The following is a 72089-nucleotide window of genomic DNA, read 5'->3' as shown; positions in this document are numbered from 1 at the left end:
GAACCAGAGTCGGAGAGGAGCCACGAGGGACTCTCCTCATAGGGCGGCGCGGCCAGGCTGGGGCCTGCGCCGGCCTATGGGGGCACGCCCTCGTGCGTCTCCTCCACTCCGTTTCGATCTCGTAATTTTTCATATTTTCCATAAACAACAAAAACATTGTTCGGAAAGTTAAACGCAGACTTTTTATTACCAGTACTGTTACTTATGCAAAGTCGAACTCTACAGAACTGTCAATTTAGCCTTTGATGAAAGCTTCCGGAGTTACCACTCGAATAACATCAACATCTTCATTATAGGAATCTCTAGAGATATAATGCTTGAGTCTTTGTCCATTCACCACTTGTGTGGCATCGCCTTGGAGAGAACTAATTTTAATTGCTCCTGAACGATACACCTCCACAATGACATATGGTCCTTCCCATTTTGAGAGTAATTTTCCTGCAAAGAATCTGAGACGAGACCGATACAATAGGACTTTATCCCCAACATTAAATTCTCTTTTGATAATTATTCTATCATGCCATTTCTTAACTTTCTCTTTAAAGAGTTTAGCATTTTCATAAGCTTCACTTCTCCATTCATCTAGAGAACTCAATTGTAGCAATCTCTTCTTACCGGCTAGTTTAGGATCTTTATTTAGTTCTCTTACAGCCCAATAAGCTTTGTGCTCTAATTCTAAAGGTAAATGACAAGCTTTTCGATAAACCATTTTATAACGTGACATACCCATGAGATTTTTATAAGCAGTTCTATAATTAAGCCCATAATGCTTCCTTTAATTTACTAGCCCAGTTCTTTCTAGATTTATTAACAGTCTTTTGCAAGATAGATTTAATCTCTCTATTTGATAATTCTACTTGCCCACTAGTTTGAGGATGGTAAGCAGAAGCAATTCTATGATTAATACCATATTTAGCAAGAGTTTTTCTAAAACCACCATGAATAAAATGAGAACCTCCATCAGTCATGAGATATCTAGGAACACCAAATCTAGGAAAAATAATATCTAAAAGCATTCTTAAAGAGGTCTCACCATCAGCACTTTTTGTGGGTATGGCTTCCACCCATTTAGTAACATAATCAACAACAACAAGTATATGAGTGTTACCTTCTGAAGAAGGGAAAGGTCCCATGAAGTCAAATCCCCAACAATCGAATGGTTCAATAACAAGAGTACAATTCATAGGCATTTCATTGCGTCTGGAGATATTACCAACCCTTTGACATTCATCACAAGATAAAATAAACTTTCTTGCATCCTTGAAGAGAGTTGGCCAATAAAAACCCGATTGTAGAACTTTTTGCGCAGTTCTATCTCCGGTGTGATGTCCTCCATAAGCACTACCATGACATTTACTCAATATCTCTTGTTGTTCATATTCGGGAACACATCTTCGCAGAATACCATCCACTCCTTCTTTATATAAGTGTGGGTCATCCCAAAAATAATGCCTCAAGTCATAAAAGAATTTCCTCCTTTGCTGGGCTGAAAAGGTTGGAGGCAAATACTTGGAAACGATAAAGTTAGCATAATCAGCATACCAAGGACTGTCTCGCGAGCTCACCTTTATTACAGCCAATTGTTCATTTGGAAAACTATCATTAACAGGAACATGATCATAAGCAATATTTTCCAATCTAGACAAATTATTAGCAACAAGATTATCAACACCTTTCATATCTATAATATGTAAATCAAATTCTTGCAACAAAAGCACCCATCTAATAAGCCTTGGCTTACCATCTTTCTTTTGCATAAGGTATCTAATTGCATCATGATCTGTATGGATTGTAACTTTTGAATCAACAATATAGGATCTAAACTTGTCACAAGCAAAGACTACAACTAACAATTCTTTTTCAGTTGTAGCATAATTTCTTTGAGCAGCATCAAGAGTTTTACTAGCATAATGAATAACATTCAATTTTTTATCTACTCGTTGTCCAAGAACAGCGCCTACAGCAAAATCACTAGCATCACACATAATCTCAAAAGGTAAGTTCCAATCAGGAGGTTCAACTATAGGAGCAGTTGTTAATGCCTTCTTTAGAGTTTCAAAAGCTTCCTTACAATCATCATCAAAAACAAAAGGTACATCTTTTGAAGAAGATTAGTAAGAGGTTTTGAAATCTTGGAGAAGTCTTTAATAAATCTCCTATAAAACCCAACATGACAAAGAATACTACGAATACCTTTAACATCCCTAGGATAGGGCATATTCTCAATTGCTTCAACTTTAGCTCTATCAACTTCAATACCTCTCTCAGAAATTTTATGTCCTAATACAATTCCTTCATTAACCATAAAGTGGCATTTCTCCCAATTAAGAACAAGGTTAGTTTCTTCACATCTCTGCAAAACTTTATCAAGGTTTCGCAAGCAATTATCAAAAGAATTCCCATAGACAGAAAAATCATCCATGAATACCTCTACAATATTCTCGCAAAAGCCATGAAAAATAGCAGACATGCATCTTTGAAAAGTAGCAGGACCATTACATAGACCAAAAGGCATACGTCTATAAGCATAAGTTCCACAGGGACAAGTGAAAGTGGTTTTCTCTTGATCCTTAGTTTTAACAGCAATTTGTGAAAACCCAGAATAACCATCAAGAAAGAAAAAATGAGTATTTTTAGACAACCTTTCTAACATTTGATCAATAAACGGTAAAGGGTAATGATCTTTCTTAGTAACCTTATTAACTTTTCGATAATCAATGCACATTCTATACCCTACAACTACTCTTTGAGGGATGAGCTCATGATTATCATTAGGCACAATAGTCATTCCTCCTTTCTTAGGAACACAATGCACAGGACTAACCCATCTACTATCAGCAATAGGATATATAATACCAGCTTCAAGAAGTTTTAATACCTCATTTCTTACCACATCCTTTATTTTAGGAATTAGACGACGCTGATGTTCAACAACAAGCTTTGCATCATCTTCCATATTAATGGCATGTTGGCAAATAGAGGGAGAAATCCCCTTCAAGTCATCAAGAGTGTAACCAATAGCTCCTCGGTGTTTCTTCAATATTTCCAATAACCTTTCTTCCTCAAACTCTGAAAGCTTAGAACTAATAATAACAAGATATACTTTCTTATCATCAATATGAGCATATTTAAGATTATCAGGCAATGGTTTTAAATCAAAAACAGGATCTTCCTTTGGTGGTGGTGTTGTACCTAGATCTTCAACCGGCAAATCATGCTTAAGAATAGGTTGACGAAGGAAAATTTCATCAAGCTCATTTCTTTCTTCCCTAAAAACTTATTATTAGGAGCAAGAGCAATAGATGCACACTGTTCAACTCTAAAATCATTATTAGGCAAATCAGCTTTATAAGGAGTTTTGGCAAATTTGGAAAAATTAAACTCATAAGATTCACCAGCAAATTTAGTCACAATTTTCTCTTTCTTGCAATCTATAACAGCTCCACAAGTATTTAGAAAAAGTCTACCAAAAATGATAGGACAAGACTTACTAGCAGCATAACCAAGTACCAAAAAGTCAGCAGGATATTTAATCTTACCACATAGAACTTCCACATCTCGAACAATACCAATTGGAGAGATAGTTTCTCTATTAGCTAACCGAATAACCACATCAATATCTTCGAGTTCACAAGAACCAATTTCATGCATAATCTCCGTGTAAAGCTCATAAGGAATAGCACTAATACTTGCACCAATATCGCATAAACCATAATAACAATGATCACCAATTCTAACAGAGAGCATAGGAACACTGGTTTTCCTAGACTTATTAGGATGTGAAACAATATTAGAAGCATCTTCACAGAAAATAATATGACCATCTTCCACATTTTCAGTCACAAGATCTTTAACTATTGCAACAACAGGTTCAACCTTTATTTGCTCTTCAGGTTCTATAGGTTTCTTTGCACTTTTATTAACCGCACTATTTATAACAGAATACTCCTTCATTTTAGCAGGCAAAGGAGTTTTTCAATATAAACTTCAGGAAGAACATGATCAATAGTTTCAATTACAACACATTTATTTATAGATGAATCAATTTTATCTTTATACGGTTCATGATACTTATCAAAATTCTTCTTAGGCAATTCATAATGAGAGGCAAAAGCTTTATAAAGATTTGCAACGACTTGAGAATCAAGACCATAAGTAGCACTCATATTATGAAATTTACCAGTATCCATAAAAACTTCAATGCATTTATAATCATAGTTTATACCTGACTCTCTACCTTTGTCGTTCTCCCATCCTTCAGTATTCTCCTGAATCCGAGATCAAGAAGGTCCCTTTTAAACTCTTCTTTATTGCGTGTAAATGATCCAGAACAAGAAGTATCCAGCAAGGTCTTATCTTGAAAAGAAAGTCTTGCATATAAATTATCAATGATAATATTACCAGGAAGCTCATGAATGGGGCATTTTAGCATTAAAGACTTCAATCTCCCCCACGCTTGGGCAATACTCTCTCCATCATGAGGCCAGAAATTATATATGCGGTTCCGGTCTTTGTGAATTTCACTTGGAGGATAGAATTTAGAATAAAATAGAGGCACAATATCATTCCAATCAAGAGAATCCCCATTCTTCAACAATTTATACCAATGCGCCGCTTTACTAGACAGCGATATAGAGAATAGTTTCTTCCTAACTTCATCCACAGCAATACCTGCACACTTGAATAAACCGCATAATTCATGTAAGAACAGTAAATGATCTCCAGGATGGACAGTTCCATCCCCTTCATAGCGGTTATCCACAACACGTTCAATAATTTTCATAGGTATTTTGTATGGAACCTCTTTCTCACCTGGCGCCTCATCCACTACCTTTGCAGTAGTAGTAGATTTTCCAAATAAAAATTCAAGAGAAGATCTCTCCATAATGAATTATGGTAGCAGGCAGAAATAAAATCAGCACAAACAGTAAAAGTTTCCCTTACCAATTCCACTTACCAATAGCGCTTCACTCCCCGGCAACGGCGGCAGAAAATAGTCTTGACGACCCACAAGTATAGGGGGTGTATCGTAGTATTTTCGATAAATAAGAGTGTCGAACCCAACGAGGAGCAGAAGGTGTTGACAAGCAGTTTCGATGAAGGATTCACTATAAATGCTCACAGACAAGTATTCAGGGGGTTTTGATATAGCAGATGAATAAAGTACGAGTAAGTAAAATGCGAGAGTAATAATTGCAGTGAGTGGCCCAATCCTTTTTATCACAAAGGACAAGCCGGTTTGTTTACTTATAATGACCAAACTTTCTTGAGGACACACGGGAATTTAGTCTAGTGCTTTCGCTTCATATAGCTGATTAATCTTCATTGTTTTGATAAGTGTTGTGTGGGTGAACCTATGCTAATGCACCGCCCTTCCTAGGACTAATACATAATTGTGATTATACCCCTTGCAAGCATCCGCAACTACAAGAAAGTAATTAAGATAAATCTAACCATAGCCTTAAACTCTGAGATCCTGCTATCCCTCCTGCATCGATATACCAACGGGGGTTTAGGTTTCTGTCACTCCGGCAACCCCGCAATTGGCAAACGAGTACAAGATGTATTCCCCTAGGCCCATAAAGGTGAAGTATCATGTAGTCGACGTTCACATGACACCACTAGAAGAATAACACCACAACTTAAATATCAAACCATTGAATATTACCCAACATAATTCACTACTAACATTTAGACTTCACCCATGTCCTCAAGAACTAAACGAACTACTCACGAGACATCATATGGAACATGATCAGAGGTGATATGATGATGAATAACAATCTGAACATAAACCTTGGTTCAATGGTTTCACCCAAAAGCATCAATAACAAGTAGAAATCAATACCGGGAGAGTTTCCCCTATCAAACAATCAAGATCCAACCCTAATTGTTACACCGGTGACGATGTGCAGCGGTGGAGATGGCGTTGATGATGATGGAGATGATGGTGATGATGATCCCAATGATGTCCAGCTCGATGGCGGTGACGATGGCGTCGATTTCCCCCTCCGGGAGGGAATTTCCCCGACAGATTTCAGCCTACCGGAGAGCTCTTTTCTCTCTGGTGTTTTTCCGCCCCGCAGAGGCGGCTGTGACTCTTCGTGACTATCCTCTGGAGCTTAGGTTTTTGGGACGAAGAAGTACGCGAAGGAGAGGAGGCCATAGGAGGCTGTGGGCCCCCTCCCCACAAGGCGGCGCGACCAGGCCTGGGCCCGTGCTGGCCTATGGGGGGCCCATGGTGGCCCTCCTCGGCTCCTCCTTTTGGCTACCTCCGTCTTCTGGAAAAATAGGATTTTCCATATAACTTCCATCAATTGTTGATCTTCCAAAATATTGCATTCTGACGGTGCTTTTTCCAGCAGAATCCTGACTCCGGTGCGCGATTCTCCAATAATCATGAAACATGCAAAATAGATGAAATACCATAAGTATCATCTCCAAATATGAAATATATCAATGAATAACAGCAAATTATGATATAAAATGGTGATGCAAAATGGACGTATCAGTATGCTATGTTAGTACTCGATCTAAATTGCAACGGTCTATTATGCACTCTAGAGGTTACTTTAATATGAACTCCGGATTCACTCTCCACGGTGTGATGGTGACAGTGTGCGCATCGTGTGTGATTCCTTTATGAAGTTGTGGAGCTTGTTTACTCCGGCTTGAGGTGTGCTTTTGTAGCCCTACACAATGAATGGTGTTTGTTATCCAACAAGAGAGTGTTAGAGAGTAGCATTTATTTATTCAGTTATGTGATCATTGTTGAGAGTGTCCACTAGTGAAAGTATGATTCCTAGGCCTTGTTTCTAAGCACTGAAACACCGTTTCCAACAAGTTCTGCTACATGTTTGCTTGCTGCCATCTTTATTTCAGATTGCAACTACTACTTATAATCATCCATATTACTTGTATTTCACTATCTCTTCGCCGAACTAGTGCACCTATACATCTGACAAGTGTATTAGGTGTGTTGCGGACACAAGAGACTTCTTGTATCTTAATTGCAGGGTTGCTTGAGAGGGATATCTTTGACCTCTACCTCCCTGAGTTCGATAAACCTTGGGTGATTCACTTAAGGGAAACTTGCTGCTGTTCTACAAACCTCTGCTCTTGGAGGCCCAACACTGTCTACAGGAATAGAAGCGTGCATAGACATCAAGCCATTTTCTGGCGCCGTTGCCGGGAGGTGAGGTAAAAGGTATTCACATCCTCCGACTACTAAGCTATTTCCTAGCACTGTTGCCGGTGTGTGAGTGCTCGAAGTTATTTCCTTTAGATTCTGCAATTATATCTTTTTGTTTCTTGTTTTTTTCTCTAGTTAGGCTTAATGGAAAACAACAAAAAAATTAGAGATCTTTATGAACTTTATATTGAATTAGGACGAACGCGATGGGGTGAGGCGGCGTACTGGCGCGTCCAGTGACGTGCTCATGCGCGCTCTGGCGCGTCTGTGCGTCCTGGGTGCGTCTGGGCGCGTGGCATTCTGGCTAATGCCGTGCTCTTCTTCGACCAGGGCGGGTACGAGCGTGCTCAGTGGAGTGTGGGCGAGTCAGTAGACATGGTGAGGGTGACCAGAGGGAGCATATGGTGAGGAGTGGCATGGTGATGGCAAAGGTGCTCGGCATGGTGATGTTGTGATCATTTCTCTCATTGACTAGTGGTTGCAAAGGCATGGCTTGATCCAGAGGAGGTACAAGAACCACCGTGATCACAAATCATCTCTGGTTTAGGCTAAAATCCAGTGGTTATTAGAGAGTATGATCAAAGTCAAAAAGTGCACACAAGGTGTTTGATGTAATGGCCGAAAGAAAATTAAATTTGAATTTTGGAAAATCCTTTTAGGGTTGTGATTCAACTAATATTTGGCACACTTTGATGGTCTTGGTTGGTCAAGAGGAGTTGATTTGAGAAAAACCAAATGTAGTATGATCTAAGATCTAATTTGATTTTTCCACTTGGCACTCTTATAATAAGCAATAGAAAAGGAGTTAGTCAAAGTGGTCAACATCAAAAGTGTTCAGCTTGATGAGGTCTTGGATGAGGTGCAAATAGTTGAGAGACTTTGGTTTAAAAGTTTCTTAATACAGGGGCTCAAAGAGGGTAAGATGTTAAAATTGCCACATGTGACCATTATCACATGTCACTTGATTTTGATTTTTATTTTGCTTTTATTTGGGTTTTCTTGATTCCAAAGTGATTATTAATAGTTTAGTAAGGTTTCCAAACCATTGAAACAAAGTAAAATGGCCTAGGTTTAAGATTTACAAAAATGGCCATAGCCTTATATGTGGATTTCATGTTTTTATTTTATTTTCTTTTCCTTTGACCAAAGGTCCTTGTTTTGGGTTCAAAGAGTGTTAGGTTAAGTTGACTAATGGTTTCCAACCATTTAGGTAAGGTAAATAGGGCATAGGCCATTATTTGGAGAAATAGCCATAAGCCCACATATGTCTCACCTTTTATTTTATTTTCTTTTTATTTGTTCCTCTTGGGTTTTGAAAAGGGTAGGGTTTTAGGGTTTTGAACTTGTTTATACTTCAATCAAATATGTAGGTTAAAAACCCCACACACATGTATGGACACTATGCACATAAGAAAAAGTAATCCATAAAATTTTGTTGGCTCCAATTTTTGAAATATGTGAAATCCATTTTCTTCTTTGTTTTAAAATTTGGGATGTTACAAACCCTTCCCCCTTAAACAAAATCTCGTCCCGAGATTTAATAAAAATTAGGACCTAAGAGAGATTGGGCAATTGGGTTAACAGTAAAACATACTCTGCCTGGTCTAGGGTGCTTCCTGGGCTTCTGTGGCACTCATGTGGTAGAGACGGCCATTGCGGTTGTTCGGGTTCCTTCGAGCTGCGAAGCGGCGTTGTTGCTGGGCAGGTGAAGTGGTATTGGGGGCAGTCTTGGCCAGTTTCTTGGGGCACTCATTGGAGTAGTGACCCATAGTTCCACATTCATAACAAGTCACCGTTGACTTGTCCTTTGGGGCAATGGGGGTAGCATTGCTTCCAGTCCTTGTTGTTGTTGTTGTTGTTGCGTCTGAGCAGGTGGCTTGTTGTGTCTTGGGGAAAATCCTCCAGAATGAATGGTTGCGGTACTTCTGTGCATTGTTGGGTCCATTTTGGTTCATCATTCTGCGCTTGCGGTTCTCGTTGGCTTGGTGGAGCTTCCCTTCCATCTGGATGGCAGAGTCCACAAGGGCTTCGAGGTCAGCAAATGGGATGTTCACTAACACAGTCTGCATCTCATCATGCAGTCCGTTTAGAAATCCCTCCTTCCTCTTCTCGTTGGTGTCGTCTCATCCGGGACGTACCTTGACAGAGTGAGGAATCTATCGCGGCATTCCACCACAGACATCCTTCCTTGTTGGAGTTCGCGGAACTCGTCTCTCATCTTCTTGATCAGTCCCTGGGGTACATGGTACTTGCTGAACTTGAGTTTGAAGTCTTCCCAAGTCATCATTTGTCCCGCATTCATTGCACGGGCACTTGTCCACCAGGCTCTGGCAGGTCCCGACAGGTAGTGGGTGGTGAACAGTACTTTCTCTGCGGCTTCTACTCCCGCAACTTCCAAGTTGTTCTCCATCGTTTGGAGCCAATCATCAGCATCTACGGGCTCTTCTGTCTTGCTAAACATGGGTGGATTTGTGTTCTGGAAATTCTTCAGTTTGGATCTAGGATGATCATGGTTTCCATGGCCTTGGTTGTTCCGAGCCAGTTGTTGCAGTACGACAAGGTTGGCTTGTCGCTCAGCTCATTCAACTTCCCGATCTGCCATCATCATCTGCAGCATCTGCAGCATTGCATCCTGGTTGGTGCTGCGGGTTGGATGGGCCATCTGAACATTGAGGTAGATGATAAGATAAGAGAGAATTTTCTAAGGTTTGTTTGGTTTTTAAAGTTCAAAAAGATTTCAAAACTTGAGTAGTGCTGAGGGGGTAAAACTAACAACACTTTTTCATTCATTCCAAACAACACACATTACAAACTAACACACCAATGGTTTTAAGAACCATTTTCTCGTTCTACGATACAAAGAGACCGATACAAACTCACACCTACGAGAGTGCTCTAGTGATACTACTCTTCATCCGGAATGGTGGTTTCTTCATCTTCATGGGTAATGTGATTGACGAAAGGCGCGGGCGTTGTCTAACTCCTTGCGGGTCTTGTACAGCATGAAGTCCAGGTATGCAACATAGTGGTTCATCTCCGGGTGTGGTGGCATGGTTATTGGTCTTCCCATGGGGTCATGTCTTGGGTAGTAAATGAAGCGAGTGTTCTTGAGCTTGTTCAAATTTTGTCCACATAGACGGACAATTTATTCTTGCATGGCGTTGGCTATCCCTTCCTTCCAAGTGTTTCCCCTTACAGAAAACCATATGGTTTCCCAAATTGGGGCTCCTAGCTTTCCTCTCAGATCTGAAGTAACTTCCCACTAAGGTTGTCCTCCTGACTGATTATTGAGTGGCACTCCAAAGAACTCGGGATACGGGCGTCCTAGATATTCAACTAGTTGCTTCAAATCCTTCTCGAACATTAGGTTTCCTCCATGGCCAAGCTAATAGGACTCACATTTGTACTCCATCTGTGAGCAATTAGGATGAGTAAGTTAGAGAAGTGATCAAGTGTGTCAAAATTTTAAGTAGAATTTCAAGAAAAAGTAGAGCATAGATTTCTCTTTTTGAAAAGATCTCAAGGATAAGAGTGAGAATAAGTTTTCATAAATATTCACTTCCTTTGTTTTGAAACTAAGTTTTTCAGACGGCCATTCTAACTAGGGTCTCCTAAGGTCAAACAATGGCTCTGATACCAACTTGTCAACACCCAGATTTTTAAGTCCAGATGCCTATTATGCCATACATCGCAATCCCAGGAAGATTGTTTTTGCGAGACATAATAAGTTCATATCACAACACATCATTCATTACAACACCGTAATAGTCTTACATAAAAAGGACCACAGGATCCAGTCTCATTACAACAATTGATCCAAGGATCAAATACATAACACATAGCGGAGGTACGTAGTAGAGTCCATTTATTCCACAGGCAACTTTTGACGTCAGGACTAGTCCTAGTTATCGTATACGTCCTGCTGTCCGTCTTCCTGGTAGTGGTGCTCCTCTTCATAGTCTGGCCATTTGAATAGCCAGGGACAAAGCCATGAGTCCTTTTAAAGTACTCGCAAACTAATACTAGTGTAAGCACTATCAACTATATCCAGGGGGTTCTAAGCTCTAGGTTCATTTGCATGAAGCCAGTTTTATTTCATAAGCATTTAGAAATCAAAGACTCTTCATTTGCCTAACTTAACTCAAGTGGGAACATTAGTGTCATTCCCACAACTCTGTTGTGAATCAAAGTCAAAGACACATTTCAATTTCAAATCACAAGTCACTAGTCACATTTTGAAAAGTTCTGATGACGGAACAGTATGGCCTTTCCAACTGTCCATGACCGCGGACGCGGCTATTCGAATAGGTTTACACTCTGCAGAGGTCGTACACTTGTGCCACAATAATTGCAATAATCCGTCAGGGGTAACTGGCCCTGATTTATCACACTCAGTGTGCGGACTACCAATCCTAACCTTTCGTTTACATAACCTAGTATAGGCACCTCTCCCCATGAGCTTGGCCTCCCAGTGAGGGCAAACCGCCAACCTGGGAACTGCACAGGGCTTGGGTCGGACATTCACCTCATTTCACGTCATTTCACTTTCAACGGAGGCAGCCTCGGCATAACCCCTATGACGCTTGTTCAGAGGAAACCCATACTAAGATACATAAGTTTCCAGTTAAGCCTTACCCAGTATTGTTGGGGTACTTAAGAATTGGAATGATATCGCATCCGAACCCAACCATCAGTTTTTGGTAAAATTCACCATGTCACTCACAAGTCATATTCACCTTCAAAAGCTTTCCATAGAATGACTCATCATTCCAAGGTTTTCAAAGTCATTTGATTCACAAGTTTCCCATCTAAAGTAGTCAATTTTAGTTTAGCACTAGCAACTAGTCATGAGGGGTGCTAACTAACTTGTAGCTCTCTAGGCTATCTTTGATACTCTTGTAACTTCATATCTAGACCAAAGTGAACTATGAACACAATAGACTTTGATAAACCAAAGTAAAGCTTGTAAGAATAAAACTTGGGATTGGATCCTTAAACACAAAATAATATTGGAATGATGCCTTGCTCTAGTAGAGCTTTGCATTAGGGTAGCTTGCAAGAGTATAGCTTGCCTTGATTGGTACAGTGATCAAAGCTTTCTTCTTCTTCTTGGTAGAAGACCTCCTCCTCCTGGTAGTCTTCGGTACTAGCGTCTATAAACGGATATGAGGTAACAAACACCAATCAATACTTAAGTATACTAGTTAGCCCTAATGGCCCACTCTAGATGATCTAGCCTCATCCCAAATATCACTCACATACACTAGGGTTTCTTCTTTAGTGTTTGGAAAATATTTTCCTTTCATTGAAAATTCTATTAGGGTTTCTATTTATTTCCTTTGGAGAAATAATTTCCTCTCATTGAATCTTATTAAGATTTAATCTCCTCCAATAGTAAGTATGAGATCATGGTGACCAAAGTCAACACTTCATATTTACCCTTTGGGGTAAATGATTTAAATGAGATTCATCATCTCATGCAATTTTCATAATACTTTGGCAAAGGATTTAATATTCTCAAGTAGTAACATATGTTGTTATGAAGACTAAGGTCATCACCTCACATTGAATTACTTGTGAAAATGATTTAAATGAGATGCTACATCTCATAGGATTTAAATACTATTTTTGAAATAATTTAAATGAGCTAGAAATGACTACATAGCCATTATTTGAATCTATCCCATGATCATGTAAACAACTATGCCATGTTTTTACATAAACAATTAGGGTACTTGAAATGTGAATTATGAGAGGTGGAATCACCTCAAAATTCAATATAGTTGATTTTTAATAAAAGTTTGAAATTTGAAAACCTACTGCCTTGGTATTTTTTATTGCAAGTGATACACAATGGTTCAAGGGTTGAGACCACTTGGGTTTGACAGAGAATTTCATAAGCTTTCCATAGGTATAAAATTCATCAAATTTGGCTCGGTGGATTTTGTTTTATTCAAAATTGAATTGGGCACCTGTATTGATTTTCACTGAAACGAATTAATTCGAATTTGAATTACATGGGCTAGGCGGGAAAAGGAATTGGGCCGGCCCAGCTACGCGCCAGTGCGCACTGGGCTGCCTGACAGGGAGGGACCCACCTGTCAGCGGCTGTTTAAACCCGAAGCGGTACGCGCGCGTGTGAGACGTTGGATTAGAAGTGAGATCGACAGACGAGGTGCGTCGTCGTCTCCGGCGAGAGGAGGTACTGGCAGCGGCGAGGGTAGGGGGTTCACGAGCTCACCGGTGGCCGGCGGTCGTGGGTGTTGACGCAGGGCGATGTTGCGGACGACGACGATCCTCCTGGAACAAGCAGCGGCTCGTGGGGCGGCAGCAATCGACGGCTTCGTTTGCGGCTGTTCCGCAGGCTCCGACGAGAATTTGACTAGATACCGGCGGTAATGTGGAGAGGGAGAGGGTCGAGGAGAGTCAGAGAGGAGAGGAGAGCGAGCTGGTGTGCTTAGAGGCTGAAGGGGAGGCTCCCTTTATAGGGTTGAGGTGTGGCCGAGGTGCACGGGGCAGGTCATGGTGGCGATGGCGCTACGGGCGGCGAAGGGGCAAGGGAGTGGGCGTGGACGATGCAACATGGCTTGGTGATCATCACACGCGTGATGGCGCGGAAAAAGGGAGTCTGACGCGGCGGGGGATGTGACAGGAGCGGACGGTGCCGTGGCGGAAGTCCACGATGAGGACGATGGCGACATGTCTTCACCGTCCAATTGAGCGTGTCTGGGAGCTTCCTGGTGCTTTGGTGATCATGCGGGAGAGAGGAGAGGGCGAGGGAAGGACGGACGCGATGGGGCGAGGCGGCGTACTGACGCGTCCAGTGGTGTGCTCATGCGCGCTCTGGCGCATCTGTGCGTCCTGGGCGCGTCTGGGCGCGTGGCGTTCTGGCCAATGCCGTGCTCTTCTTCGACCAGGGCGGGTACGAGCGTGCTCAGTGGAGTGTGGGTGAGTCACTAGACATGGTGAGGGTGACCAGAGGGAGCAGATGGTGAGGAGTGGCATGGTGATGGCAAAGGTGCTCGGCATGGTGATGTTGTGATCATTTCTCTCATTGACTAGTGGTTGCAAAGGCATGGCTTGATCCAGAGGAGGTACAAGAACCACAATGATCACAAATCATCTCTGGTTTATGCTAAAATCCAGTGGGTATTAGAGAGTATGATCAAAGTCAAAAAGTGCACACAAGGTGTTTGATGTAATGGCCGAAAGAAAATTAAATTAGGATTTTGGCAAATCCTTTTAGGGTTGTGATTCAACTAATATTTGGCACACTTTGATAGTCTTGGTTGGTCAAGAGGAGTTGATTTGAGAAAAACCAAATGTGGTATGATCTAAGATCCGATTTGATGTTGCCACTTGGCACTCTTATAATAAGCAATAGAAAAGGAGTTAGTCAAAGTGGTCAACATCAAAAGTGTTCAGCTTGATGAGGTCTTGGATGAGGTGCAAAGAGTTGAGAGACTTTGGTTTAAAAGTTTCTTAATACAGGGGCTCAAAGAGGGTAAGATGTTAAAATTGCCACATGTGACCATTATCACATGTCACTTGATTTTGATTTTTCTTTTGCTTTGATTTGGGTTTTATTGATTCCAAAGTGATTCTTATTAGTTTAGTAAGGTTTCCAAACCATTGAATCAAAGTAAAATGACCTAGGTTAAAGATTTACAAAAATGGCCATAGCCTTATATGTGGATTTCATGTTTTTATTTTATTTTCTTTTTATTTGACCAAAGGTCCTTGTTTTGGGTTCAAAGAGTGTTAGGTTAAGTTTACTAATGGTTTCCAACCATTTAGGTAAGGTAAATAGGGCATAGGCCATTATTAGGAGAAATAGCCATAAGCCCACATATGTCTCACCTTTTATTTTATTTTCTTTTTATTTGTTCCTCTTGGGTTTTGAAAAGGGTAGGGTTTTAGGGTTTTGAACTTGTTTAATACTTCAATCAAACAAGTAGGTTAAAAACCCCACACACATGTATGGACACTATGCACATAAGAGAAAATAATCCAAAATTTTTGTTGGCTCCAATTTTTGAAATATGTGAAATCCATTTTCTTCTTTGTTTTAAAATTTGGGATGTTACAAGGAGCATGGTGGCCTCCATCTCGTTGTCCTGGAGCAGCTCATCGAGGTTGGATTCGTCGGAGCTCGACGAATCCGATAGATCGAACTCGTCGCACGAGCTCATCCTCGATTCGGACGGAGCCGCGGCGGCGGCGGTGGGGGCGGCAGCCGGAGTTGGGCGAGGAACAGTGGGCGGGGTGCGGGGCGACCGGCGCTACCTCCAGGATGCGGGGCTCGGGCGAATCGGGTGGGGCGGCGGCGGCGGAGTGTGGTGGCGGCGCGGGGAAGGAGCGAGCGAGCGGTTGCGTCAGCTGAAATTTCAGCACGCCCTAGATAGGGATCGAGCGTTCGGTTCGCTCGATCGACCCCTACAAATACAGGCCGTTTTGAGTTTTCGGTCTCGGCCCGAAAAAAGTTTTTCGGTTTTGGCCCTGTTACGGTCACTGATCGGCGCCAAATTTCAGCGCGAACCCGTAAACTGGCGGTTATTTTTCAGTTTTGGCCCGTTTACGGGCTCTGTTAGAGATGCTCTAACCAGTGTAGGCTTTGAGTCTCCTCATGGAAGTGGCCAACTTATGGCGGACTACCCCTTATAGGCCCAACAGAGCTCTCTCTGCCTTCTTTCCATAATACAACACTCTCTAGAAAGCAACTTGTAGGACGAGCCATCTCCAAGCCTTGCCTGAATACTCCGAAAAAAAGCCTCAGATGATGTCTCTATCATGCTCATTTATACGTATCAAAAACATCTAACAATGTCAACTGTGACATTGTTCTTACTAGTTGAATGCCCGTGCGTTGCTACGGTCCTTTCAAATTTAGCAAACATGTAAACATAATATTTGTGAAAATTCTTATAATAATTTGATTGTAAGCTATATACATATGAAAATTCATATAATAAGAAATTTAGTGACCATTAGATGTGCCAGGGAAGTTGTATTTGTGCCCGCAAGCCGTAAATGCTGCCTGCGGCTAGGAGATATGAAGGAACAGTGTCAAGCATGTCAAAATAGCCAGAACAGGTGCGAGAGAATGAAAACGGATTAATTGCCTCCTTGTCAAAGGCCTGCTATCCTCCACCTGATAAGCAAGTGACTACTCTAGTTGGTGTAATCCTATGGAAAATGAGTTAGATATACTATTATCACGGAAAAATGTATTAGAAGCACATACTCACCAGTCAACCGGAAAAGAAGATAGAAGCTAGCTAAAAAATAAATAAATAACAAGACCATATGACCTTCATTACTTGGCTCGTTATGTCCAAACAAACATTATTTAAATTTGCGGAATTTGATGGTATTCCATCGAACTAAGATTCTTTTGGTGGTACATAGTACATACGACTTTCGCCTTCTAATTAAACTTGATCAGCATCCATGTTCAATTAGTTAAATGCCCAAGGTTTCATGGAATCTTGATTAAATAAATCCATTGTGCCCAGGCTGTCAATAGTTGTATTTCTTCTTTGCTTTGTGCCCATTACCTTCTAACTATGGTATGTATCTTCACACAAGAAAAGGGATCCCGAGAGGCCTAGAAATCTCAAGTCACCCCTTGGACAACAATGGAAGACAGTAGTCAGATGGGTCATGAATGTACATTTTTGCCATCATTTGGATCTAATTAAGTAATTAGAGCATCATACTCTTGTAGGAAAATGACAAAATCAATTTTATCACTATCTAGGATCAGACCAAGCACAAAAATCAAAAGGGAGAAGTGCCGAAAAATCTGATGTCTTACCAGAACACTTTGATGGGGAACTTGCAGTCGAACATGTACTTGATGGGGATGAAAATATCAATGGGTGGAAACCTTGATGCCAAACTCACAATTGAGCATGTGGTTAATTGGGGTGATGCTGCACAAACGCGTGCATGATGGAGTCCTTCAACCAGAAGAGCTGCCTCTTCTTGGTTATCCAGCCCGCTCGGTTCGCCCCGTGCTAGAACTCAGCGCCGCCGTTCGATGAGGAGCCCATCATCGCACGCTGGCGAAGGGAACCTTGCAGTCTCCGCTCCCTTCCTGGATTGCAAACACACCAATGTACCATTCAATTGATGAGGTAGGATCTAACGCCAGATACTTTTTGACAGAAAGCAAGCTGAAGATATTCAAAACCAATCCGAACATTTACCTGATACTAAGTTCCTGAAGGTTATTAAGGCATTAGAGTAATGACAAAGGATCCCTGCAAACATCAGATCTGAGAGGAAGCATGAGTACAAATCACTTATAGTTGGATGTCATATAAATCCCACTATAACTGCAGACCCTGGATGGCACGACATCCCTAGCTTTTGGGCTGCAATCTCTCGCATGTAAATAATTCCCAGGATATATCAAGAAGGTCACTTGTAATGCCAAAGCTTGTAGCACCCCAACATTTCATTAAATCCACACCTTTATGCTTATTTAGTTGGTAGAAATAATAAGTAGGTACGACCCTCATGGCTAAAGATGTAGCAGCATAATAGAACTCCAGAAAATGCAACCAAAATACACAACTAATGCTTAGGGACCAATCTGCTATGCGTACTAACCATTAGGCCTTCCAATGCAAAATTAGCATTGTATCCACTAGTAGAAAAAAGGCCTTCCGTCTAAGCCTTTAGTACCGGTTTGCTTACGAACCGGTACTAAAGGGTGCATTAGTACCGGTTGCAATGTCCACACCTTTAGTACCAGTTCCAAAGGACCTTTAGTACCGGTTCGTGACACGAACCGGTACTAAAGGGTTAGCATCAGCCGAAAAACCTTTAGTACCGGTTCTGACACGAACCGGTACTAAAGGGTAGACCTTTAGTACCGGTTCGTGACACGAACCGGTACTAAAGGTTTTTCTGCTCCCCACGCACCTCCACCCCCCCCGTGGATCGCCTTTTTTAACACTGTAAAATAGAAAAGAAAATGATAGAAAATTCAAAAAATAAAATGTTTTCAGATTCTTGTATGTTATGAAACCTACTATTAGGGAAAATTAACAAATTTGAATAATCCTGGGAAAAAGTTACATCCGAATTCACCAGGGTTTACCCGGTTAGCCAATTTTTAGATTCTCAAAATTCCAAATGAAAATATGAAAGCAGGAAGATTTTTGTTTTTTTCCAGAAATTTAGAATTTTATATATTTTAAAATTTTTTAAAATTTAAAAATAATAATTATAAGATTTTTGAATCCTAGAATATTACTATTACTTTTAGCAAATTATAATATTTTCAAATTTTCAGGTTTTAGGTTTGGCAAAAAAAATATTAAAAATTTAAAAAATAATTAAAAATAATACAAATTTAAAAAGTTAATTTTATTTATTCATTCAACATTATTATTACATCATTAATTTTGTTTATTAAAAAAATTATTTAGAATTTAAACAATAAAGAAGTGTGACATCGACCAATATGTTAATAGGATTGATATGATACTACTATCACATACATGCGCGCGAAGCACTTGGAAATGAAACGGGATGGAACTCGGAAGTTAAGCGTGCTAGTGCGGGAGTAGTGTGAGGATGAGTGACCGACCGGGAAGTTTGACCACGGGTATGTAATTTGACTAGAGATTAAGTGTAGTTAGAGACTAACGGAAATATTAGAAATTGTAAAAAAAAGGGAGTGAAAAATAATTAGAAAAAAATGGATAAAAGAATAAACGAAATAGCCTTTTTGTGAAAAAAATAAAAAAAGATCTCCAGCCCCGCGGGCTCCTGCGTGCCCACGTGGAGGCACCTTTAGTACCGGTTCGTAAGGAACCGGTACTAAAGGTGGGAGGCCTTTAGTTCAGATCTTTAGTACCGGTTTCAAATCCGGTACTAAAAGCCCTTTAGAACCGGTACTAAAGGGGGTTTTTTCTACTAGTGATCCAACATCTGATGGAGTGCTGCCAACTTTCCTTTAAAATACTATATATGCTATTTTTCAGGATAAGATCAACATTCTATTTCTCTAACATGGGACAAATGCAACATATACATAATTCCTTTACCTTGACCACCGCTTTTGTGTTCCTAGTCTATGATCCTGAAGCAAAATTAGTTGTCCACAAACAGACTGGGTTCTGTAAAACGAATCCAGATTACAGCAATTACAATAGAAGAAAAATAATGGGAAAATTATGAATGATTCACAATTTAAGAAACACATGAAGCAGAAAAGGTAGCCAACCTTGGTGCTACACTTCATATAGAGAATAACTTATGCTCAAAAATTGTCAACACTTCGTTCATGAATCTCGAACTTGTCCCATATATGGCTTCCTTGCAATCAGAAAAAGAAAAGTATAATTTAAACACCATACATTCGAATTCTTCTATTTGTACAATGAATGAATCCGGAACATCTTATCATTATTATGCAATTCAAATCAAGGAAACAAAGAAATGACGAGGAGATGTAACCGATCAAAATGGCCGAGAGAAAGAATTCCCTGCTGCATATCATTCGAACCTATAAAAGCAATTTAGCAATATTGGAAGAAAGGAGGTTTAGGTCCAACGGATTTCAGGAAATACAATGCCAAATCTTCTATGATAAAGTGCCGACCAAATAGTGATGTGCAGGTGGAGCACAGGAAAAAAAAGACACCATGCATGAAACCATAAGGGTGGTTCAAAATTAACATCAGTCTTGTACACCTCAATGTCACTATGGATGGATGGCCTTAGATACCCCACAGTTAAGACAAAAAGCTGAAATTCGCACAGTCCCGCTTTAAATATCAACTGGAAGCCAAAACTACTTCCAACAACATAATCCAAGTGAGGATGTTTGCAGGGGCATATTGGATATGTTATTTCACACGATGGGCTGGCTCAAAGCAAATTCAGTCAAATGTAGTTTAGTCAGAAGTTGACATTGTCAGAAGACAGGTAGAACTACAAACTGAATACATAATATAGTGTCTGTAGTTACGATGTTAGATATTTCTTTCTCAATATGGTCACCATGTTTAGAGATGTATTGTGATTCAGTGATACATATAAATGCCATTCAGAAATCGTTTAACACCACATACCTGCTCATGAATGATGATTCTAGCTTCAACGTGATGAGTTCGAGCCAATTTATGTTAGGTTCCATCCCCGTGCCGGACCTCTTCTTCTCTCTCATAACCGTAACGGAAACTTCTCATTTAGTGCCTCGTTTGCTTCCACCGTGCAAGATCTATGCATTGATGCATTGAACCCTTTTTCCCATCAAACCCGGTCAGAAGAGGCTTTTCTAGTCTTTTATCTGCCATCTGCTCAATGCATGCATGGTCGTCACTTACATAAGTCCATTTTTTAACTCACTTTTTTATGCCAGGGAACATATGCTGGAAAATATGTGCAACGGAGCCCTCCAAATGCTTATGCAGAAAATAGAAGTTATGATTCATTTACCAGAGAATCAAATGACGAACAGACTTGGATTGTTCTTATAGTCTCCACTATCCCTATCTCTTATCACAAATAGGAGAGAAGCAAAAAAAAATCGAATTTAGTAGCCACAAATAAATGAAAGGGGCCTGTCTGAATCACAAACCGTGCTCAGTTCATTCCCCGACGGTGCCATAAACCAAATCAGTGCCATAAAATTGCACATGCTCCACATTTATGAGAAAACCAATCAAGAACAACACTATATTCACTTCATCTATGCTCCACTAATCACTAACATTAGAGAAGCAAAGAAAAAAGCCCATCAAATTTAGCCGTGCCTACTCTGAAGGTGAAACGGTGCTCAGTTTATTTCTGTCCGGTGCATTGAATACAAGTTCAGAGAAGGCAAATCCATGGGATGCAGGTGTTGAGCCGCGAATACAGTTTCAGCATCCGCAAAAAAGTCCTGGAATATGAGATAAGCTTCACGGATCTTAGAACCACCCTGCACCATAGATTAAAATGATGATGTGCTACTGTTTCCAGAGACCAAAACAAATCACAAAAAGGAAGAAAGGTTTGAGAATCTGGGCTATGAGAATAGACATGTATCTTCGTTTTGAAATGGAACGATATTTAGTCAACGCTATATAGTGGAGTCCTTTTACACCAACAGAAGTTTTCTCTTTTTCATGTATATTATTTTAAATATGTATGTCCAGCCGAAACAAACAATTTCAACTAGACAAAAAATCAAAGAACTTGATATACACTATGAAAGGCGGTAGTAATATTTATTTATTGTATGGAGCTACACATATAAAAAAAAGGTGCATGTGTAACTTTCGAATGGTTCCAACCGCTCAAAGCAAAAGTATCTTTGTTCTTGAAGGAGTTTCCTCCGCACCATGCCTACTTTCAATATTTTTCTGGTGTGTGTGTAAAAAATATCATTGCCTTGTTCATCATATTTTCTGGTTCTTGATTCACATGATTTTCTTTATAATAGTACATTTAGAAGTTAGAGAAATGATCTACTATGCCATTAAGTTAGTACAATTGATAATTTGGATATTTTGAGAAGAAATGTCTACTCACATGTATACCATTGAATTAGTATTGTTACTAATTTGAATATTTTGGGAACTACGGAATTTGATATCCATAAAGAGCCACACGTATACATAGGAGGTGCGTGTGTAAGTACCAAAGCGTTTGAACCACACAAAACAAAAGTGCCAGATGGAGAACACCAAATTAAAACCGTTTCATTTAAATCATACATGGTCTCATAGGAAACTATTGCACAATTGAAACAAATGACAACTTTAAGAGAAACTGAATAGGCACATGCAAGGGAACCTGAGAGTAGTAAACAATGGCAACATATAGCATACACCAGGAGGTTCATCTTAAGTACAGATCAAATACCTCATTTGCAGTTCCCTCATCATCTCTAGCCAGTTGACTCTAGAATTCCACATATTGCAGTAAGGTCCTTTCTGGTGCAGAGGTGAAAGATGGATCGACCAAAAGGTAAATGCACCATCATGGGGTTTATCCATCAGATTGTAAGATGGAGACTGCAAAGCAAATGGGTATTATCAAAATATATTATCAAGATGAACCATCTTGATTACAAAACGTAAGGCCAGAAATAAAGGAATTGGAACATGCTTTAATGTGTACTGAAGATGTATGATAAGATATATATTCACCTTGACATCCTTCTGAACAGATACCAACGCAAGAACCAAAGTTCTTACATTAGGCCATTCTCGTCGTTCATAATGCAGGAAACTTGGAGCTAAACGCAGCAGTTCTGTTCCCTCCTCATTAGAAATTCGGCCCTCCAAACTTGAAGCTTCTGTACTTCCAAAAATAAATCAACTAGAAATAGAGTGAAGCAATAGCACGTAATCATATTTGGCAGCTTACTAGTACTCCAAACTTTGCACATGAAGAAATAGCCTGTTTGCTCGGCTTACTGATTTGGATACTTTGAAACAATCTGCTTAATTATGGATATTGCATACTTGGATATGATTTATAAAAAGAGCCACGCGTGTTAGGGAATGGTGCGTGAGCAAAAGGTGCAATGGTTCCAGGCGACGGCAACAAAGATTCTCAGATATCCAGTTGTCTTATGAACTTATAGCAGATAAATCACTCATTTTCATTGTCTGTTAGGCCATGGTCATATATAATTATCTATAGATCCTAGGATAAAAAACAGAACTATTGCCTGAAAGTGTATTTATTTTTAGAACTAATGTGTGCCGTTTTCTTTTTACAACGCCTAGGTGCAACAGCTGGTTCCTTTGATACTGGACCCTGCTGCTTGTTTCTAGTCGCCCTTTTGTTGTGGTTGTGACGGGCAGGAAGTTGTGAGCCGGTTTCTATTCCTACTCGAATAGTACAATTAGACTAGGATGGAGGGGCGCGGACAGCACCAGATCGAGGAGGCGCAAGGCGCTGGATCAACTCTTGTTCAGCGGACACAGGAGCCTCCTCCCCTTCTTTTCCACAGACTTGCAAAAGTAATGACTTGGCTACCTTTCCTAAAAAATCATCATCTTCATTCTGCACTTCTTGCCTTTCCTAAAAAATTAAGTACAAAATATACATCTTCCACCAAGATCAGTAGTAGTTAACATACTGAACGCTAGGTGTGTGTGCACATCACATAAGAAATGGTGCTTTCACAGACCGTATGCATGAACAAACGATGGAGCACCTCAAAACTGCAAACTTCTATTATTTGAAGATAGCTAATCACCTAACTCATGAACAAAGATAACTAATTAACTAGCTCAGTTTCATATAAAGCTCATCAGCAAGTCTCTCTCTCTTCCCTCATTTTGAGAAAACAAGTTGCCTGTCCATCTTCATTATGCCCCAATATTGACAGAGGTAGAAAATCAAATTAAAAATATCAATATGCGCCATGGAAAACAAAAGTGCCGCTCCAAAAAAAGAAACGGTGTTGTTAACAGGCAACATTAGAATGACAATTTTGTTTTTTCTCCAAATCAAAACATGAGAATGGAAGTACTTAGGTATCTGCGTACAATTTATAAAAAGAGCCAACCACCCAAACAAGAAGAGCCTGTTCATTGGCATGAATGGTGCTTGGCGCATATCTAATGGGTGCCCTCTTCAAAGTGAAGAGTAAACTGAGACAAAACTTCACACTTCATGCACCGATATTAACCAGTTAGCCCACTTACCACATGGTATGAAAAATAATTAATCCCATAGACTAAATTATTAGAGATGGAATTAGAGGGAAACAACACAGACAGTGCTCTCCGGCTACAAGAAAATGAAAGCGAGGAGGCGCAAGGCTCCTAGGGGCTGGGTCTACGCCCATGTAGTTTTGCACTTAGCTTCAGAAGATTCCTATCTTAAATTTTACCACGTAAAATAAGAATTTTATCACTTAAGAAATCAATATGAAGTGCACAGTTGGTGTGCCTGGTACAAAACTATAGCACATGCAAACCATGAGTAATAAGCTACCGTATATATTACAGATGTGAATTTTGTTTCAACATAAGAATTCTTAGTAAAATCTCATACGGTGCTTGTTTCAACAAAAAACAGTGCTTGTAACATTGCGCTAATTTTGTACTCGCTTGAGCAAATCTAAATGATTACTTTTGAAACTGTGCCAACACAAATTAAACAGTGCTGGTCCCCTTGTAGGAACATAAGCCTAGTGGGGATTATCTAGCAATTATTGACACTACCAGAATCCAAAGCAAAATAGATGGAAGAAAATGGCACATTAATCCGAGGAACTGCGAGAGAATGAAAGATAGTTACCAAGTGATGGAGGTTGGATTCGTTGACCACAGGCTTTAGGCTTTGTGGGTACTGGGCATACAACTTTTTGACTGCCATATATGTGGGAATAATTACCAAAACTTATAATGTGCCATATATGTTTTATGTGGGAATAGCCTTTATCAAAATCTAACAACACATGTACTCAGGTTACTGATTGGCCAATTACCTCTAACAATATACATGATTACTGAGTATGATTTATTTTGTTGAGGAACAAAGCCAGAAGCATGGAAAAGGTAAAACCTATTGAAGAAAAAGTTGAATGGATCCGGAGGATTGTCCACATAAGCCACATTGTCCATACTTCCCTCGCCTCCGATCCAAAAGACTGTTGTTGCTGGCTCTGTTTTCACTTGAGAACAATTATAATTTTTTTACTTTGTACATAAGAACTCCTGGAAACATAGACATAATCATTGGTCGTGTCTTTACTTTGAGTATCAGCACTCTCTTCAGCAATTAATACCAGACAAAGGCATATGGCCAGTCAGAAGTGACAAACATTCTATAAGAGTTAACTATTAAATTGGTCATATTCCGCACATCTATGATTAGATGCACAAATGTGACTCTCCAAAATCACATGTGCCAACCCATACAAGAACATATTTTCTCCCTACTAAATTAGGACTTGGCCTCAGACAAAATAATCATACAAGCAGTAATAAGTATATATACTCTCGACATGGTTGGTAGTCCTACAAATAACATTGATTTATATTCAGATTAAATGACCTAAATAAGATTATATGTACCCATTACTTTTAGGTTAATATCCCTCCAATAACGCATTCAGACTAAACGTCCACCACTGCTAACTAAATCGATTGTTCATACCGACTGTGAGTGAGAAGTAATTAAACTAAGGAAGAATTTAAAAATAAAAACAGAAGGGAGAGGCTAGCTGCTATCATAAATGTTTTTCAGTCAATAGCCAATTAAGGTCTCATCTGCTAGTATTCCCTTCTAGCTAGAATAATATTTGTCCACATGTATTAGTTTTCACTATTCTTAATAAAAATATAAAAACCATGATGCAAAATATTCAACAAAAATCATTTTCGGCATGAGTGCCTGTGTGTTTGACAAATGGTTCTAGGCATAGATTAAAAGGGTGCATGTGTGTTTTACAAATGGTTCTAGGCATAGATTAAAAGGGTGCATGTGTGTTTTACAAATGGTTCTAGGCATAGATTAAAACGGTGCTTATGTGTTTGACATGAGTGCCTGTGTGAGAATGGCTTGTTATCTCTAAATATACAGGCACCGTTTTTTATCTGCAATAAAACTCCGATTTACTGTGACAAAAATGACATTAGCTGTGCCGCACCTAAGGATGGCAATTTTACCAACGGGTAAGGAAAATAAAAGATCAAAAAAGGGTGCCACGCTTGTTAAGGAAAGGTGCGTGTGCCAATACATCAACGGTTCTAGGCGAGAAGACAAATGGTTCTAGTTCAATTTTGAATAGTTTTGGTATTTGAGCACATATTCATTTGAGTAGAAAACACAAGAAGCTTACCTAATTAATTTTTCTACTTGCTTGCTTTACAAGAGTCCAGGACCCTATTGCAAAACATTCGGTGCACAAGGATAAGACCATGAAGAATCGCACACGTTTCAGCTATAGCAGCATCATATACTTGACCATTGAATTGATTTGCCACCACAGCCAAGAATCCGCGACCTGAGTGCAAATATAAATATCAAAACAATAAGAGAAAAGAACAATAGAATTCAGGTTCAGTACAAAGGGGAATACTGGGCATATACTGTATATTCAGGCTACCTAAGTGCCATCTGGACAAATCTCTAGTTTATCTGTGTCCAAGGCTGCAGAAGTTATCAACTTATCTAAAAACTATATGTGAAAGGCAACAGCAAATAAACAAGCTGCGAACAGTTTTAAGATATATACTCACTCTGTTCACTATTTGCTGCAGAAACTGCGAATGCGGTTCAACAAATAATTAGATGGATCAATAGAAAGTCAATGACAAAAATAGAAAAGGAACAGTGAAGTATGGACATCCAAGTGCAGCCTAAGTTGCATAACATTATAACATTTTAAACTATGCTGACAATTCAAAACAATAATCAGTCCATTACAAGTACTATGCAGCTAATACTTTATCCTTTAAGCAACGGTTAGGTCCAGCTCAGTACCTTGTAGATTAGGTGATGGTGGTGGTGATTTGTTGGGAGCGGCAGTGCGCTCTTAAACGACGCCTGGTCCGTGGGCGCTGGCGATTGAATTGGGGAAGCCGACGAGTGTGAGGAGTTGGGGATCCGAAGGTGCGAACGGTCCAGCTCTCGACGACGTGAAGCGCGGCGCCTTCGCCATTGGACGCGGAGAACCCCGCGTACATGTACGCGAGGAGGAGGCCGGAGAGGTCGACGTCGACGGAGAGCGCGGCCTTGTCGTGTCGACGGGACGACGAGTACGAGAGACAAGCGCAGAGGCGGCGGCGCGGCGCGCGGTACTCAATCCAGGCGGTGATGGGCAACGCCGGCCTTGAGGTCCACGCCCGGGCTCGCGGACGCGATGGAGAAGATGGAGCCCGTGTCGAGCGCGACGAGGTTGCCATCAGGGTCTCGCAGCGCCACGTCGCGGTGCGTGTCGAGCTCAACGGCGATGGTGGACACGTCGGCGAGCTCGCCGTCGTCGGAGGCGAGGTGGACGGGTAGAGGCCTAGGAACCCGTTGGAGGCCCCGAGGAAGGTGCACGAAGAGGTGAGGATGAACGCGAGGCCGTCGCCGTAGGATGGAGACGGCGCGATGCGGAAGGTGAACCGGGTGGAGAAGAAGGCCTGCGCCGGGGCGACGCGCGGGGCGGGCGGCGGGAGGAGGAGGAAGCGGACGGGCTCCGAGAAGAGGGCGCGGCCGGCGCCGATTGCGTCGCTGGACTTGGTGGTGAGCGCGGTGGCGACCTAGATGCCCCAGTGGGTCATGGCTTTCCAAGGAAGGAGCAGTCGTGGTCTCTGGGATCTGTTGACCATATCCAAACTACAGGCTCGCCACAAACTGAGTGAAACGGGAGAAACGGAATCCACGGAAAATAACGTAGTGGCTGGAACCTTTGCAGAATCAATGGCACTTAATGGGTCGAAAAACGAGGCTGTAACACATTTTTACTCGGGTAGAGAGCTACTAGGGGACAGGTCTAGTTCTATAAAGTTGGCAGGGTATGGACCCAATCCATCCCAAAGAGGAAATACCTAAAGCCACAACTAAACATAAGAAACATATGTTGGAGGGGGTGGCACATGGCACAAAAACGAATCTCAAAGCAAACTCAGCAGTGGTGATTGCCACCTCTCTCTCTCTCTCTCTCTCTCTCTCTCTCTTTATATATATATATATATATATATATATATATATATATATATATATATATACTAGCAAAAGTGCCCGTGCGTTGCACTGGGATAAGCTAAAACTCAATCGCTTCAGTGAACCGAACACTTCTCCTCCATGCCACCATGGAGGAAGGTGCTCATGTTTTCTCATATTCATAGCGAACATAGTTAATTCTAAGAAGGTGGGCTTGTAAGGTCCTTGCTGCACCGACTTGTAAAGCCACAGTTGCGTGGGCGCTTGTCACATTTTTCGGTGAAAATTAAAGACAAGAGTACTTTTTTAGGTACTAAAGTACTTTTTCAATTTCATGTTTTTGTATATATTTAAAATAGTTTTCTTCGAAAATACTTAACGAAAAATGACGAAGAACAAAGTCTACATGTATTTGTTGGGATTGCTCCATTGCGATAGTGTGTGTAAAGAACAAGAAACAGGTCCCATACGTGTGATGGAAAATAAAAAAGATACGCATGTGATGGTGTGCTGCTAACATACAAATCCTTGGTTGTGCGTTATTACATAAACTGAAGAAAAAAAAAATCACCTCTTGGTCATCGTCTTCGATGTTGCTCACATTTTAATTCTAAGAGCTCATCGTTGCATCGGTTTATAATACTGCAGACTTGTAATAATGGTAGACGACACCCTTATATAAATTTCATGAAGTGTCCCGTTTTGATGCAGGTGCTTGGAACTTTCAAGGCGGACACACCTCCTCCTCCTTTCTTAATCTTTAATTATGCATCCCTCAGTTTGATGTCATCACCAATCCCATTTCTCAACCGTTCATTTAGCTCACAACATATACACTTAGTAGGCAACGTTATCTTAGAGCGGTGCGGCTGTTTGATGATTTCGTGCTCTGTTTGCTGATACTCAGGTAACTTGCCAATGTATATAAACCGGTGACGCTAGATGTAAGGCGGCAGTATGGGACTAAACCTGATTTTCGTGATTGTACGTAGCTGAACTGCTGAACGTGCGTTGGACTTTACCAGGTCCATGGGTCCGTTTTTAATTTAGTGGCCATGTAACAATTTAGCCATTCTAATTTTCTTTGGGCCAAATTTTAGGCCTGCACAGGGACAACCTCTGACTCTGAGCCCACGTGTTACCCGCGATCCCTATTCTCCGCCTAACGCGGGAGCGAGCGCTCGCTCCGCTCAGAGCGGGATAGAATTGGGCCGGCCCATTAGCGAGGGAATTGGTTTACTTTCGTTTTTTTCTTCAGTTTTGTCATTTTCTACTGGTTTTTCATTTGGTTCTGCTGGTTTTTTCTCTCAGTTTTTGGTTTTGCCGATTGGTTTTTCTGAACTTTCTAAAATTTGAACTTTTTTGAATTTGAACGTTTTTTAAGTTTGAACATTTTTAGATTTGAACTTTTTAAATTTGAACAATTTTTAAGTTTGAACAATTTTTATTTTAAACATTTTTAGATATGAACATTTTTCGCGTTTGAACGATTTTCAGATTTTGAATTTTGAAAAATGTTCGGGTTTGAAAATTGTTCTATTTTTAAACTGTTTGATTTTATGAAAATTGCTTAGATTTTAAAAAATGTTTGTTAAATTGAAAATCGTACAAATTTGAATATTTGCTAAAGCCGAACAAATTTTAAATATGAACAATTTCAAAATATGAACAAATTTCAAATTTAAACATTTTTGAAATCTGAACATATTTTGTATCTGAACTATTTCAAAATATGTACAAATTTTCAATTGAACATTTTGTATATCTGAACAAATTTTAAATATGAACAAGTTCCAGATCTGGACAAAAAATTTAAATTTGAACATTTTTCAAAGCCGAACAAAAAATTATATATAAAGATTTCAAAATCTGAACGAATTTCTCTTTGAACAATTTTTAGATCTAAAGAATTTAAATTTGAATAGTTTTCACATATAAACATTTATTCTCTCTCAAAAAAAAAACATTTATTCAAACATATAAGAGAAAGAAAGAAAAACATACAAAAAGGAAATTAACCAAATCTTACGTACCGCGATCGTCGCTTGAGGCGATGTATAGGAGCTCCCCGTGTTACCTGTACAACCTGGCTGGGACCCACCATCTTTCTCCATCCATTGCAAATTGCAATCCGCTCGGATACTATCGTCTTCTTTCCCAAATTTTATTCGTCAATTGGGGATCAGGCACGAGTTATCTCTTGCTTCGAGCACCAGGCACCAGCTCCTGTTTTGGTACAGCGCCGCTCCACACCTCCTCCATGTGCGTTGACCAGCACCGGAGCAGCTCCACACGCACGACTCCGTTCTCCCGTAAATTCCCTTTCAGCACCCCCTTCTTCTCTGGACCATGAAATCCCGCGGCGTGCTTGCTGTGGCCCGTTCCTTTCCTCTCTATGCCTGCTTGCCGCTCCTCCCCAAATTTCTGCTGTCGACGCGAGCAGTTAATCCTCCAACGAGCTCCTAATTGGTTTTTAATTTGGGCGCGCGCGTCGCTGCCCCCTCCACGGCTGCGCGCCAGGCGTGCTCGGCGGCCCCCTCCACGGCTGCGCGCCAGGCGTGCTTGGCGGCTGGGCGCCGAGTGCGATCGGGCCGAAGAAGGGAGCTTGAGCAGGCGGCTAGCTGGGCGCTGTGGTGGTGATTGGCTACGGGTCCAGGAGCGAGCTGTGCAGCAGACGAGCGGAGGCGCTGGGCGCCTGGGCGGGGTAGGCCGAGGCAAGCGGCGGTGTTGACCAAGACTGGGGCGTTAAAACGAACCGGTACCACGCTGGCATTTTGGTGTATTATGGGATTTGGAGTGAGGGCAAAACGGTCCAAAAAAGCGTTGACGAAAATTTTAGCAGAAACCAACGGACCAAACCACGGAAACGCTAGCTCCTTTATTATTAGGTATAGGTATAGATATATATAGGAAAACTCTATTAGAACCCTGATGTGCTTCGGTGCGGCTCGATTGGCCCAGCCAACCATCCGTGCTCACAGTAAGAAAAATACACCGCGATGTAATATTTTTGGGCGAGTAGTTCTTTTTTTATCGTGGGAGATCCAATTGTTTACTCCCCACTCAACTCAGTCCAGAAACCGCCCCCGCACGCCTCTCCTAGCTCGACCGGCGACCTCTGGTTCCCGCCGCCGCCGCGGAGATCCGGGCGACTCTGCACCTTTTCCTCATACTGTACGGCAATCCGAGCTCCCCTAGTCCACTTCCTTCATCTTCCTCGCTGGCTGTCTTGAATTCCAGTCAGCCTGCGCGGCATGCCCCGTGGGGAGCTGCGCGCGGGGCACTTCCCAGTAGACGACGGAGTGACGGACGCATCCACGAGCTCGAGCGGAGTTTCCATGGCGAGTCCATCATCTACGGGCTTCCTCTCCACCATCATCGACGTCGGTGAGGCATTTCTTTCCAACCGCTGCCCCTGGTAGATCGTGGGGAAAATTTTGCTGTGATTGCCGCGTACCAGGCGACGAGAGCGGTGGGTGAACGGCCGGTGGCGAGTGGCGGGTGTGCTCTGCGCGCTCTGGTTCTCCTCGTATCCGTCGTGGCTGGCTGGTAGAATCGCTGGCGCCGTGGTCGGCCGGCTGAGTCGTTAGCATACCGAGCGGCCTTTGGCGGAGGGAGGTGGGGTTGCGGTCGACGCTGCAGGCAGCATCGATGGGCCGAATGTGCATCTTAGTCGGACAGTGCGCCATTGAATTAAGTACTCAGCTTACCTCTATGGGTATTTGATCTTCAAATTTACTTACATCACATGCCAAGCTACTGACAACGACTGCTCATGCCGTTCCATTGCTCTGTTGTGCATTGCTTTAACTGCAGGATTCATGCCTCGCTACAAATTATTTGTTTTGCCTGACGAGTATTGTTTGTTGTTTGAACATGCGTGAAGGGTAGATTAGTTCAGGTGTTTATGCATTCTTTGTCGAACAGAGATTTGCATTTAGCAATTCATCATGGAAGTGAGGATTAGAGCAGGGAAGATGAATCTGTTATCAGTTAATCGCTAGCTTATCTGGCATCACTAGTACTCTAGTAGTAGCTCAATTTGACGTAAGTGAGTTATAAGTTCTTTCAGTGCCTTGCCTATTACTCGTGGAAGATCACTTTCAATACAAAAATATCTATTTGCCGCTACGCAAAGCTAGGCTAATTAATGTTTCTGCATTAAACACCAAGCCTTGACATCTTTTAGGTATTCTCCACACATCCGTAGGAGCTCTTGCATGCATTTGTAATGTTACACAGATTAGGGATGGTCTAGATAACACCCACCCATTTATGATGTTACATAGTTAAATAGATTAGGGGTGGATTGTCCACATACTTTTGTACTTACAGGTTAGTACATCAACGATAAGCACACATGGCCTGGGTCCCCTTCCAAGTAGTTATAGATAAATGAAAAACTTGCACAAGCTGCTCAGGAATAACTCCATAACCTGTCGTAAGATAATTTGAGACGCACTCAAGCAATCAGTTCTGATGTTAAGTGGCTTAGGTGGTACTATGACATAGTTAACCTCAGTTGCTTTCATTTGTCAATAGTAACCTCATGCAAATTTCCTATATCAGGTGCTGATAGTAACAGTATCATGCAGTAGCAATATATAGATATAGTGATGGCATCAGAGGACAGCTGAGATCAATTTACATCTATCTGTGAATGGTCCACTTTTGAATTCGACAATTCTGTTTTCTTGCCTGCTCTGTATGTTCTGCTTGGCGATATTTTCTGTTTAAGCTAATTACATGGAGTAGTTATGTGGCCCTTGCGCCTCTGGTTTGCTAGCTGACAATAGTTCTAATCATGGTCTGCATTAGTTGCTCCCAAAATATAATAGTTGCATCAACCATTTATTACTGAAATGGAATACCACATTGTTGAAACAAACATATGTTGTTAATTTTCTCTGATTGCTCAACCATACAGACAAATAGCTAGGGTCATGCTTTCTAGATTGTACATATCACGTATATTGCCATATGGTCATCTGACCTGATTTATGGATTAGATCTACCGAGCTAATGGTATTATGCATCACTCCTGGACTTAACCGGGTCTATTTTGTCAGCTGTAACATCTGATATATTTTATTACAAGGCTTAACCTGCTGATTTCCTTCTTTCTGTGAGCTTGTTGGTCACTGTTAGCAGTTTGCAGAACCGTAATTATTGTTTGGGCTATCAGAGCTGCGCCGTAATTTTGTTTGTGATTTTAATCATCCCAACCGTGGAGAGAGGTAGCTTTTTGAGATGTAATTTCCAAGAAAAATATTATCTTGTAGCTGCGTCGGTGTGCTCCCTTGCTGATTTCGGTGGTACGCAACAGGTGATTGACATTGGCTGCTTCTTTATTTTCTTCTGGTACTCTTCAGTACCGCCCCATTTCTACCAATTTGGATGATTAAGTGCTGGTCTCCATTGTGCAACATTTTTGGTTCACAATTGAGTTGGGTATCCTATTATATCGTCAGGTTGATATCTCCTCGGTGCAGTGTTTAATTCCAGCAAGCGATGAGAGATCCAACCTGTCTGTGAGGACAGAGTTTTTTCTTATCTAACATTAAAAAACATTTTTATTCACATTTGCCAATTATGTCGTTTGCAACTCTTCCATAGAAATAGTTAAACATGGATTAATCATAAACATTGCCAGCATTGCTTATCTATAATTCATATTATAACGTGTGGGTAAATTGGTGACTGCTTGGTGACATCGATTCTGATGGTCCTTGTTGGAATGGTGTTTGCTCTCCTAATCTCGTAATTGTCATAGCTAAAATGCCAAGTATTTTGCAGACCATTTGGTGCAGCTTGAAACTGTACAAATCTCCTATGTTTATCATTTTAGTTGAGAGACATTTCATGTAATGTAGGTTACTTCAGACTGCATTATGTAGTTCGTCGTAGTTGTAGTACTTATTTTCTGCTAGCAACCGCCCACGCGAATTAGTATTGCAGTTTATTTTACCATTGCATATAGCACATTACAGATGCTACATATAACATACACGTAGAGATTAAGAGATGCATGAAAGCTCTAATAAGGGATGAAAGCTCTCTTGTGTTCAATATTCCAGTTTTACTCGCCATAATTTTTGTTGCTGTAACAAATAAAGCTCAAGATAAGTATTTATGCATAATAATTTCTTAGTTGTTGGCTGCAATGGTATCTCCAATCTACTGCCAGTGGGCATGCTAGGTTCTATGTGAATGTACCAAATCAAAATAAGAATTGGTATTATGATTTATGAAATCCGCGTGGGCGGTTGCAGCAGCAGGCTAGCAGTAGCTGCAATCTCGGCATCTCTCAGCGTCTCTTGCAAAGAAGCTGCAACCTTCTCTGCTCCCTTGTAGTAATTTTATTATGCTATTTGTCCGTTTCTTTTTTTGTCATTTGTGCAATAGATCAGCAGCTGGGAATACATGTTGTTCTATCTAGTATAGCTTCTCATATGTCTCCCCTTGGTTTTACATCCTTATTTTCTAATATGCTTATCTCTTCATGTAGTCCCTTTGCTACATACCATTACGAGTTACTTTTGGCAAAATATCACCACCGAAAAAAAATTAGTTATATACAATGGATTTGTAACATTAGAAAGATGGTCAACACGGATACTGATATACAAGGGTATGCGCCATATCTTCATTCTTCAAGACTGAGCTGATCTTTGGTAGGCTCTGCAATTTCTCATATGTCGGGATAAATAAGATTTCATTAATTCAGATATTACTACTATATCTATGGTCTTCATGAACTGATCAACAATTTATAACATGTTTGGGAGGCCTGGGAAATCTGGAGATTGTTTTACAGGAGAAGGATGACAAACTAGTATAATTATCTTCTTGTTGATCTCGATGCTACCCTGACTATGATGATGTGCAACCAGTTGTGGGTCCTTTCACGGTGGGCAGAGCATGCTGGTGGGCCTGGTGGCCTTCGACTTAAGGTACAGTAGCTGCCCACTCTTTTCTTATAACCTGGTAAATGTACTGTATGGTGTACAATGCTTTCTGTTTTATTTAGCTTGTCAAATTGACTGGAAATTGAGTGGATGCTAGATGGGGCATTGGGGGTAAAACTTGTAGTATACATGTTGCAGAGCATCAATCAGTTCACCTTGGTTAAGCATGTTATCCAACTTTCTTCAGATTTTGAACACCTATTTGAATTGGGTATGCATTTTGGATCATTTTTTCTTCATGCAGTAATTGAGTGATAATTTGCAGTTTACATCGCTGTAAACTTAATTGCTGCGGCATAATAAAAGATTTCTTTGGACCACTCATTTTCTAGCATGTGAGGTCCAGTTTTACGTGTAAAATTAAAATAAAGGAAACACACTGTGCCTGATAGTATATGGCAGGGCTTGAGGATTAGTTTAGGAACTAGTTCTATTTCTCAGCAGTGCATAATGAATAGCATAACTCACAGCATCTCTCTCAACTTGATTATTGGGTTTTGATTCTGCCTCTTCTGTAAACTTCGCAGCACAGACTGCATAGTATTCTTACATGGTGCAATCTTATGTTTCGTAGTTTTACCCTTCGTATTTGATCCACTGTATACTTCGTATCTTCCCCTCTGTTGAGCATAAAATGAGTTCCATTTTGTGCAGCTGCATCCGCTGATATGAAGGAAGTCGTTCGTGGGCAACTGGGCAAGTGATACGAAGTTAACATCGTCTGACATTATATAGTTTCTTTTGTCCAGGTCTAACACGGCTCATGCATTAGCAATTTATCACTGATTTGGATTGTGTATACAGTAGCCTTCATATGTAATTACTTGCTAAACACATATATTATGTGTATTATGTTCATACTATTATCTATCGGAGTTCTTAAGTTTCATGACTTTGAATGCACGGCAGTTAATGGGGTCTTGATTTTATGGCGTATTCGGTTCTACCGTGATTTTGCCGGCACATTAAACCTTCTTACAACATGATTTTCGAATGAATGCGTAATCAATCAGGCCGTCAATTCTTGCAACCAAATCTATCTCGTTCCACTTCAGAATATGCCATCAAAAAGATTACGCTGGTCTGGCTGAATGTCTCACGCCGTTTCTTACCACATTTTCTTACGTCACATGCACATAAGTTCCTAACTTTTGAAGTAACTTGTCTCAGCTAAATTACGTGGCATGCATACGAAGCGCACGTGTTGCTTGCTGATCGATTGGGTGCAGGAATCTTATGTCGCATACCACATTTCCTACGACGCCTGGTGAGTGCGGCCGGCCGGGCTGTTGCGCGTGAGCCGGTGGCTCCGCACGGGATCGCTCGAGCGGCTGGTTCGTAGGCCGACCCGGGTGCAGAATAATATTCTGCCCCCAGGGAGTCAAATAGCGCATCCCTATATATATATAATATGTTGATGATTGTAGTGACTACTATTAAGATATGTTCAATGTCATCTTCCTATGTGTATCTATATCCAGTACTAGCTTTGCAACTGGTAGGTTTTCGCCAGACATTTTGACTTGTTTGGTACTTAACCTGACTAGGTTTCTGTTTTGTTTGTCTAACCGTTCTGATATCTAATTTTGTTCTGAAGGTTCTGCATATGCCCTATGCATGTCTCTGTGTGAAAGAAAATGCAGTCACGAAGTTTGAACCATCCTCTGTTGGTGGAAGTCAAAAACCCAGAGTGCTATACTTTCTTGAGTCCTGGACTTGTAAAAGACACTCCTGCTGCGTGTATCAGCCTGTATCAGCAAGACAAGTGGAGTTTTTGGGTGTGCAACCGGACTAAGTTCCAGACAAGCGGTAGCGTTCAAGTGAGTCTGTTTGTCTGGTGTAACTGAATTAGCTGTAAGACCGTTAATTTGGTCATTGCGTTTGGTTTAATTGTTTGCAGTATGCTGTAATTGAGGCTAATGACTAACTAGACTATGATGGTGAATGATATATTGATACTTTTTTTTTTGATGTTCAGGCTTGCTGCGAAGCTGGTTGGTGTAATCATTTTGAGGCGAAACAGTTGTAGTTCCTAATGCATATAGCTATAGTTTTTGCCAACTGTACAAAAAAAAAAACTCTTGTTCTGTGTGTTCATGAATCAGTGTTTGTATGCAGCTTCTACCAGACGCATGCTGGTGCAAAAATTCAGAGAGATTGCAACATGTCTGTTCATGAATTGGTCCAATGCGGTAGGACAAATGTCAATTGTGTATTGTGGTTTGTTGCAGGAGTGCTTGACCGGGTGTGAACTCTTTTTCAGATGTGCAATGTAATCTCTCCATCTTTTTAAGAAAGTACCATTAATAAAAACGAGAACTGAATAAATATTCTTAAAAGACTACTCAATGGCCAGCGGAGCTGAACCTGGGATGGCCATTCACTTTAACGTGCTACCAATGTTTCTGTGCACATTTTCGAATCACCAGTTCACCAAGCCAGAGAGATGACTGCGATCAAACATGGAATGGGTATCGGTAAAACGATGATACTTGCAAAGTTTTATCTAAACCTTTGTTCACAAGGGAAAAAAAGGTGTTGTTATTAGTCCCAGTACACAAGCACAAACAAACAAACAAAAAAGTGGAAAATACCACGTTTCATCCGGAGTAGGGGTGCGCAAAAATAATACCTTCGGGGAACTGTCCAAACCGGCCAGTGAGGGCTAGTTCATTTCCTTTTAGAAATCAAAATTCCTTTTCAGTCTGGTAAAAAAATTAAACTAAGCTAAAACCGGTAAAACCGTAAAATCAATTCTGATCACGCTTAATTCGGAGTATCGCACCTCTCACTACCTCCTCATTCTCAGAACGACGCGCATCCTGAATGAGATGATGAAAACTGCAGGTCCCATTACCACCCGACATTATCTGCTTCGAAGTGCCAATGAATCCCAATGACAAAGATAGCGCCACCCCTTCCCAACCGCGACAACAGCCAGGGGGCGCCGATTCCTCCTCTGAGCCTGCGCGTCACAACAACGTATCGACACCGCCTACTCCTCCGGACCCCGCCACCACCACCAACAAGACGACTCCTCTTTCTCATCCTCCGGTCCTTGCCGCCACCAACATCGCGCCTCCCAGACCTACTTTTTTAAACATAAGGCTCGATGATCCCGACTTTGAATTAACAAAGCCATGAACCAGCCATGAGTACAACGAAAACGAAAACTGAAGAGAAACCAAAAAAGTAGGGTTACCAGCTAGAAATACAAGCACAAGGGTGATGCAAAGCTACAGCCTAAACCAAGAAAAGACTGAGCAAAGCTCCAAACTACAAGATCTACAAGAGCGCCCTAGGATACAACTAAACATCGGTAGCTCGGCCTGAAACTTCAAGCAACGAGATACCACTCCGTGGAGCCGCACCAAATTGAAGCAACACATAGGGTCGCCTTGCAGAGGACCACCAACACCGAGAGAACTAGCTACTACGCTAGTGAGCAGACGAGCCTCCAGAGATCAAAGGGGGAAATTTCATGACAATGCCTTCAGGAAGTGGTACGGCGCTCACGAAAGTCGCTGTTGTCGGCACAAGGGAGATGTGCAGTGCTTTTGCGGAAGCTTCAACACCCACCCCAAGGAAAGCCCAAGTCTTTGCACCTGCCGGCCACCGACTGTTGAGAACCACCGATGTCCCCCGTGCCACAACACAAGCTCTGACAACCACCCTAGGCTCGACAACGGCCGCGCAAACCGGAGGCACACCGTTTATATGAAGCGGTGACAACAAGACTCAAGGCATCAAACAATAGGTTTTCCGAGGAGGACCTCGGAGAGAACGCAAATCAGCAGGACATCAGACAGTGCACCGGGGGAAGGCAACTAGCGGCAGACGTGTGTCATGCATGGCCACCCCTCCAACGAGGTGAACGGCGTCCGAAGACGTCGGCATCGCCGGCAATGACCGAAGCCTTGCGGTGCTTTCGCGGACACACCATTGTGCACGCTAGCGTCCATGCTAAACCCAACGAACTAAATAGTCGTGCAGGCGCAGCTCCGAGACGCGCCGTCCCCGCGGACGTCACAAACGGCCGAGGAATCATGTAGTCGGTGGCGACGTAACTCGTCACCATGCCAGTGAAGCACCATCCACACAGCCTAGTCTCTCTCAAGCGGATCAAACCTGAGAGAGGCAAACGAGATGTCCCAGCCACTGCAACAAACATCTGCTCCAGCGCATCTGGCCCATCCAACCCGTGGCTGCCCAGATGAGGCCCAGACCTAGGCCCGCTGGCCCAGATCTAGGCCCGCCGTCGCCACCCCTGGCCACGGCCGCCCCAGCTACTTGACGCCAACATCGCCGACCAGGCCGCTGAGCAGCGCCGACGTCCCACCAGGCTCCGCGGCACCCATCACCGGCCAGAGAAAGTGGAAACGCCGCCAGGGAAGGCCGCCCCGCGAGGCCATCACCAGGCGCGGGCCGAAGGACAGCCGCTGCCACCGGCCCCGCACTTGCTTTGCCCGGCGGCTCTCGCCGGCGGCAGCAACGGGGGAGGGGCTGGAGACGAGGCATGAGGCAGGGGAGGGAGAGGGCCCACAGACCTACTTAGAGCATCTCCAGCAGGCGCGCTATATCGCGGCGCGCTAAACCTCAGATTCTGCACGCTGTAAACCGTTGCCGCGCGCCGGAGAAATTTCTCCCCCGCCGGGTGCGCCATTTTGCAGCGCGCGTTGGCATGGTAAAATAGCACCTCCGCCGGACGCGCCATTTTGCAGCGCGCGGGCGCGGCGCAAACAACAAACACACACAAGTATGCATCCAACAAGATCAAACAATATATAAAAATTCACAAATAAATTGTACCATCCAAATACAATACATTGTTCACAACAATACTTCACACCAAATACAACACGTCCAACATACAACAATACAACATGGTTTTCAGACAATACAACACATAGTTTTCAAACAAATACAACAAATATGCAACTATTGTTGTCCATTCCAATTCCATCATTCTTCCATGAGATCTTTTTGAAGCTCATCATGTGTGTCGTTGCACCGAATGGCATGGTATGAGGCAATGAATCGGGCAATCCTATGTGCGGATCTCCTCACTTGCACGGGAACCCCCATCAAGTCGTAGTGGGTATGATCCACATCTTTTCCGCGATCATCCTCTATAATCATGTTGTGCATGATTACACACGCGGTCATGATATACCAAAGGCATTCTTGATCCCAAAATCTAGCCGGTCCTCTAACAATGGCAAATTGGGCTTGCAAAATCCCAAATGCTCTCTCTACATCTTTCCTAGCCACCGCTTGTGCATTGTGGAATTGGGTTTGCTTCTTACCTCTTGGTTGAATAATTGGCTTCACAAATGTTTGCCACCTTGGATATATGCCGTCGGCGAGGAAGTAGCCATAGTTGTACTTGTGGCCATTTGCTTCAAACTCCACCAATGGACCTTCCCGCATTGCAAGTCTTGTCATTAGTGGTGACCGTTGAAGAACATTGATGTCTTGCAATCCGGGCATTCCAAAGAAAGCATGACATATCCAAGTCTCTTGGTCGGCCACCGCTTCAAGTACTATGGTGGCATCCTTCTTGTAGCCTTTGAATTATCCATGCCATGCCGCTGGACAATTCTTCCAACTCCAATGCATACACTCAATGAAACCAAGCATACCGGGAAACCCCCGGTTGGCGTTGATCTCCAAAAGTCTTGCCGTGTCTTGAGCATTGGGGGCTCTCAAGTATGTGGAGCCAAAGACATTGACAATTGCAACGACAAAGCGCTTCACACACAAGATAGAAGTGCTCTCTCCCATGGTGACATAGGCATCCCAAATGGGCATGCCGAATATAGTACCCGGGGTTTGTTGAAGGCCCACTACCCGAAGAATAAGAAGATTCGGGAGCCCAAGATGCGTTTAAGGAAGAAATAGAGTTGTAATAGGAAGTGTTGTAATCTGGCGGGATGAGTTAGAAACCGTCCCGAACTCTGTAAACTTGTACAACACGAATCCTTCGACTCCACCTCCTATATAAAGGGGGAGTCGAGGGACGAAGAATGAATCGAATCATTGTCTGCAAACCCTAGTTTTCATAGTCGTCGAGTACTTTTCGGCTGAAACCTTCGAGATCTACTTGCCCTCTACTTCTAACTAAACCCTAGCCTACAATCCATAGGCATTGACAAGTTAATCCCTTGTCAATTGGCGCCGTCTGTGGGAATTAGAGGCGTAAGGAGCTGATCTCGATGGCACGCTCAAGATCTTCGACATCGTCAACCGCGAGCAACACAATGGATCGAGGTAAACAGATCGCTACTGGTCTTGTCGATTTTGTTCCTCACCCACCCTCCCGTTTGGATGCATATGCGTATCTGGCGGAGCCCATGGAGATGACGTTCGGAAGGTTCCACTTTCGCGTCGAGAAGGAAGGATCGTATCGTGTCGAGATTCCGATTTCGTCGGGATCATCAGTGGCCGATTCCGATTTTTCAAGCTATGCATCGTCAAACGAGTCAGGAGAAGAAGAAACCTCGGCGACACGCTACGTCAGTATCAGAGCAAGAGAGAAACTCGCCAAGATCTTCAACGACATATCGTTTGAGTCATCTGCGGACTCGTATATAAGCGATGGCTCAAGCGATGTCGACAGTCATGACTTCATCGACAAATCTCTCACGAGGCAAGGTCTTCATCAATCTTAACGATGATGTCACCAAACCCAACGTAGATCTGAGTACAAAGTATCATCAGATTTACGCCATTGAAGAGCAAGAAGAGACATCTGAGGCTTTCGACAGTTTGGGAAATCCATACGTCGATCCCTCCAATCTGCGACAAGGCTTGGGCAACAAATACGTCGGGCCGAGCCGCGAGATAGAGTTCAACTTTCACAAGCAGCGTGGGACGAGCTGCGAGAGCTATGAACGGCACGTAACCAATGGCTACCACAGCCACACCGGAAGAATTGCAAGCATATCAATATAGGCTCGCACGAGCTGCCAGGGGAATTGGAAAAACAGACAATGAGTTGAACAGGAGAAAGGAGGCAGCTTCGCATCCCGGCGAGAGAAGGGCAGATCTAAGTCGACAATCTAGAACTACGGGTGATAGCCATCGGGAGGCGCGGAACGAGCAAGATCAAGGCTGCAACACATACCCGAGGCGTAAAGAGAACATTTGGTTCAAAACCTCGACATGTCCTTTATGTCGATAGATACAAGAGGAAACATCATCCCTAAGACACCGAGGCTGGGTATATGGCGACACATGCTTTTATCCTTGCATCTAAACCACCTCCGGGTGACCCAAGGGAAACACTTGTACAATATGGCGGTAGCAGGAGTTGGAGCTATGGGGACAGCGTTTATATCAACGCCTCCCGAAGGAGTGGCAAGGCAAAATAGTCCGCGACCCGCAGCGGCAACGGTGGCAGCACACGAAGGGCCAAGCGGAGCAAGAGACACAGCGGCACAAGCAAGAGTCGACGGAGCGCGGCAAAGCGAGAAGGGATCATCGGCAATCCCCGAACTTAACGACGAAGATATGTGCGGCTTACCATGCTTCACGAGGAGAGTCCGAAAAACGCGAGTCCCCTCGGGATTCAAGTTACCCGATAATTTCAAGAAATTCGACGGCCTTCAAGATCCGGAGGATTGGCTAGTCGACTATCTGGAGACGGTGAAGCCGACGGGAGGAACTAGGGCAACAGCCATGCAAAGCATCCAGGTGCACCCGAGTGGTGCCGCACGATCATGGATAAAGAAACTCGCTCCAGATCCATCGACAGTGGGAAAGTTTCGAGGACGTGTTCGTCAAGAACTTCGAGATCCACGTGCAAAAAACCAGCATCATTAGAGGAGTTGAGAGCGTGTCGACAAAAGCCGATGAGCCAATGAGAAAGTACATCCAGAGGTGGAATATCATCAAAAACTCGCGAGAAAACATATCGACGAGAGAGCAATAGATGCATTTGTCGCAGGAGTCGGGCGTGGAGACTTTGTCGAGGATTTGGGAAGGACCAATCCAAGGACGGTATCCGCGTTGATGGAGATAGCAAATAAATGGGCAGATGGAGAAGACGCTGTCCACAACAAACGACACAGTCGCCGAGGAGGACCGTGGTCGAAACTATCAACCGAGGCGAAGATTTCCTCGGACGTACCGGAACTACGACGCCCCAGAACAAATTTCGGCAGGTTTTCGGACAAATACAGGAGGCAACGAGAGATGATTACCAAAGAAGCGGTGAACAGCGAGGTGATAATAGGGATGATTCACGCAACGAGGCAAAATAGTGGGCCGAGGTTTCCAAGACCTTTCGTGTCCCCCGAGGAAATGCTGAACGGACCGTGCCGGATGCACTTCTTCCTCGACGGAACGGGAAAAGACGGTCGGGGCACTGCGAGAAAGACTGTCGAAATTTTCAGCAATGTTCGGATACGCGAGAAAATGCTCACGCTCGAGCAGCACGAGAGAAACCCTCGGGAGCCTAGGAGCGAGGTTCATCTACCGCCACCTCCCGCGATTACAGAGGACAATCGACACCAGCTAAGAATAGCGGCAGCACTCGCACCACCACCCTATGTTGATCCTAATTCCAACGGAGCGGTATTGATGATTCGTAAGGGAAGGCCGTCCAATAGAGCTCAAAAAGTAATCTCACGACAGTGTTTATGGCAGAGAAAATGCCTCCACCAACAGTTGAGTACCTTAATTGGTCGGGACAAGATATCGGCTTCACAATAGCAGATCATCCGCAGCAAGTTCCTCGACCAGGGCAGTCAGCACTTATCCCGCCAAACGGTTATCGCAGGATTTGATGTCTCTCGAGTGTTCATAGACGGCGGCAGCAGCCTTGAACCTCATGTATGCAGATACATTGAGGAAGATGAACATATCCTTAGCAAACTTGAAACCAACGAGACACAAGGTTCCACGGCATCACACCGGAGAAACCAAGTTATCCATTGGGAAAGATCAATCTTGACGTTCAGTTTGGGACCCGAGAAAATTATAGAATCGAAAGGCTCGAGTTCGAAGTTGTCGATTTTCCATCACAATATCATGCTCTGTTGGGACGACCAGCATATGCTCGATTTATGGCAGTACCACACTATACATACCTGTTGTGGAGGTTGCCTGGACCAAAAGGACCAATCACGAGTCAAGGGAAGCTTTGCCTTAGCCGATAAGTGCGACAAGGATTTTCACGGGTTGGCGTAAACTTTCGGGATGCAAGCCGAGTACTTGGCGTCAAAAAGCATGACTGATTACGACGTCTTGCCGTACGCTGGAAGGCCAAATAAAGAATCAACTTTCAACACAGAAAAAAATTCTAAGGAGGTGCGATTCACCCGACGGATCCAAAAAAGACGACATCTATCGCAAACGATATGGATATCGCATAGGAAAGCGCGCTCGTCAAGTTCCTCCGTGAGAACTGGAAAATCTTTGCATGGTGTCCAGCTGACATGCCAGGAGTACCCAGGGAACTTGCCGAGCACCACCTAAATTTGGATCCAACAAGCGAAACCAATCGAGACAACCTTTGCGGCGTTTTCGGAACCAAACCGCAAAGCCATGCTTTCAGAAATAAATCGACTCGAAGAAGCTGGTTTTATCAGAGAAATATCTACGAAGCCACATGGGTAGCTAACCCGGTGATGGTGCCGAAGAAAAACACGACAGTCCTTCGCATGTGCGTCGACTTTACGTGTCTCAATAAACATTGTCCTAAGGATCACTTTCCCCTCCCAAGGATCGATCAAATTATCGACTCCACGGCAGGTTGCGAACGTCTTTCCTTCTTGGATGCATACTCTGGTTATAACCAGATCAGATTAAAAGAAGATGATGAAGCCAAGACAGCGTTTATTACACCTTACGGCGTGTTTTGCTACAAGACAATGCCCTTTGGTCTAAAAAATGCGGGAGCAACATATCGAGAGGATGATGCGAAGTGTTTAGCAACACGGATCGGGAAAAACGTGCAAGTATACATCGATGATGTCGTCATAACATCAAAAAAGGGGACAACGTTGATCGAGGATCTCAAAGAAACTTTTGACAACCTCGACAAATTCTGCCTCAAACCGAACCCGACGAAGTGTTCTTTTGGCGTCCCAAGCGGGGAGAACTTACGGGGTTTCTAGTTTCGGCAAGAGGGATTGAAGCAAATCCCGACAAAATACAAGCCATAGTAACAATGAGAAAGCCAACAAAGTTGAAAGAAATACGACAGCTAAGCGGGCGAGTCGCAGCTTTGAGCAGGTTCGTCGCCGAGGTTAGGAGAAAAAGCGTTACCATTTTATGCGCCGATAAAACAAGGAGATAAATTCCGGTGGAACGAAGAGGCCGACAGAGCTTTCGAGGATCCGAAGCGAAAAATCTCGACACCACCAATCCTGGTGGCTCCAAAGGAAAAGGAACCTCTCTGCTGTATATTGCAGCCACGCCCCAAGTGGTTAGCACAGTATTAGTTGTCGAAAGAGAGGAAGAAGGGAAAATCCATGGAGTGCAGCGGCCAGTATACTTCGTGAGCGAAGTCTTGTCACCTTCAAAACAAAGGTACCCTCAGTACCAAAAGCTAGCATACGGAGTGTTCACGACAGCACGAAAATTGCGCCACTATTTTTCGGCACACCCGATCATAGTGGTCAATGAAGCTCCCTTGTCAAATATATCTTGAATAACCCGAAGCTACGGGTCGTGTCTCCCTTTGGGGAATAGAACTTTCCCCTCGGGACATCACGTATGAAAAGAAAAGCAATAAAGTCGCAAATACTGCCTGGACTTCATCGCAGAATGGATGGAGTTGCAAAATACAGGACCTCCAGATTTATCGAGAACTTGGACCATGAACTTTGATGGGTCCAAGAGACTAGAAGGAGCTGGCGCAGGAGTAGTACTCATATCACCTGAGGGCGACAAATTGAAGTACATCCTCCGGATGACGTTCCTTAACGCATCTAACAATGAAGCAGAATATGAGGCTCTCATACACGGGATGAAGATGGCAAAAGCCTGCGGAGCAACTCGATTAAAAATCTTTGGCGACTCACAGTTGGTGGCTCAGCAAGTTATGAACCAATGTGATGCAATCAATGATAGCATGATGGCATACAAGGAGGTGTACAACGAGCTTGAGAAGTTATTCGATGGATGCGAAGTAAATCATATTAGCGAGTTGAGCAACGACGAAGCCGACGTTCTTGCAAACATCGGGTCACGGTGCCTTCCCGGTCCCGCCGAGTGTATTACGGGAAGAGATAACGAGAGAGATCCACTAAGCCAACAAAGTCAAAAAAGAAGGAGAAGAAACCTCTCGGGGGCTGCCAAAGAAAAGCAAGAGGACGAAGAAGATCGGGACTTGGTCATGATGATACGAATACCGTGGATGCAGCCGTACATATCATATATCCTTCGGAAAGAAATACACGACGATCCGGTTGAAGCAAGGCGAGTAATTCGACGCTCCAAAGCTTTCACGGTGGTCAAGGGAGAATTGTATAAGCGAAGTATTTCGGGCGTCTTGCAAAGGTGCGTCACATCGAAGAAGGAAGAATAATTCGAAGGATGTACACGAAGGAATATGTGGCCACCACGCAAGTAGTCGAGCTATTGCAGCCAAGGTTTTTCGGGCAGGATTCTACCGGTTGACGGCAATCGAGGACGCCAAGGACATAGTAAGAACTTGCGACGCGTGTCAAAGGTTTGCCGCAAAACCCCACTCTCCGGCCAGAGCTAGCACCAATACCATTGTCATGGCCCTTTGCTCAATGGGGACTTGATATGGTGGGTAAGTTACACAAATCCTGGCCAGGAGGAAAGGAGTACATGCTAGTAGGCGTCGATAAGTTTACAAAGTGGATAGAAGCGAAGCCGATAAATTCACCGAGATGGAGCATCCGCGATAAAATTCGTAAAAGGCCTCGTCTTCAGATTTGGAGTGCCCCACGACATCGTCACGGACAACGGCAGCAACTTCACATCCCATGAATTCAAAGATTATTGCGAAGAGGTGGGTATTAAGCTGAACTTTGCGTCGGTTGCGCATCCTCAAACCAATGGGCAAGTCGAGAAAGCCAATGGCATCATCTGCAATGGTATCAAGAAGCGCTTGTTAGGACCATCGGAAAAAGCTCGACATACCTGGCCGGAAGAACTACCAAGCGTGTTGTGGAGCATCCGAACAACACCAAACACAAGCAACGCAGGAAACTCCGTTTTTCCTGGTTCATGGAGCAGAAGCAGTACTACCAATCGAGATAGAGCACAACTCTCCACGTGTCGCTGAATCTGATGAAGAAACGTCGAGAAGAGTGCTAGACGACGACGTCGACGCACTTGATGAAGCTCGAGTTGAAGTATTATCTCGGGTAACCAAATATCAACGGGACTTGAAGAATTACCACGATCGACGTTTGCGGCCAAGATCTTTTCAGGTGGGAGACCTAGTTCTTCGGCTCACGCAAAAAAGTCATGAAAAACTCGAGTCACCATGGCTTGGCCCTTACATTGTCACGGAAGTAATTGGAGGAGGAGCATACAGAATAAAAGACAAGAAGACGGGGGTGGAGGAGCCAAACCCCCTGGGAACGTGGCGCAACTTAGGCGTTTCTACGCCTAGAGTCAAAATATAGTCTTTGTAAAGCTTCAATGTCTTGAAACGCCCGCGAGTTTTCAGACGCACTCTTTTCCTTTTTCGGGGCACCGAGTGGGGCGGAGAAGGTTTTTAATGAGGCGGGCTCGCGGTGCTGCAATATAATAAAGATAGTGACAATATAACTTTTCTTCTTTATCGACATGACCAAAGTCTTCGCTCAGACGAATTTCAATATAGTTCATCGACAAAAGGAAAAACGTGCCTTGGTATTTAAATACCTCGTGAGTCAACAAAAATACAAAATAGTACTCAATAAAAAGCTCGGGGGCTCATATTCGCCTTAAATATATAAATGCCTGGGTTCAAAACCTCGCAAGTATAGAAATATAGTAAAGAGTCACCGAAACACTCGGGGCTAAACAAACAGAGAAATATAATGATTGCTTTACAATATAGTCATGGATTACAAAGAAAAATATCTACAAGAAGAAACTAACTAGTCTTGATTCAATATGTCATCAAGAGTAACCACTGTTTTCCTCGGGAGCAGCACCAAGAAAATCGGCATAATGGCCATCGGCAAAAGTCGGCATCCATCCGAAGTAGGTCTTCAATCATTTCTTCGGCTATAGGCGTAACCTTCGTGTTAATCCTGTCAACACCAACTCTCCGACGTTTTACTTTTTGGTGAACCTTCTCGACAACACAGGTAAGGTCAAGCTTCGAGTGGCGATTTGGAGCATGATAAGAGCAAATGCGGCGCCGGCTACTAGTTGAGCTTTGACAAAATCATGGATCTGCGAGCATCCTTGAACCTTTCCATCAATTCGGGAAGAGTTTTTGGTTGGACGTTCCGAGGAAACATGGAGTTGTAAACCATGGACAAGGTCTTGGTATGAAGTCAAGGAAATCGCGAGTTTGAGAGGCGCGATCTTGAAATCGACAATTTGGCGGGTCCTCTCTGGGGTAGCCCAAAACAACGAACCATGGTCCAGGGAAAGATTAACAAGGAGGGTTGTCCTAGCATTTACCCTCTCTTCCTCGGCAGCATCAACAAAGGCACCTATCAAAACAAAGAAGTGGAAACCTCTAAGAAACAATAGCATGAAGATAAAGAATATCGTGAGCAAAGCAGGCATACCCGACATATACGCATGGCTTCATTCATTAATTCAAGCATGAAATTTTCTCGAGTAGTTGCCTTTTCGGCCTCGGAAGCAGCAATTTCCTTAGCAGCCACGGCTTCGTGAGCTTGTTGAAGAGCAATTTTTTCGGCTTCAGATGACTTACGAGATTGCTCCATCATCACAAGTGTTTGCTTCTTCGCATACTGAAGTTGCTTGCCGAAGTTCATCCAGTTCTTGCGACAAGGTATCGTCGACGGGTGCGATATCGACAAAAGCTCTCCTCGCACGAGAAGAAGGCGATACATTGGAAGGAGCGGAAGTTGGAGTATAGTTATCAAATATCAACTGAAATTTAGACAAGACAACATCAAATGACAGATAGAGTTTTTCATTAATTTCTTGGAATCATTACAAGGGCACTACAGTAGAGCTAAAGAAATGAGTGTCGCCAAAACAGCTACTTTGGCAACAAAAGCAAAAGAAACGAGAAAAAGAAACAAGGAGGCATGCAACTAGACCTCCGGCCTCGAGGAGCTAGGAGTCGAAGGCGGCTTGATCCCCGATACGCCAAGATCTTCTTAGTGTTGGGCTTGGCTGCCTTGATCGGCGACCTCCATCTCGAATGCTCTATCTGGCTGGTGTCGCCAACCTTCATCCAATCAAGCGTACGTTGGCTGTCGGCAACCAGGGCAACAGCAGTACTCTCGACAAAGAACCTTCATATTCTCTGACGCATCTTCAATCCCAGGTCTTCCGACGAATTGAAAAGCTTGGCAAGGGCAAGGAAAGTCGAAGGTTCCTCTTTCTTCGGGAAGAAGTAGGGGAACAACGCCGACAAACTTGCACTTGGCATTGGCCACGCCTTCACGAATTTCGCGCCCATGGAACTCCGAAGAGAAAGTGCATCAAGGAGAGGGTCATTGACGGGATTCTCCAGATCAAAATCTTGGTTTGTTTGGGCTGCCACACGAGACAAACCATTAGTCAAAAACCAAGAAACAGGAAGTACAATAGAAGGGGTTGATGATATTACTCAGCGTACGTCGACTTTGCGACTTCAGACGCTTGATGATCTCTTGTTCACGCACAGTTTGTGCAGTTTTCTGCTCATCTAAGGCAGATTCGGCATCTTTGAGCCTTCTCTGCAGCTCCTCGACACTAGCAGCTTTCACCTTGGCTTCATCAACCTCGGCCTTGGCTTTGCTAGCGGCAAGTTCAGCTTTCTTGCGAGCCGCCTCACTTTGCTCGAGTTTTTGAGCAAGTGCGTCGACACGTTCGTTGGCCTCTGAAAGTTTTTATCGAGATATGAAAAAGAAAGAAAAGAAAGATCAAAAAATAGCGACAAGCAACAGGAATAGAAAGTCAAAGAAAAATAGCAAGTATAAAAGTCGTTACCTTCGGCTCGGCGGCATATTCACGGTACCCAACAAATTGGGACCCGATCCGAAGAAGCTCTTTGATCATTGGCTGTTCAAAGGTAAGTACATCAAAAGAAACGTCGGCATGAAAAAGAGAAAAGGTGTGAAAAAACAAAATAAGGAAAATATAGATGCCGACAAACTTACATCATCTAAGAGCAGAGTACTTAACCGCCCAACTGAGGGGCAGGATCAACAATCTTTTCAACCCGTGCCCTTTTTGGTGAAGGGGCACGGGGGCTCGAAGGAGGAGTAGATGTATCAACATTTTGTTGAGGAGGCGACGATTCCTCCCCTTCAACTGGTTTTTCTGAAATAACTAAAGTATGTGACGTGCTCGTTCGAGCAGCCACATCTAAAGTTGGTGTTTCTTCATCATCACTGTGACAAAATAGTGGCAGCATAAAAAGCAAGGCAAAATAAAATTCTTCAAATAGAAAAGGAAAAGAGCAAGGAACCTACGAGCTGATGATACTCTCGATGTATGGATCATAAGCTGCTTTTCGAGGTAAAGGAGCAGCTTTCTTCGGGTTTCGAGGTCCGGAATCTTCGGCATTGCTCCTTTTCCTTTTGCTCTTCGGAGAAACAACGGGAGGAGGAGATTGTGCTGATGTTGTACCTTCGTAGGCAGCATCCTTCTCAGTAGATCCCGCAGATTTTCGAGAATCTGCGGGTTCATTAACCAAAGAGGGGGTCTCTGGGTTGTCATCATCGACAACGGCTCTTTCTTCGACCTCTCCATCCTGAGGAAGAGGAGGAAGGGAAGCCATAGTAGGATGATTCTACAAGGAAATAGTGACAAAAGAGAATAAGTGAGATACCACTTGCAATAAGATACAAGGAACGATTCAGAACAAGATAGAAATTCGAGAAGACAAAATACCTCGGGAAGAGGATTGGAAGCACTGTATGGTTCCACTCGACAGGAGGAGGGAATAGGATCCTTCTTGCCTAATCGAGAAATTCTTCGAACCAATTTTTCCAGGTCCTTTACAGAAAGATCACTGGAAACTCTGTTGGCGTCATTTTCACCAGAATACGTCCAAAGGGGATTTTTGCGAGCCTGAAGAGGCTGCACTCTAATCCTAAGGAAGTAGGCGGTAATTTGAACACCAGATAGCTCTTTGCCTCGAGTGTTTTGAAGATGATGGATACGAGCCATGAGCGCCTCTGTCGCCTTTTTCTCTTCTTCAGAAGCTTCGGCATCCCAGGAACGGCGACGCTGAATCCTGGCACTTCCGTCAAAAGGAACTATGTTGTGCTCCACAGAATTGGCGCTTTCTTCGTGAATGTAGAGCCACTTTTTGCGCCATCCTTGGACAGAGTCAGGAAATTTGACGTCGAAATAGTCGACATCAGTACGAACACAGATTACAACGCCACCTATGTTATAAGTGACGTTGTGGGAGCCATTGCGGCGGAGGCAGAAAATTCGTTTCCAAAGAATCCAATTAGGAGTGATTCCAAGGAAGCACTCGCAAAGCGTGATGAAAATAGAAATGTGAAGGATGGAATTGGGAGTCAACTGGTGTAGTTGAATCCCATAAACGAAAAGAAGGCCGCGGAGGAAATCATGGATTGGGGTCGAAAGGCCGCGGATTAGATGATCAACAAAACTAACCCGGTACTCCATTGGAGGCTTGGGGTAGCTTTCTTCGCTGGGGAAGCGGATGGCGTCCTCCTTCTTCATGAGGCCAAGCCTCTTCAGCATGTTGGTGTCTTGGTTGGAGATTTTGGATCTCTCCCACTCAAGATCCTCGGCAGCCATCTTGGATTCCGGAGTGTTGTGGCGAGTGAGTCGCGTGCGCGGTGGCATCAATGGCAATGGGCAGAGTAAGGTCTGAGAGTGCGGAAGCTTGGAGAGATTCGGGCGCAGGAGAAGTTTTGCGAAGGGGAACAGATGAGCGGCGCAAGCGAGGGGATGAACGGAGGTTGAAGAAAGGTTTATATAAGAATCGGGTGAAGCAGCGTGCCGTTGGATGGAGAAATCGTGTGGTGAGAATAGATCTTCTAGATACAAGGGCAACAAAGTATTTTTACTGAGATAGGCGTTACCGTACGTGCGCCAGAAAAAGCGGAGGACGTGTGTCCCCCACTTGCACGACGTGTCAACGTGGTGGAAGCAATGGACCCACAGGACAGAAAATTCACGACTACTTGTCAAGGATGAAGTAAATTTGATTAAGTGAAGAATGTCGACAAGGAAGTATTCAGAGATTGGCGACAGGATGAAATATTCAATACTTCGGGAGCCTTTGATCAAATACAAGTTTTTGCCCAAATGCTCGAGGGCTACTCCGACAAAAAGTAAAATTTCGAGTATGACAATATAGAAAATGTTGAGCCTACAACCAAGCACAAGTTCTTGGCTGTAGCCTCGGGGGCTACTCCCATCGGGAGCGCTGTTCGCGCACCCGAGAAATATAAAAATAAAGAGAGAGAAGAAGAAGAAGAGGAAAGAGTTCATATTGCGAAATAATGACAAAATAGCGACAAGGTGGAATAAAATGTTGAGCCTACAACCAAGCACAAGTTCTTGGCTGTAGCCTCGGGGGCTACTCCCATCGGGAACGCTGTTCGCGTGCCCGATGAAATTAACAAAGGAAAAATAGAAGAGCAAGAGAGTATATTTCGAGTTATAATTAACTCTACATATACTCCCATCGGGAGAATAATATAAGTCATATTTGACTCAATAAAATGTGCCATTCCAACAGCCGGAAAAGCACTCGACAATATATTCTCAGAACGCCAAAGTTGCGATCAATTTCTGAATGCCGCAAATTTGCGAAGGTAAGACCCCAGAATCCATTCTCACGGGCGTGGCATCGCCAAAGACTGCGCTCTGCTACTTTTATCCGTATCAACAGATACGAAGAAAAATCCTAACGGACGCGTTAGGTACCCGATAAATTTGACTGGGACTCGACAGAATGGTAAGACCTTAAGCGGCACCTGTCGAAGTTTACACCAGTATCCCGAGATCATGTCCAGGGACGTGATTTTGAAGTAGGTTTTTGCGGATTGCCACTAGAGCAGTTAACTAGTACCTGATCCGTCAGATGAACTAGCCCCAATTACCAATATCCCTGTACAATATAGAATTTTATGAGAAGAAATATAGAAAGATTAAGGCTTTCGGGTAAAAATAAACAGTGGAGATTTTCCCTGACTTTACAATTCAAGCAAAATCTCGGGGGCTACTGACATAGGCATCCCAAATGGGCATGCCGAATATAGTACCCGGGGTTTGTTGAAGGCCCACTACCCGAAGAATAAGAAGATTCGGGAGCCCAAGATGCGTTTAAGGAAGAAATAGAGTTGTAATAGGAAGTGTTGTAATCTGGCGGGATGAGTTAGAAACCGTCCCGAACTCTGTAAACTTGTACAACACGAATCCTTCGACTCCACCTCCTATATAAAGGGGGAGTCGAGGGACGAAGAATGAATCGAATCATTGTCTGCAAACCCTAGTTTTCATAGTCGTCGAGTACTTTTCGGCTGAAACCTTCGAGATCTACTTGCCCTCTACTTCTAACTAAACCCTAGCCTACAATCCATAGGCATTGACAAGTTAATCCCTTGTCACATGGCCAAATGATCATCAATAAGATCCGCCGGTATACCATATGCCAACATACGCAAGGCGGCGGTCACCTTTTGATATGTGCTATGACCAAGTTCTCCGGCGGCATTCCTCCTTTGCTCAAAGAAGCGATCATATTTGGTGACCTCCGTTGCAATGTGCTTGAACAAGTTGAGACTCATCCGGAAACGCCGCCGAAAATAGCTTTCGGGGAAAATCGGATTCTCATTGAAATACGACCGCATCAACTTCTCATGCCCTTCAATCCTTTCACTCCACAACTTTTGTCTACCGAACACCGATCCACCAAATTTTGGCCTCTTAACGGCGCAGTATGCTAATAGTATCGATATGTTCTCCTCTTCTTCTTGGTCGAACTCGTCATCCGATGAATCATATGATGAACTCTACAAACATATGTATAAAATTACTTCACTATGAACTATTGTAGATAATTGGCGAGTAATAGAGGCCGGCCGGCGGAGGTTCATACCTTGCGAGAAAATGGGCGAGCACCATGGGCGCGCCATCTTGCTAGCAAGCTCGAGGACGACGAGGACGACATGTCGACGCCTGCGCGGAGGAGAACGCGACGGCGGCGCGAAGGGGGCCGCGGAGAAGGAGCGCCAACTACAACTCGTCGCTGGCGGCGGCGCGAGCGACACAGTGCAGCGGAGCGTCCGCTGCTGCCAGGAGGAGGTGCGGGCGACGCGGATCTACGACGCGGCGGCGCGCAGAAGCGGGGGCGGTGGCGGAGTCGACCGGCGGCGGCTGGATTTCGCGCCGGCGGTAGGCGGGGAAATGAGGGCGCGGGCGCGGGGGGGGGGGGGGGAGGAAATTTCCAGCCGTTGGCTTTTTCGCGCTTGGACGAGCGTTGCCGCGCGCTGTAGCCGACGCGCCAGATATGCCGCTCCGGTTTGTGCAAAACGCCGCGCGCCCTAAATTTTTTACAGCGCCGCGTCGTTTACCGCGCCTGCTGGAGCGCCACATTCCCTCCCGCGCGCGCTATATCGGACGTTTTTATGCCGCGCGGCCTATATAGCGCGTCTGTTGGAGATAGCGCGTCTGTTGGAGATGCACTAGTAGAAAACCTCTCATCCATCTAAGCCATAAATACCGGTTCCCTTACGAACCGGTACTAAAGAGTGTATTAGTACCGGTTGCACTGCTCAGACCTTTAGTACCGGTTCGTAAGGACCTTTAATATATATATATATATATATATATATATATATATATATATATAACTTGAACTTCTCTGGACACAAGGTTGAACTTCCTGGATAAGAGGGTTGACCTTTCTGTCGAAACTTACTTGAACTTCCCGTTTTCTTGAAAGCAAGTGATCATACTACGATTTTCTCAACCACTTGGCCGAAATGTGCAAATGATATACCGTTGGATAGATAATGAAAAACCGCAACTTTTTCATGTTCACAACTTTCGCAGATTATACACGGTTTAAATTTAATTTTAAAAATACGAAAACGCTTCTATATGGCCAGAAAACGAATTTTTAGGTTGATTTTCGAATCGCTTATCGAAACTGTGCAAGTGATATACCGTTGGATAGATAATGAAATTGCACAACTTTTTCATGTTTTAAGTTTTTTCAAAATCCTCACAGTTTTTGAACAATTTTGAAAATACCGAATTTCGGACGTACTCAAAAACGAGCGGACAGTAATTTGGATGAATTTTTTCAACCGTTTGTCGGAATGATGCAAATGATATGGCGTTGGAAAGCTATGGACTAGGCGCAACTTTCTTATTCAAATTGTTTTCTCTAATTCCTTAGAGTTTAAGAGAATAAATCGAATTACTGTCCGCCCGTTTTATGTGACGGGCGCCGAATGATTTCCCCGCGATTTCCATTCGGAGTATTTAAACAATGGAAATGATATACGGTTGGAAAGGTGTTGAAAGGGCGCATCTTTTTCGTATCTACCATTTTTGCCAAATCCAAACGGTTTAAAAGTAATTTTAGAAGTTTTGAAATCATGTTACCGGTATACTTTGCGAGATAATGACTCGAATTCGATGGATTAGATCCATTTATTTGTTGTGAAATGTTGTAGGTAATGAAATTAGACTCATACTCTATCATATAAAGCTTTGGGTGACAATGGTTGAGTTGGTTAGTGAACAAAACAATGAGATTTTCACAATAGATTTCCGCCTCGCAAAAAACAGAGCATTGAACTTCCGCCGACATGAGCTTGTACTGCTCGGGCAATGCGGTTGTACTTCTTGATGCTGTTTCACGAAGCTGTTCAGAAAAACTAATAAATTTTATCTTAACACTGTCTACTTCCCGTAGTTACCGTCTGTACTTCCTGCAGTCGCCGCTTGTACTTCTCGGAATCACAGATTGTACTTCCCGCGGATGAGGATTTTTATTTTTTATTTTTTGTGCATTAGGATTTTGTCGGTTTCTTGTACTTCCTATATTAAGTGGTGTACTTCTTATGTCGAATGGTTGTACTTCTCGTAAACAAGTGTTTGAACTTCCTTGTTGGTGGTGGTATTATTTTGTTTTATCTACATTTAGATTTTGTTTGTTTTCTCGTACTTCCTGTATTAAGTGGGTGTACTGCTTATTTAGAATAGTTGTACTTATCGTACTCAAGTATTTGAACTTCCTCGCGGGTGGTGGTATTATTTTGTTTTTTCTACATGTGGATTTTGTCAGTTTTCTTGTACTTCCTATATTAAGCAGGTGTACTGCTCGTGTTGAATGGTTGCACTTCTCCGCATCAACTATTTCAACTTCCTCACAACGTGACGGGATTTTTTATGTTTTTTCTAGATTTGGATTTTCGGTGTTTTCGGTGTTCTTTGCGAGATGATGAATTGAATTTGATGGGGTTAAATCCCTTGATTTATTGTGAAATGTAGTAGGTAATTAAATTAGACTCATACTCTACCATATAAAGCTTTTTGTGCCAACGATTGAGGTGGTCGGTGATCAAAATGATGAGATTTGCATAATAGATTTCCGCCCCGCATAAAACGGAGCATTGAACTGCCCGACGACATGATCGTGCACTTCTCATGCAATGATCATGAACTTTTCAAAGCAATATTTGTACTTCAAGGGTAATATATGCTTCAGCCAAGATCACGCAAATGGCAACCCAACAAACACTTATTTTATTATTTTTGAACTTTCTGGTCTAGACGCTTGTACTTCCCCGTCACAGTAGCATGTACTTTCGAACTGTGTACTTTTTCATCTTGTTTTCTTTTTGCATTGTCAACAACCAAAGTTTCTCTAAGGTATATGTTCTTTTCTTTCTCGTCTTTTTGTAATCATCTAAAAGTATTAACTTATATATTATACCTCATTTTCTTCACAACAAGATAGTTTTGAAGTTTTCTGTCATGCAGGAATATGAAGTTAAAATACAGTTTACAGTCAAAAATGTTACTCCGTACTAGTAACTATCAGCAGAAACAGTTCCTTACGAAAAAAATAAAATAAAAGCAGTATGGATTGAGGCACTTCAGGCACGGGAGCTGGGTAGTTCAGCAATCCGGTGGTGCCCTGTTAGGTGCTGGCCATGCACGGGTCGCCCGCGACGCGGGCGGAGCGCGAGGGCAGAGGGGTGGTGGCGCACGGGTCAGGGACGGCCGCGCGCGGGGCAGAGGGCGTCGGCAGGAGGCTGGATTCGAGGTGGGAGAGCGGGCCGCCGGCACTCCAGGCGGGCGGCGGGGTCGCCGGTGCGACGATGGGGGTGGGGAGCAGCCGCGGCAGGAGGAATTGGGGGCAACGAAGGCTAGAGCTGCGGCTCGTGGCGGCCGCGAACTTCCCGAGGGTTTAGAGGAACCGGGAGGGGCTGTGCGCCTGGAAGGTCGCCGGCGGGAGAGCTGTCGAGAGGGGCGGCGCACCGGGAAGCTCGCCGCGCGAGGGGACAACCGTCGGCGCGGAAGGAGGAACGACGGCCGGGCCGATTTCTTCGACCTACGCGGGCCGGGGGCGCGAGGATCCGATGGCGGCGGGCGCGCGCGGTAGGAGCCCTGGCCGGCGACGGGAGCAGCTGGTGCGGTGAGGCGTCGGCGCGTGGAGCCCGGGGCGGCGGCGGCGCGTGGTGCCCGGTGCGGTAGCGGGGGAGGCAGCGCATCGACGGGATAAGGTAGTTTTTTTTAGAGGAGAATAAGATGGTTGGTGGGGGTCCTTTTCTGGTGGAACTACCGGTGGGCTTCTGCCGCACGGACGGCCTATATAGTGGGCCCCGGTTTCAAAATAGTGCAACCCTATATATATATATATATAGGATAAATACTTCCTACCCCTGGGTGTAGTTACACCCATATCTATATACTTCCGTACGGAAGTATATACGATACTTTATCGATTTGAGTATGTTCATATACTATATCTAAGATATTTTAAACCAAATTTGGTGAAAAAATGCAAGTGAGCATGTAGTTTGCACTATATATCTGAAATACATGCATATATATACGTAAAAAATAAGTCTACGTAAAAAAATATACATACTGCCTAAAAAGTATTATATATACTACCAAAATATTCTTATATACTTCATACTACGTGTACATACTCTCCGGTATGATAGATACTATATAGACTATGAGAAACACGCGTGGGTGTAACTACACCCGGGTGTAGTATGAATATGTCCTCTATATATATATATATATATATATATATATATATATATATATATATATGTCATGTAAACCTATGGGAGAAGGCGAAACATGATTTCAGGGAAGATAACAATTGCAAAAGGCTTGCAGTTAGGTTCTTGAGCACGTCTCTCTTACTTAATGCGTACACATGTTCTCTACAAATAATCACGTCCCTGATGAGTAAAAACGCTGCCCACTCCTATCAATCAAAGAAAAAATGGTGAAGTTGGTAATGACACTGTGTAACAAAGCATGAGACATATATATGTCATTTTATTTTGGAGCGAATCGGAGGGCACTATCTATAGATTTCGTGTGACAGCTGAAAACCAGTAGGTAAATATCTACAAATTTTCCATAACCACAGAAAATACTCCCACATCATATTGGAAATTTTTTAACGATCCAAAGTTCGAAATAAATATACTTAGAAATTTTTAGAAGTTATCACAGAGAACAGTTAATCACAGTTAACTTAACTGATGAATATCCTTTGCCACTAAGCATCAATATTGCCAAAGAGTATGCTAATTTACTGCCACATGCGAGCATGAGGTTCAGGAGAATTTCATGTTAGTTATGTATTTATTTATCGTATGAAAAAATTGGATAATAAGCAAATCTGAATTAGTAAGAGATTTTTTAGACAACAAATTTCGTCTAAATTGGATAGCTCTATCAAATAGTTTCCTGTAATATATTTTCTGCTCAGCACAATGTTGAATGCAGGTCAAGAATTTAGAAAGGGCAAAGTTGAGCTGGTATGAACAAATTAGTAGACGATGATAAATAAGGGCATGAAAATTCGCTAGCCTTCTAAAGAAATTATTATCATCAAATTTGTAATCATGTATGTACAATTATCGCTTGTAGATTCAGTAGCATATCAAAAACTTTCTAAAGTTGTAAGGTCAGCGGTTAGCGAATAAACTTTCTAAAGCTGCATAACTTGTCTTCAGTTGTGCAATGTATGAACCTAAGGTAAAAAAGTCCCATTTGCCATCTCTGTGGCTCAAAGTGGACATATATAAGAGGATGAATTTGACTTATCATGTTGACAGCCGACAAAGTGGAGGGCAGGAGGGCGCCAAGCAGCTGAGCCAGAACCAGAGCCGAGGGGTGTCTAAGGAGGATCAATGGATCATACAACTGAACGTCGAACCTGATCCGATAGAGACGCACAAGATGGAAAGCAACAATCAATTAAAAGGGGATGGAAGCTCCATTAACCTCGCCCCAGTAATCTAGGTTGACATCGCCCATCTAGGAGGAGATGGTGCCTAGGTCGAGGTCAACACCACCCGTGTTGCTGCCTCCGTGGATCCGTCGGAGGGATGGATGCAGGGAGAATGGCATGCGTTAGAGAGAACATGATAGAATGGCTCGAAGCCAGACCACCGTCCGCCCGCCCATGCATCGATTCGAACTCCAAACCACCGTCGCCCAGTACCACGATCGCCATGGCCACCAACGTAGGTCGACATCACAATTCACAAGCACACTCGTTGTCGACTCCTTCTGCGGCGCGACCTACACGTGGGCTGTTGGGGCGAGGGCGAAAAGTGAGAGGCGGCGACGGTAGGACCCTGGTTTATTAATGTTTTGATACTGATTTGATTGCATGCAAGCAGGAAAGAAGAAGAAAAAAGATGAAACAACGCATGCAACATGAGCAGGCAATAAGATAACAAGATAACTGTGAATGCAGTACAAGCGGGAATTAAGGGCATAAGTTTGGAAAGTAATCTTTTTACATATAGAACTCCTTAATTCTTGCGCTGGAATTAAGTATGGGAAAAGGGCCGGGTGACGTTATGTGCTTTCCATTTTCTCAAATTTCATGATTGGGGAATCCCTTGATTATTGGTAGTGTACGTAATATATTTCCTTAAATATTGCATTTTAAATATTTCCTTAAATATTGCATATTGGATGGCTGAAATTTTTGGTCGTGGATTTTTAATTGAACGGTCAAGATGTCTCCAATCTTTGACATCAAACATTTTTTATGACGTACCAACTCAAATATAATAGTAAAGACAAGCAGGAAAGAAGAAGAAAAAAGATTTCAACGCATGCAGCATGAGCAGGCAATAAGATAACAAGATAACTGTGAATGCAGTACGAGCGGGAATTAAGGGCATAAGTTTGGAAAGTAATCTTTTTTACATATAGAACTCCTTAATTCTAGCGCTGGAATTAAGTATGGGAAAAGGGGTGACGTTATGTGCTTTCCATTTTCTCAAATTTCATGATTGGGGATTCCCTTGATTATTGGTAGTGTACGTAATATATTTCCTTAAATCTTGCATATTAAATATTTCCTTAAATATTGCATATTGGATGGCTGAAATTTTTGGTCGTGGATTTTTAATTGAACGGTCAAGATGTCTCCAATTTTTGACATCAAACATTTTTTACGACGTACCAACTCAAATATAATAGTAAAGATAAAACAAAAGGCGTTGTTTTGTTGTCTGCACAATGTAATACAAAATGGTGACACTGAGTGAATCTCATCAGTGCCTAAAACATAAAAACTAATCTAAATAACAAGATCTCATATAATCTTACCAAACAGGATGAAGGGAAAGCCTAACAATGTTAGGGAGCCCAAAGAAGTGTTCTAACTTCTAACTTTTATATGCAACCTAACACTATTGGACCGTGGTGACCTGCTCGGGTACACCTGTAACCAAATGTTGTACACACCAGCCTAAGATATCACTCCTACGTGCATGAACAACACATGGGATATCATTGCATTTACATGTATAAAAGTACTGCAGTGTACATAGACATTTTGACTTGATTTATACATCATCGCCATGGTTGTCAGTTGTCACTATATATAATAGATAGGAGGGTAGCGAAATAAAACAACTATGGACAACACGCACTTGCAGTGACTTTACTCCACATGGAATTGGCTGGGTTATGGTCTAGCACACGTGCACTTGCTAAGTGGAAGACAAAACCTCTCGCGGATCCGGCCAAGTCAGAAATACAGATGTGTGCATGTCATGTATAGTAGGATAACCAAATACTAACATATGCCCAATAAATAAAAATCACCTAGCATATAAATAATATGCGAGCATTCATTAATGTGATACAACTTGACTAACATGGCATAGTTCAAATTGTATGAAACATCCATATACTTACATGTCTCCGAGGTGATAAACTGCAACTAGACATAAGTATACTCACAGTCTGGACCATTCTCGGGTCCATCTCATGGCTCAGAAATATCAGTCCTCCCCACATCGACTACTATCTCAAGTGCATTGAGACAAGGTTTAGTCAACTTAACGATATGATTTATTAGTTAAACTGTACTATCAAGTATCAACTCACAAGCAGAACTTATTAAAACAAAACTCTACATCATAGTAAAACTACGAACTTGACATAGATCGAATAGTGCCACCACCGTGTGCCTGCATCCGCATATGATATCTTGGATAAATAGTATCTATGTGTACACCCAACTATATATGTTCATGCTCTCACGTACAAGTTCACTACTAGAAATCACCATTTTACCTAGAGCCATATACCCTAGGTGGGAGGCAAAAAAAAGAAGGTAGAGGGTTCACCTAGAGCTTTCTTTAGGGAAAGACTCCCAGGTGAAGTATTGACGGGGAAAAGGGATTTAGCTAGTGTGCACTTAGCAAGCTCTAGGGAAACATTTCTTTATCTAGGGCCACATACTCTAGGAAAAGTTCTGAATATGCCTGATGGGTCCGACGTGGAAAAGATCTAGCTTTACCTTTTTTCGAAATAGAGGTGGAAACCCCGGCCTCTACATCAAAATGATGCACACAGCTTCTGATGTCACCAACATGAAAATAGATTAGCTCATGTCGATACATTTCTGCCCGATAGAAGAAACCCTATTCTTGATGGTTGTTGCGTGTATAATAGGAATATGTTTGCCTCGACAGAGCTAGTCCTTTTATTTGGTAGTCTCAGAAACAAAAAAAACTAAATAACAAATTGCCATAATTTCAAGATCAATCTAATTGCAAGACTTCTTTGAGATGCTGAGATGGTATATTCCACTACATAGACAACATAGTTGGAATTTCTACGTCAACGTCAAAAGCCTATTTTATGAAAATTCTGAAGGGTATTTTTTACAAATATACCCCTCTTTAAATCGCAATCGAAAAAATACCCACTCTAAATGTAATTATCAAAACTACCCTAGCAGGAGGGCACTTTTTGCCAACTGTGAAGGTGGAAAGTACTATTTGTCAAGAGAGTGGGCTGAAGTGACTCTCCGCCAACACAATGGGCGGAACATGCCACGTGTCATGCCTATGTCGTGAGACCCAATTAGCACAAAGTCACCTTCTGCCTCTTCTGCTGGGGGATTCCCGCTGTTCTATTTTACAGAGAGACACCCGTGTCGTCATCAGCTTCCCATCAGAGTACTTTTGACATTTGATGGAAGGTATTTTTGATGATTGCGATTTGTAGAGGGTTATATTTGTATGTTGCCTAGGTAACACCGGTGACATGACAGAAGCCTACTGAATCCTTAAGTTCAATCGTACTTAATTAATTTCCATTGTTGATGTAATACAATTATCACCATCGAGGAAAGAAAAAACATATTCAATCCGAGGAGAGAAGTCACTGGTTCGATAGGACCAGGCAGAGGACCCTGATCACCTTGCCAAAGACCGAGTGTGAACTTTTAGAGCAGGTGCGTGCGGGACTCCTAGGGATATGAGCTGCCCCTGGCGTGCTCAGCAGGTTGTCAGTTTAATCAAGACGCTAATTGTGGGCAGGAGAGCTGTGAGGTCTGAACCCTGATGGACCTCCTAGGCCACTGTTTATCTGATCATCTGACGTGAGATTCCTCTACCACTGACTCACAACCTCCAGCTCGATCCGTGACTCGACAAGAAAGGAAAGCTCGTCAGTTTCTCTCAGTTTAGGACCCATAAAAGTAGTTAGTAAGAAAATCTCAAACTTCTTATTTGCATGGATAAGACAATCTCAACCTGCTGCGTAACCTCTCCGTTAGAAAACCAAAAACAAACTGGTAACGGTTTTCTAAACAATCTGGTTATCGTGTAGAAATAAAATTAAGGTTAAAATTGTCCTAAAGGACTTAGTACAAGAATAATCTAGCGTTGATTGCATGCATGTAATGTGGTCTTGTGGAGAGTGGCACTGTTTGCTACACTGTTTGCTACAGGAGAGTGGCACTGTTTGCTAAGGGGAGTGGCACTGTTTTACATCGGCATGCAATTTCTTGGGCATGGCTGCATCTGCATGATGTCCACATGCGTCATGCCGGCGACTTTTTCCGTATCCAAGTGGTGCATGGTTTGATGTCTCTGTAAATTGTCTGACTCTCTCTAATTTGTCTGACCGCGTGGGAGAAGAATCTCCCTAGAAGTGATGAACGTGAGAGATAGGGGTGCGCAAAGCGCAGGTGCTACATCACACTTTTTCCTTAGGAAAAGAGTCATCCTACAATAGACCATAGGGAATGAACGAAGAAGACATAAAAATAAAGACACTTACTCACATCTTGTTTTGCAGTATGCCTGAAACATATTACAACTAAATAGCTAAAATTAAACAACAGTCTATGAGAGAGAACCAAAATGTAAATTAAAAAGAATTGAATTCTTTCATGGACTAGGCTCGGAAGTGCAGAAGCGACTGGGACATACATATATTCAAATTCTCCATGTTTGTGGACAGCTTTCATTGGAAATCCCTGACAAGCTCCTAAATTAGTTTTTTTTTTGAAACGAGGCAAAAGCTTTGCCTTTCATTGATATAGGAGAAATAGAGATGGCCCGTTTATGAGGAAAACAGGCCGAAAACCGTTACAACACGACACCACACACCAGCCCCGAGGCTGCGCTCCACACAGGTCGACGACCAGCCAGGTCGACACCACACCTCAACGCAACAGGCGGAGGCGAAAGACCGGAGCCACTGCTCCAACTACCACACCGGCCCCGAGGCCGCGCCCCGCCCGGCCGAAGACGAAACCCGCCCCCGCCAAAAAACCACCTAAACACTCCACAAGTCTCCTTGTCCGGTGGACATCCAAAGCGAGGCCTCAAGAGGCAAAGCGACGCAAGAGCGCCGCCCACGCCCGATCCCGCGAAGGATCTAGGGTTTCCCCCGGAGAACCCGAGCGGAGAACAAGGAACACCCGCTTCGACGACGCCTTCAAGAAGTATGCGGCGCCCACAGGCGTCACCGTCGTCGGTCCCGGCCAAGACAGAGCTTTCGCCCAGCGAAGAGTTCCAAGGCCTCGCACCCGCCCACAAGGACCGGCACAAACCACCAACTGCAACCGCTAACCCGTAGCCGCCGACGCACAGAGGGCAACACAACCCGAAGCCAACGAAGAACCGCCGAAGATCACCGTGGGCGCCGTCGGACGCCACATAGAGGGGACGCCGACAACACCGACACGGGGCTCGAGGACGAACGCCGAAGGCCGTAGACGTGAACACCCCACACCAACCGAAGCCGCCACCGCACAGCCAACTGGCCCAACTGGCCCGACAGGCCCAGATCGGGGCCCGCCCATCGCCGCAGCCGCCAGAAGCAGCACCGCCGCCATGGCCACCGGCTGGCACTTCCGCCCACGCAGCTCCCGATGCGGCGCCATCGCCGCCGCCTCCCAAAGCAGACCCGCTGCTGCGGCCTCCCGACGTAGACCTGCCGCCGCGGCCGCCCGGCGGCGCCACCGCCGCGGCCGCCCGGCAAGCGCCACCGCCGCGGCCGCCCGAAGCAGCACCTCTACCGCAGCTCCCGGCTGCGCCGCCGCCGCGGCCACCCGAGACCTCGCCGCCGTCGCGGCCGCCCGGCCGCTCCGCCGGGCTGCCGCAAGCCCGCCCGTAGCCAGCGCTGCCGCCCGCAGTGCCCCCGCGCCGGGGAACGCGAGGAAAGTCGAGGAGGCGGAGAGAGAGGCCGCCCCGCCGCCACCATCCTTGAGGCGCGCGCGGCTTCGCCGGCGTCCCCTCCGGCGGCGGCGATGCGGGGGAGGGAGAGGGGGGAGCCTAGGCGGCGGCGCTAGGGTTTCTCCCCCGAGCCGCCAGAGGAGCGACGCGGGGGTGTTTTAGCTCCTAAATTAGTTGTTATCAAGGAACTTCTCAATTCTACAAGGTGTATACGGAAAACATTGGTCTATTTCATGATTTAAGTAGAAACCAAATTCCTTTGGGCACATATTGCCCAAGTCTTCTAGCTTGGATTGATCCAGGTGATAGGCGAATCCTCTCTTGGAATTTTCGCTCAAAAAGATGATTTCCTTGTAAGGATGAAATCCGAGAAGCGTGATATGTTCATTGGTGTGTGCTCCAGTTCTGGACTCAAACACATCCTCATCGTCAGAATGCCACTCTAACTTTTCTTGCACTAGCACTTCTTTATTATTGTAAATCGGACTATTAGCTTCATCGAAGTGGTAGTTTACATCTGCCATAATCCAGGACCCGCAAGTTTGTGGATCATGGTCTTGACGTGGTGGCATATGATGAAGGTTGCTATCATGTTTGGGAAGCCACTCATTACAAGATTCGTGAAGTGCCCAAACTCGAAGCCGGCATTGTCGGTCAAGTGTTGCAAAATATACCCCTTCTCCGACCTTCCAAGGAGAACCGTTGGGTACCGTATGGGATCAACATCTATGGGCAGACTAATTGCTTGGTACGTGCAGTTTGATAAGGATACCCTGAGTCATTCAGAAGAAACAAATATATTAGTAAATCAAGAGCTAATTAATCAGGGTTTTATTGCAGCTAGCTAGCAGGGAAAATAATGTTAAAAGTCACCTCATAACGAAATGGCAGTGTACGTAAAGGTGTCCGTGCCAGTACACGGCATGGTGTTGATCAGATGGCTCCTTGGCAAGCCGCATGTCAGCGAGAGTCCCTAGGGCGTCGCCTTGTCGGATGAAGGACCTCTCCTCCCATCTCCTTGTTTCTGAAGAGAAAACATGCATCACGAATGGTGAGGGAGGCCATTCCTGCTGCCTCACTGGGGCGTCCAACTCAGACGCAGACCGGGTGTGCAGAAACATGAGCACTTGGTAGTGCAGCGATACTGTGGGATCAAACATGAGGTAGTCTTGCTCATAGAAGTCTTCGAACCCCGCGGGCTTTGGTGGGTGCGGGGGCAAGCTCGCCCAGCGCTGTGTGGCGGGGTTAACCACGTAGGACTGTAGGAGTATAGCAAAACCAGACCATTGCATATGTCCTCGACGCCGACGTCGTCTGTGGGCACGAAGTGGAGGTCGCCGCTGATGGGGGTGTCCGTTGATGGGCGATAGATGAACTCGGTTAGTTCCAGGCTAGCGAAGTTGATGAAAAGGCCGGCTAAGGAGAGCGGGAGGAGGTCTCGGTCTAGGAGACGACGATCGTCGATGGTGGCGTGCCAGGCCCGGCAGACGCAGCGTGCCGCGGCAAGGCTTCCCGGAGGAAGGCAGCGGAGGACGTCCGCGAGCACGTCCTCGGGTAGCCGCTGCGTCAGGTCCATCTCCATGGTTGGTCGGCCCGGTCGCCGCGCGCCTTGCCCCGCTCTGCTATAAGCGCTCGCTCGCTGGGCCTACTTCGAGTCGGAAACGGAGTCCGATCTAAACTTGATCACTTGACTCTCGGGACTACTGAAAGTTAGCTATTCTCTATTCTGTTCTTACAATCACCGTGGGTTCGTTAGCATAGAATAGCTGAGCCATGTCAAAAGCATGATGGCCTTTCCACTCTACAACGCAGCGGCAAATATTTCATGATCAGAAAGTCCTACTCCCTTTGTCGATTAAAATTGTTTTAGATTTATCAAAATTTAAAGGTATCTAAACACTACCTAATCTGTGAAAACATCTAAATTTTGACAAATTCAAGACGATTTCACGGAACGGATGGAGTATATTGAAACAAGGCAATTTTTTTAACGTTTTCACTAATTATATAAGAAGAAAAGAGTTGCTTTATTAACTACTCCCTCTGGACATTTTTAATTAAATCAAATTTAGCACAAAATTGTACTAAATCCGAGCCAATTAAAAGAAACGGGAGAAAATAGCAAAAAGTCGGATCTATAATAAGAATACAAAAGCTACCATGTTAACTAGTGGAAAACGGGGCAAAAACAAATACTACCCGTTGATCAGGTCCTTAAGAGATACTCCTTTCGTCAGCAAGTGTATGTTTAGCTTTGTCTTGAATCAAAGTTTATTCAACTAGCAATGTAAGGGCGCGGCGGCACGCCGCGCCGAGTGTGTGATACAATTTTGGAAACCCATTTAATTTGATGGAAATAGTATGTTTTTTGTTGTTCGGATGGTGTTCTTTAAGATATAGTTGGTAACAAAATCTCATAGTGCATACGCATAATGGGTATATGAAGCTGATCTTGAGGATAGAGTAAATAAGCGGGTATTAGAAAGGAATAGAAACTCAGTCTGGTAATAATTACTGGTACTTCCTATTAATCATCAGTTGGTGGTTTTATAGGGCAATACAGAAGAAATATTACATATATAGAACTTAAGCAGTAGCATAGATTGATGTACCGATGGATAAAAGGTTATTTCAGGCTGATCTCTTGGTATTGTGTTTTGGATCTTCTCGCATCCAATGTACCAGAGAATGGCTCCTTTGAGTGTTCAATCCTGTGTAGTCAAAGATGAATGTATCACCTACTGGAATGTCGTTGGCTTCCACGAAATCATCACATCCACGAAATCATCCCACCCATGTTCTATGAAGATGCAGTTCGTCCACTCCACTGGACAAACTTTCCAACCATGTTCCCAATTTTCCGAGGGAAATTCCCAGTGATATGCTTATGTAACGATTTGGGGATCTTGAGTGGGTCAAGAGGGCTACCTGTTACCCTATGCATGAAGCGGTTGAATCTGACTCCTGGCATAAATCCAACCTTAGGAGGCCTGTCGCGCTTTGTTGTTCCTAGTCTCAGTCCTTTGGAGTCCTGTGTGGCCTTATTTTTTTTGTGCGCTCTGTTTTTTGAGATGTTGATGCCATCTTGCTTGTGTTCTTCGATGAAGGAAAGCATGACGGAGGACCATTCATGCTCTGCCTTCTCCGTTCTCGCTTTCTTTCTGAGGGGATGGAGTTGTCAAAGACTTTCTCTAGGTCGTGATCTCCTTGCTATTTGTGTGCAAGTATGTAGCTAGGTTATGAAAACCAGAGGATAGTGCTATATCCCTAAGTATCAATAACAAAAAAGTGGAACACAAGCCGTAACAATTATGAGGGTATCCTTTTGTATTGAGTTTTGACCTAGCAGTGTTAGCTGTACAGACTACATAGAATGTATTATGGAACAGAGTTACCTTAACTAAGACACATCATCTACTTTTTTTCTTTGTATGTGTGACTGCTGGTTCTTTTTTACTCTAGTGCTTTCTGTAGCTTTGTAGCTTTGTAAAACTGGAGACATTCACTGAAGAGAAAAGGATGTCTCTGTTTGCTAAGAGCCAAGGCAAAGGGGCTGATTTTGTGAGAGAAGTTGATGAGACAATTGATGTTTACGATTCTTTGAAGGAAGATAATAACAAAAGACCTGATATGACTGCCAATGAAGAAAAAACCGGGTGAAGAAAATCCTGGTGATAATAATAGCATGTTGGATATTAAAGGTCTAGTTAAGATCTATAATATGGGTAGACCATCCAGTCATTTTTAGGCTTTTAAATGATAATACCACAGGGCAGAAATCCCGCTGTGTGAATTTGATTAATTTGGTGAGATGCCTCTTGTGTATTTTTCTTTTGTAACATTTATCTGGATCTTTTAGTAACTATCTCAATCTAGTACAGATGCCAGCTGACCACAAAGATCTCATGTCAATATATTGTACCATGAATCTGCCAAAGTTTGGATGCAATCTGCCGACCAATTATGATCATCGAGTACTCACGCATGTCATGTCATCCCCGTACACCCGCATGCACTACTCACGCATGTCATGTCATCCCCGTACACCTGCATGCACAAAGCAGGCCATCCGGCCATCCTTCTTGGTTCTCCTGATTGGGACAGTGCTCTCATATCATCTCCCATTATGATGTGCACGCCATCGATATCTCGATGGTGTCTCCGGTCTGTGCACGGTTTGCAAACAATAATGAGAAAAGGGGCACTACATATCTGAGTCAGAAACAGATAAAGTATTGGTCTTGAGCCGGTTAAATATCAAAAGGAACAAATGTTCACAAAAATCAGAAAGTTATCTCCCCTTTTTAATCGGAGGAGGCAACTTCGGCAGAAGCAACCTAAAAGAAAGCAACAACAGATAGGCAACTGAATTAGAAAATAATAACAACAGGACCAGGTCGGCAACTGAATGAGGAAATAATAACAACAGGACCAGTCAGCAACGGCTTAAAAAAATGCTCCAGAGAGCCACGGACCAAACATCATGACCATCCATGTGCATATCATGTGGAAAATCCACCTCAACAGAGAACCAAGCCATCAAAGGAGCAAGCCAATGCACATGAGACGGTAAATATCAACTCATGCATAGATTGGACCCTTTTTTAATTGTTCTCTAAATTGACCTATGTAATTAGCAGGTAGCCTTCCATTATGTTTCCCTGGAGTGTGAACAAAATCTTATCATCTACTCTGTATAGAAAACAATGAAGCTCGCTAGGAAATAGTTGTACAGTAGAAATATGATTTTAGTTTTTAACAGGCACTGTTCATTGACATATTTACATATCTGGAATTGATCGTATAGCTTACCAAGGTAAAGCGAACAATGGCATTGTAATGATACAAAAGAGAGGACAACATTGAAAAGTTGTGGTACAACAAATCTAGATTACAACATATTTGTCGACAAAGGAAGGGCAACACAATTTTCTGACAATTCAAGCAATTTATGCAGAAATTCGAAAACTGGACTATCTAATTCAAGAGGATATTTGACTAAGTGCGTGACAATTGAGAATACTTGTAAGTTACTCAATGGTTTTCTCTTTTTTGCTCAAAAAAATGTTCTTTTCTTTATTGCCCGGAGTCTACATCTTCTTGGTAGCAAAAATACAACACCTGAAATATTGTCCAATGGTTGAGCATCCTAGAAGCTAACTTAGTTAGACCATAAAACATGTATGCATAATAATTCCTATCTTCTCTCATGTTCCACGTAAAAGAAAATAGAGCAATGAAATAGAATGGGATCCCTCAGTTTTCTAATATTTAACTAACTAATTGTCAAAACCAGTATTCAAACAAATATAGTTCATTTTTCAAGGTAGTTGGAGGAAGGTTTGTTGAATGATTAGTTTAATCAGGAAATTAACATTTATTTTTATATAAAATCTCGAACAATAAATAAAATTGTTCAGCTAACACTGTTTCACGTGACATATTCATGCAAGCCATTTCTTCTATCAACCAAATGACTGATTAGTTTGGAAAGCAACATACCTGGCGATATAGAATTTTAAATTAGAACTCTCCCTGTATGCTAGTATAAGTCCATTGCCTGCAAGCAATACAATAAATTGGCCAAGTTCAAGAAGTGACCCAAAATATGTATCAATTTACGTAAGAAAATGAGTATATCTACCATTTGCATCATAAGGCTCAACTCTAGTGCACCAAACTGTGATAGGAGGAACCAGACATAATATTTATACATCAACTTGTATATTTTATTTGAACTAACGTCTCTTAGACGTAATCCTGTACACGATTAGCATGATATCTTTGATCTGTAATTTGGGATTTCTAGCTAGACTAACATCGAATCAGTTAGCACCGATCATGCCCTTGTACATCTGCTATATAAGCCCCACTTGTTTCAATAATCAAAATGTGTTGTGACTACTGTCCTCTCTCACTTCTATTTCGTCAACAAATATCATTAATGAGTGCAATGAGAAGAGTGAAAGGCTCTGCAAATCAAGAAGAAGAAAAAGATGTAACCATGATCGACATGGGACAACAATGAGAAGACCAAGTAACCGAGCATTACACTCACCAGATTCATTCGGTTCTAGCTTTCAATGGCAGCAACCAAGTCCGTCGAGTTGTTGGCACTTGGCACAACACATGGGAATCTTGGTGGAGCCCACGCTGGCTGGTCCGCTCGTCCTGTCTCGGCTAAAACCTGACCATATGGATGATCTCGGCTCTGGCATAGTGTCATATTCTCATGACTGCTCAACTAAGGTGTTCTTGGAAGTAATTACATCAGCAGCTAGAGATACAGATAAGCATTGTATCATATTATACAGACAAACCATAAAAAGATCACTTAGATAGGTTAGCAAATGAGGGATGCGAGGAACCAGACATAATATTTATACATCAACTTGTATATTTTATTTGAACTAACGTCTCTTAGACGTAATCCTGTGCACGATTAGCATGATAGCTTTGATCTGTAATTTGGGATTTCTAGCTAGACTAACATCGAATCAGTTAGCACCGATCATGCCCTTGTACATCTGCTATATAAGCCCCACTTGTTTCAATAATCAAAATGTGTTGTGACTACTGTCCTCTCTCACTTCTGTTTCGTCAACAAATATCATTAATGAGTGCAATGAGAAGAGTGAAAGGCTCTGCAAATCAAGAAGAAGAAAAAGATGTAACCATGATCGACATGGGACAACAATGAGAAGACCAAGTAACCGAGCATTACACTCACCAGATTCATTCGGTTCTAGCTTTCAATGGCGCAACCAAGTCCGTCGAGTTGTTGGCACTTGGCAAAACACATGTGAATCTTGGTGGAGCCCACGCTGGCTGGTCCGCTCGTCCTGTCTCGGCTAAAACCTGACCATGTGGATGATCTCGGCTCTGGCATAGTGTCATATTCTCATGACTGCTCAACTAAGGTGTTCTTGGAAGTAATTACATCAGCAGCTAGAGATACAGATAAGCATTGTATCATATTATACAGACAAACCA

At 43.3% G+C, this 72089-nt stretch overlaps 1 protein-coding gene, 2 long non-coding RNA genes and 1 pseudogene across 8 annotated transcripts in view; all 4 read right to left on the bottom strand.

Annotated features, from left to right (window-relative positions):
• Positions 1-16373: 16373 nt before the first annotated feature.
• LOC127307716 (uncharacterized) lies at positions 16374-18104 on the bottom strand. The gene is made up of 3 exons (XR_007855794.2): positions 17404-18104; positions 17010-17291; positions 16374-16819 (listed from the first exon to the last, which is right to left on the bottom strand). It is a non-coding gene; the product is annotated as an uncharacterized lncRNA (long non-coding RNA).
• Positions 18105-20780: 2676 nt separating this feature from the next.
• LOC127307715 (probable serine/threonine-protein kinase BSK3) lies at positions 20781-27262 on the bottom strand. 2 transcript variants are annotated; one of them, XM_051338476.1, is made up of 6 exons: positions 26648-27262; positions 26004-26168; positions 24725-24876; positions 22348-22496; positions 22061-22212; positions 20781-21134 (listed from the first exon to the last, which is right to left on the bottom strand). In XM_051338476.1, exons 3-6 carry the CDS (start codon positions 24774-24776, stop codon positions 21026-21028), a joined length of 462 nt encoding a protein of 153 aa, XP_051194436.1. In that variant the 5' UTR covers positions 24777-24876; positions 26004-26168; positions 26648-27262; the 3' UTR covers positions 20781-21025. The 2 variants fall into 2 exon arrangements, with proteins under 2 accessions (XP_051194436.1, XP_051194437.1); XM_051338477.1 differs by lacking the exons at positions 26004-26168; positions 26648-27262 and having other exon boundaries at positions 24725-25997.
• On the bottom strand, positions 26106-31482 carry LOC127310413 (L-type lectin-domain containing receptor kinase S.7-like; annotated as a pseudogene).
• Positions 31483-67537: 36055 nt separating this feature from the next.
• LOC127307714 (uncharacterized) overlaps positions 67538-72089 on the bottom strand; it is a 6836-nt gene continuing 2284 nt past the window's right edge. For 2 of the 5 annotated variants that reach the window (XR_007855786.2, XR_007855787.2), the window contains exons 3-5: positions 71827-72089; positions 71155-71740; positions 67538-70656 (exon numbers count right to left, since the gene is read on the bottom strand). The exon at positions 71827-72089 is cut by the window's right edge and continues 468 nt beyond it. This is a non-coding gene — a long non-coding RNA (uncharacterized lncRNA). The remainder of the gene's footprint in view (positions 70657-71154; positions 71741-71826) is intronic. The other 3 variants (XR_007855789.2, XR_007855792.2, XR_007855788.2) reach the window with 3 other exon arrangements.

This window comes from Lolium perenne, chromosome 6 (assembly GCF_019359855.2).
Source record: "Lolium perenne isolate Kyuss_39 chromosome 6, Kyuss_2.0, whole genome shotgun sequence".
NCBI classification, from domain to species: Eukaryota; Viridiplantae; Streptophyta; class Magnoliopsida; order Poales; family Poaceae; genus Lolium; species Lolium perenne.
This window is presented reverse-complemented; position numbering and strand designations above follow the sequence as displayed.

Excerpts from the sequence above, each read along its gene's own strand:
- LOC127307715 (XM_051338476.1), bottom strand. The coding sequence starts at position 24,776 with ATGTGGCTTATGTGGACAATCCTCCGGATCCATTCAACTTTTTCTTCA. Across the intron at positions 22,497-24,724 it reads TTCAACTTTTTCTTCAATAG|AAGCTTCAAGTTTGGAGGGC; the intron begins GTTTTACCTTTT and ends TTGGAAGTACAG. Across the intron at positions 22,213-22,347 it reads CTGTTCAGAAGGATGTCAAG|TCTCCATCTTACAATCTGAT; the intron begins GTGAATATATAT and ends TTTGCTTTGCAG.